Source organism: Rhinolophus sinicus, linkage group LG04 (genome assembly GCF_036562045.2).
Source record: "Rhinolophus sinicus isolate RSC01 linkage group LG04, ASM3656204v1, whole genome shotgun sequence".
Classification (NCBI taxonomy): domain Eukaryota; kingdom Metazoa; phylum Chordata; class Mammalia; order Chiroptera; family Rhinolophidae; genus Rhinolophus; species Rhinolophus sinicus.
In genome coordinates, this window is record NC_133754.1 from 136441143 (window position 1) to 136513231 (window position 72089).

At 37.7% G+C, this 72089-nt stretch overlaps 1 protein-coding gene across 4 annotated transcripts; it reads right to left on the reverse strand.

Annotated features, from left to right (window-relative positions):
- Positions 1 to 14699: 14699 nt before the first annotated feature.
- Positions 14700 to 48871, reverse strand: IL33 (interleukin 33). 4 transcript variants are annotated; one of them, XM_074330452.1, is made up of 8 exons: positions 48748 to 48871; positions 26430 to 26573; positions 21854 to 21979; positions 21121 to 21255; positions 19631 to 19741; positions 19034 to 19084; positions 18074 to 18171; positions 14700 to 16714 (listed from the first exon to the last, which is right to left on the reverse strand). In XM_074330452.1, exons 2-8 carry the CDS (start codon positions 26524 to 26526, stop codon positions 16511 to 16513), a joined length of 822 nt encoding a protein of 273 aa, XP_074186553.1. In that variant the 5' UTR covers positions 26527 to 26573; positions 48748 to 48871; the 3' UTR covers positions 14700 to 16510. The 4 variants fall into 4 exon arrangements, with proteins under 4 accessions (XP_074186553.1, XP_019582701.1, XP_074186554.1 ...); XM_019727142.2 differs by lacking the exon at positions 48748 to 48871 and adding an exon at positions 48594 to 48740; XM_074330453.1 differs by lacking the exon at positions 48748 to 48871 and adding an exon at positions 29242 to 29375.
- Between the last annotated feature and the right edge of the window lie 23218 nt (positions 48872 to 72089).

Genomic DNA, 72089 nt, shown 5'->3' on the forward strand with positions numbered 1-72089 from the left:
AGTCAGTCAAAAGTACCGGTAGCAACCTGGGATTCATGAATAGCATCTGAAGTGGGAAGAGTCTTGTAGGACTGAGCCCTTAAACCTGTGCGTCTGAAGCTAACTCTGGGGCATTAGTGTCAGAATGGCAATGAATTACAGGACACCTAGTTGGTATCCAGAGAGTTGGAGAATTAGTATTTGAAAAAAACGCACACCTTTATTGTCATAAGTGTTGTTAGTAAAAACAGTTCAGGTGCAGTTTGTGCCCCCAGGGTAGAGAGAAGTTGTGTAGCACACCTGAGCCTTTCGCCAGGCCCCTCAGCCTCATTAGCGCCCATTCATCAGAGCTGTCTGATGGTCTCCTTACAAGATAACGGCCCTCAATAATTGTAGGAAATCATGAAGTAAGTAATCTAGGATGTTAAAGTATGCTGAAAAAAGAGGATCTTAAAGATGGGCTAGGCATTTATCTTATTTCAGTTGAGTTTATTACGGAGCACTGCTTTCCTTTAATGAAAATATTGAAAAATAATTATATTCAAATACTTTATTTATAAGCCTAACATTCTAAAAATATGTGAGCCGTGGGTCCTGGGTGCTTCTGAGGAATGATTAGGACAATTGCTTATAGGGACACTCCTCAAAGAAAGAAGGGACAGAAGAAAATGCACAGGGAGTCTTAAGAAGACAAGATGGGCTGGAGATCAGAGACTAATCCAGGATCATCCATGAGTGTCAGTCATCTACCCTGGACACATAGGCATATATCTCTGCTTTAGACCTGAGCGGGAGGGAGGCTGCTTTTGATGGAGGAATATTTTCCCTGTGAGTCCCCAAATGATGTAGATGATGTAGGATCTGCCGGCAGTTTCTCAGTGTGGGCCGGGATCCTGTCTCGTGAAGCCAAAGATTGGAAACACGGAGCCAGGAGAGGCAAACAGTTTTAAAAAGGGGGTAGTTTATTGAAAGCAAAGAGTCAGAGCTCCCAAGTGGGAGAGGGTCTGTGGGGGCAGAGCCCCAGAAAGAAGTTTCCAGGCTCTCGGCCTCACATAGATAGGTGCCTGGCTCAGGTAGTAAAGGGCCATCAACTGTGATTGTATGGCCATCAGCTGTGGCTAGTTGGCCGTCAGCTGTAACCAGTGAGCCATTGGCCACTAATATAACTGCTGTGGCTACGCTAGCAGAAAGAAGGAGAGAAAGAATGGGGCTAGCAAGAAGATGGCGGCTGGGCTGGCAAGCGTGGATGGCGGTTTGCGGACAGTGTGGATCCAGCCTCCATTGAGAGTATAGTGCCGCCAGAGAGAATATAGTGGTATGACTCCCCTACCTATGGCTCCGTGGGTATTCCTTTTTGGCCTCACCATATCCTGCGTTCTTGTATGGGGAGCGGGAGCAGAGACCCCGTAGGCCGCCCCGCACGATAAATGGCGCAGCGAGCAGGGTCTCCCGCATGACAAATGGCGCAGCGAGCAGGGTCCCCCGCACGACAGGGTCCCAAAAGGGGTTGGCCCGTGACTGAGGCAAAAGCTCTTACCTTTATACCTTTCCTTGCCTGTTTGGGGAAGGAGAGTTGTTTGAAGAAGGGAACTGTTTGAAAAAGGGAACTGGCGCCTTCTAATGAAATCTGCCTACCAGGTGTGTTCTGCTTGCCCGTCCTAAAGGAATTAGCAAAGTAACCCACTCTTATCAGATCTGCTCCACCATTTGTCAGGCCAAAGGGAGTTTTATGATTAACCTCAAGTCCTTGTTACATTTTGTCCTGGAGCGGAAGGAGTGATTTCAAAACCTGGAGTTTTAGGACATGGCTGTCTCTGTTTATTTATTCCACCAGGGACCTCCCTGTCTACCTAGGGATCTGCTAGCTATCCTGCATCACTTTGAAGCTGTCTCAAGTGGATCCCTCTCCAGGAGAGATGCCTGCTGAGAAACTTAAAAGAATGTTACAACTATAATTATAGTGCATAGGTCCCTGGTCAGGGTGGCTAGGATTGAGAAACCCTTAGAGGTAAAGAAAGAAAACAGCAGTGGTGGTCTGAATGCAGCTGAGGCTCTGGCATGCTTTATTGCTGCGGCCAGAGCTGGACCATTCTCACACATGAAACTCAATCCAACTGGTAATGCTTTCCTCATAGCTTTGAAAAGTAATAGAAAGTATGGTTTACCCCTCAGGCTATCAGAAAATTGGCTGTGTATTCTGGAGACAGTCTGACTTTCAGGGGAACTTTTCTAATTGGAATTTGGTTATATTTTTCTAACGCAGACTTAAATCCAACCCTTATTACAGAAAAGAATGATTCTAGGAAGTTGCTATATCATCATCAGCTATAGTGATGATAGATATATTTTCTTCACTTATTATTCTATTATTCAATAAAAATTTCCCCAGGTTATTGAGATATAATTAACATATAACAGTGTGTAAATTTAAGGCATACAATGTGATGATTTGATACACATATACTGTGAAATGATTACTACAATAAGGTTAGTCAACACTGCCATCACCTAAGTAATTACTTTTTTTTCTTTTTGTGGTGAGAACATTTAAGATATCTCTGAGCAACTTTCAAGCATATATTATTAACTACAGTTACCATACTGTGTGTTAGATCCCCAGAACTCATCTTATAAGGAAGTTTGTACCCTTTGACCAATATTTCCTTTATTTACTCATCTGTCAGTGGCCACTTATGTTGTTCCAAGTCTTACTATAGTGAATAATACTACAGTGAACATGGGAGTGCATATATCTTTTCAAGATAGTGATTTCATTTTGTTTGGATATATACCCAGAAGTAGTGTTGCTTGATCATATTGTAGTTCTATTTTTAACATTTTGAGGAACCTCCATACTGTTTCCTATAAGGGCAAGAACCAATTTGCATTTCCACCAACAGTGCCCAAGGGTTCCCTTTTCTTCATATTTTCGCCAACACTTATTTCTTGCCTTTTTGATGATCGCCATTCTAACAGGTGTGAGGTGATATTTCATTATGGTTTTGATTTGCATTATGATTAGTGATGTTGAGCATCTTTTCATGTACCTGTGGGCCAGTTGTATATTTTCATGAGAATAATGTTTATTCAGTTTCTCTGCCCATGTTTTAATTGGATTATGTATTTAATTGCTATTGAGTTGTATGAGTTCCTTATATTTTTTTAATATTAACCCCTTATCTGATGTATGGTTTGCAAAGATTTTCTTCCGTTCCATAGTGTCAATGAAAAAACATCCAGCCTAAGAGAAAGCTTATAAGAGTTTATTTAAGCCAAACTGACGACAATTGCCAGGAAGCAATAATCTCAGCGGATTGAGAAAATACTCTGTGGTTTACAGTTTATTTTATATGTAGAATCAAAGGAGAAGGGTTACATGAAATCCATTGGTGGTAGATTAAAGGGGTGGGAGAAAACAAAGTGGGGAGGGGGGAATCTCTTGGCTTGGGTAAGAGCAAATTGGAGAGACAGGTACTTTTTCACATAGGTGGATACAAGATAGTTAATAGTTCACTTTTTATAGCACGTAGAGATGGTAATAAGGGGAAAAGAATAATAATGAGGGTTTCTGTAGTTTCCTGCTCTGGTCTGGCAAAAGGGATTACTGACATTCTCCAAGGGCATGTTATCCTAGATGCAAAAAGACAATAGACAGGCTCATTTAAGGTAAAGACTGACCTTTGTCAAGGAAGCCACAGGTTAAAGAAATGACTTCCCACCATGGCCCACCTTAGTTAGGAATTTTTATGTTCACACCACCTTATGTGGTTATTCTCAGTCTCCTGAGCTTGTCAGGTTTAACCTGTGGCCCCTTTTTCCATCCACAATAGGTTACCTCTTTATTTGTTGATAGTTTATTTTGCTGTGCAGAAATGTTTTAGTTTGATGTAGTTAGTCCCATTTGTTTATTTTTCTTTTGTTGCTTGTGTCTTTGGTGTCATATCCAAAAAAAATCATTGCCAAGACCGATGTCATGAAGCTTTTTCCTTATGTTTTCTTCTAAGAGTTATATAGTTTCAGGTCTTACATTTAAGTCCTTAATTTATTTAGAGTTAATTTTTGTGAGTGGTGCAAGGTAGGCATCTAATTTCATTCTTCTGCGTATGAATGTCCAGTTTTTCCAGCAACATTTATTGAAAAGACTGTCTTTTCCCCATTGAGTACTATTGGCTCCCTTGTCAAATATTAATTGACACATGAGTTTATTTCTGGGCTTTCAGTTTTATTCCATTGGCCTACGTGTCTATTTTTATGTCAATACCACACTGTTTTGATTACTATAGCTTTGTAATGTAGTTTGAAACCAAGAAGTGTGATGTCCTCAACTTTATCCTTCTCAAGATTGCTTTGGATATTCCAAATCTTTTGTAGTTCCACACAAATTTTAGGATTGCTTTTTCTATTTCTGTGAAAAATGCCATTGGATTTTTGATAGGGATTGCATTGCCTCTACAGATGGCTTTGGGTAGTATGGACATTTCAACATTATTAATTTTTCTTATCCATGAACTCAGAATATTTTTCCATTTGTGTTTTCATCAACTTTTTTTTTAAAATTAATATCGTATAGTTTTCAACATATATATATCTTTCACTTCCTTGGATACATTTATTCCTAAGTATTTTATTGTTTTTGAAGCACATATCTTTACAGATAAATGTTTTCAGTTTTGGGTGGAGATATCCAAGAGAGGGATTGCTAGGTCATATGGTAGTTCTAGTGACTTTTCTTTAACCAGACATTCATTTTGCGTGGGGGTTGTACCTAATATAACAATGTTTATCTTAGTCATTCTCTTTTCTTGAAAGTTCTCGTAACCAAAAATGAAAATTTTGAATTGGTTTAATAGAGACTTTTCCACAAAACTTTGGAATCTGCTCGTTATTTGTCAAAAAAGTTGTTTTTAAAACTTCTAAATATTAGAGTCTATTATCTTACAGACATTGGAATGAATTGTTTTCACTAGCCATTACTAGTTCCTCTTCTTTTCTCCCCTTTCTCACATTGTCTAATGAAGACACCAAAAACTAATTAAAACAATAGGAGGGAAAAAAAATACGTAGTATTGGATTTCTTCCTTTGAATTGGAGAAAATGAAGAGGAATTTTTCTCTGGGAAACGTAACATCCTCCTCATAGGCATGAGGCCTTTGGAAAATGTTAGGCATGGCCAGAGGAATGAGTCGCGGGAGACCAAGATTGGTTTATTACAAATTATTTGGCATGTTTGAGCTGCGAGAGTTCAGGCTAGAGCAGAGGGAAAAGACCATAACCTCTTCCAGCAAAGAGGGGTATGGAGTTTTATAGGATGGGGTAAACGAGGCTGTTCCCCCTTCAATAACAAAGAGTTTCAGGGATGAGCAAGCCTGCCAGCTCCACACCCTGGCCCCAGGTCACTGTCCAGACCACCCAGGTCCATCCAGACCCCAGCTTTGCTGATCACACGCCCCTAGGAGATAAAACAAGACAGGAGGATAGAGACAAGATGGCTTTTTTTTCTCCCCTCTTCCACTTTCCTCCCACTCCAGTTCAAGACATTGTTTCTCAGTTTAGTTGTATAGATTCGTCAGTGGCTCGGCCGCTCACAGCAGCTCATGGCAGTTCTCACTGGCTTGCCACTGGCCGCTCCTGACAGCACACGGTAGCCCACGGCAGCTGACGCCAGCTCACAGCATCCCAGCTCTAGGGCGAGCCATTGTTCACAATCTTAGCTATAGAAGGTGCAGCTCACTGGCCCATGTGGGAATTGAACCGGTGACCTTGACGTTAGGAGCACGGTGCTCCAACCACCTGAGCCACTGGGCCAGCTGGACTAGATGGCTTTTAAGATAAGGTTTCTGCTCCTGGCCTAAATATGGCTTAACAGAAAATACCTGTAAGATCCTTTTTGAAAAATTAGGCCTTATTCTACGTATGAGAGGTTGGACAAAGGATTTAAAAAATTGCCTTTTGGATTTATTGGAAAGGAATCTGGAGGATTCCTCTAAAGTTGTGGTTTCTATGTAGAGCAAGGAGAAAGGACTTAAAGTTACCCTCATCAAGAACTGATTGTCTTGGGGCCGGCCCAGTGGCTCAGGTGGTTGGAGCACAGGCTCTCAACCACAAGGTTGCCAGTTCGATTCCTCGAGTCCCACAAGGGATGGTGGGCTCTGCCCCCTGCAACTAGCAATGGCAACTGGACCTGGAGCTGAGCTGCACCCTCCACAACTAAGACTGAAAGGACAACAACTTGAAGCTGAACGGCACCCTCCACAACTAAGATTGAAAGGACAACAACTTGACTTGGAAAAAGTCCTGGAAGTACACACTGTTCCCCAATAAAGTCCTGTTCCCTTTCCCCAATAGAAATCTTAAAAAAAAAAAAATACATCCTTTCTGGTATGTATGACGTGGTATCTCATTGTGGTTTTGTTAATATTCTTTTCAAGTAATTAATTTTATTTTTAAAATGGAAATAACTATTATGTTTCTATCTTTGCTCATTGTAATGCATTCAGATAATGCAAACATCTATTAAGATGAAAATGAAAATTGAAAGTTTCCCATATCTCCATCCACCCAGTGATAGCTACGGTTAACGTTTGGAGATGCCTACTGTTCTCACTTTCTAACTCTTATTTACACAATCTTCAGATAATTCCTTAGAAACAGTTTTATTTAGGTGAATGCTTCTGCGATCCAGACTATGCCTTAGGAGAAAAGGAATAACCATTGACTGAGTGCCTATGAAATGCCAGGCACGGTATTACCTTATTTAATTCAAACAGCTTTTTGAGGATGCTCTTATTATCATTCTACTGCATAGACTGAAATGGAAGCTGAAACATGTTAAAAGTAACTTACTAATAAAACTAAAGTCATGATTTGCCAACCCAAGTCTGGCAACTGAAAAACTGTTTCATTTTTTTAAATTTCAACATGCAACATCACTTGGTGAATTATGTCTCTATTCTATTACAGTTTTTATTAATTCTGTTAATCACTTACTTTAAGTAATTTGTGGTGAAAAACTATAAGGACAATTCAATAAGGACGTGAATAAGAGAAAACACATTTCAAAAATGCGGTTATTAACTATTGATACTGTGGATCTGTTAAATACCTTTATAAATTCTAACAGTTTTATTGAAATATAATGGACAGCCAATAAACTGCATATATTTAAGATGGACTATTTGATAAGTTTTGAAATATGAATACATCTCAGAAACCATAATGGTAGTCAAGACAGTGAACAAATGAATCATGCTCAGAAGTTTCCTCATGCCTCTTTGTAATTACTTCTTTCTTCCCCACCCCTATACATTCCCATCCCCAAACAACCACTGATATTCTTTTTATCGCTATAAATAGTTTGCATGTTCTAAAGTTTTTATAAATAGAATCATGTAGTATGCACTCCTTTCTTTTTAATCTGTTTTCTTTCACTAAGTTTAATTATTTTGAGAGTTGTCCATGTTGTAGTGGATCTTAATAGTTTGTTCTTTTTTATTGGCGAGGAGTAATTTCATTGTATAGGTATACTATAATTTGTTCATCTATTCACCAGTGGATCGACGTTTGGGTTGTTTCCAGTTTTGGGCTATTCCAAGCAAAACAGGTATAAACATTCATGCACAAGTCTTTACACAGAGACACAAAGGTAATATGGTAAATACCTAAGAGTGAAAAGGCTAGATTATATCTTAGATATATGTTTAGTTAATTTTAAAATATTTTTTAAACAGTGTTATTGAGATATAATTCACATACCTTATGATCCATACAATTCAATGAATTTCAGTTAATTTGCAGAGTTGTATAACCATAAACCAGTTTTTGAAATTTTGTTTGTTTGAAGATTTTATTGGGGAAGGGGAACAGGACTTTATTGGGGAACAGTATATAGTTCCAGGATTTTTTCTTCCAAGTCAAGTTGTTGTCTTTTCAATCGTAGTTGTGGAGGGCGCAGCTCAGCTCCAGGTCCAGTCGCCGTTGTTAGTTGCAGGGGGCACAGCCCACCATCCCTTGTGGGAGTCGAACCGGCAACCTTGTGGTTGAGAGGAGGCGCTCCAACCAACTGAACCATCCGGGACCTCAGCTGCAGCTCAGCTCAAGGTGCCGTGTTTAATCTTAGTTGTATGAGGCGGAGCCACCGTCCCTTGTGGGACTCAAGGAATTGAACTGGCAACCTTGTGCTTGAGAGCCCACTGGCCCATGTGCGAATCAAACCGGCAGACTTCGGAGTTAGGAGCATGGAGCTCCAACTGCCTGAGCCACCGAGCAGGCCCCAATTTTAGAAAATTTTCGTCACCTCAAAAAGACCTTTGTCTCTATTTGCAGTCACTCACTGCTCCTACTTTTAGCTCCAGAAACTTTCTGTTTCTACAGATTTGCTGTTTCTGGGTATTTCATGTAAATGGAATCGTACAATATGCAATGTTTTGCATCTGGCTTGTTTTATTTCATATAATGCTTTTGAGATTCATGCATGTTTTAGTATGTATAAGTACCTTGTTCCTTTTTATTGCTGAATGGTATTTCATTGTATGCATAATACCATATTTTGTTTATCCATTCGTCAGTTGATGAACATTTGGGTTATTTCCCAGTAATTGGATATTATGAATAATGCCCCTATGAACATCTGTGTACAAGTCTTTAAGTGGCTATGTGTTTAATTTCTCTTGGATAGATTCTTAAAGGAATTGTTGGATTGTAAGGTGAATTTATTTGTAACTTTTAAAGGAATTTTTAAAAAGAACTGCCAAACTATTTCCAAAGCAATTGTACAAGTTTAAATTCCCACAGCAATGTATGAGAGTTTCAGTTCCTCTGTATCCTTACCAACACTTGTTATCGTTTGTCTTTTGATTACAAGCATTCTAGTGGGTGTAAAGCTGTTTCTCATTGTGGTTTTAACTTACATTTCCTTAACTTATGATGATGAGTATCTTTTCATGTGGTTTTCATGCACATATCTTCTTTCATGAGGTGTCTATTTGAATATTTTGTCCAATTTAAAAAGTTGGGTTGTTTGTTTTCTTATTAAGTTTTGAGAGTCTTTATGTATTCTAGATACAAATTTTTCATCAGCTGTATGTTTTGCAAATATTTTCTCACAATCTGTGCCTTGTCTTTTTACTCTTTTAACAGTGGCCTTCTAAAAGCAAACCTTTTTAATTTTGATGAATTCCAATTTATTGTTTCTTTTTCTTTTATGGATCATGTTTTTCATATCATATGTAAGAAATCTTTGCCCAATCCAATATCACAAAGATTTTCTCCTATGTTTTTATATAAAAGTTTTATAGTTTTTAGGTTTTACTTTTTATATCTGTGATCCATCTTGAGTTAATTTTAGTATATGGAGCAAGGTATGGATTGGAGTTCAGTGTTTTGTTTTTTTGTTTTTGTTTTTTGCATGCAGATATCTAATTGTTCCATCACCATCTGTTGAAAAGATTATCCTTTTTCCAAATTGCCTTTACACCTTTGTAAATAATTAGTTATTATATATGATTGAATCTATTTCTGATATCTCTATGCTATTCCACTGATGCATTTGTCTATCTTTATGGAAACACCACAGACTGCATAAATGTAACTTTAGAGTAAGTCTTGAAAGCAAGTAGTAGAGACCTCTAATGTTCTTTTTCAAAATTGTTTTGGCTATTCTGTCTTCCTCATTTCCATGTAAATTTAAAAATCAACTTGGGATTTTGATTGGGATTGCACCAAATCTATATATAAACTTGGGGAATATGGACATCTTAATCATATTGGGTCTTCTGACCCATGAACAAAGTATGTCTCTCCATTTATTTAGTTCTTTAATTTCTCTAAGTTGAGTTAGTTTTTAGTGTATAGGTCTTGCACATGTTCATCAGATTTATCCCTAAATCATTAAAAAAATTTAATTGTACTATAATGGTATTTTAAAAATTTCAATTTTCAATTGTCTTTTGTTATTATATAGACATACAATTGATTTTTGTGTATTGATCTCGTAGCATCCTGCATTCATGCTAAATTCATTTATTAGTTCTACCCTGTTTCCCTGAAAATAAGACCTAGCCGGACAATCACCTCTAATGCGTCTTTTGGAGCAAAAATTAATATAAGACTCGGTCTTGTGTTATATTATACAAGACCAGGTCTTACATTATAGTAAAATTGTCCGGCTGGGTCTTATTTTCAGGGAAACACGGTATTAGCTTCTTTGTAGATTTTATCACACTTTCTACATGGATGATCATGTTGTTTTGAAATAAAGACTGTTGTACTTTTTCTTTTCCAATCTGGATTATTATTATTTTTTTTGTCTTGGCTTATTGCAATGACTAGAACTGCCAGTAAAATACTGGATAGAAGTGGTGAGAGTAGACATTCTTTTATTGTTCTTGATCTTATTTAGTCTTTTCCTAGTTAGTCTTTTACTCTTCATTGTGATGTTAGCTGTAAGTTTGTTTCAGTCTATGCCCTTTATCAGGCTCAGGAAGTTTCATGCTATTCCTAGTTTATGGAGTATTTTTATCAGGAATGGATGTAAGATTTTGTCAACTGCTTTTCTGCATCTATTGAGATGATAAATTGTTTTTCTATTTTAGGTTGTTAAAATGGTAAAGTACGTTCATTGATTTTTGAATATTAGACTAATCTTATATTCCTGGGATAAACCCACTTGGTCATGATGTATTTTATATTCTTTTAATATGCATATCCTTTATACATATTATATATCTTTTTCAATATTATTGGGTTTCATTTGCTAAAATTTTATTTAGATTTCCTGTGTCTGTGTTCATGAAAAATATTTGTCTGTAGTTTTCTTTTCTTGTAATATCTTTGGTTTTGATATCAATGTAATTCTTGCCTTATAGAATGAGTCCAATAGAATTCAATCCTCTGCAATGTTTTGACAGTTTGTTTAAAACTGATATTATTTGTTCCTTACATGTTTAGAAAAATTTACCAATAAAGACTGATTTTTCTTTTATGAAAACATTTTAAACTTCAAATTCACTTTTTAAAAATTGGATATAGGGCTATTCGTGTTATCTGTTTCTTCTTGAGTGACTTCTTGATAGTTTGTGCCTCTAAGGAATTTGTCTATTTTCATGAAAATTGTCAAAATATTGTTCATAATAGTCCCATTTGTTATCCTTTTAATATCTTTAGAATTTATATCGATGCCAAATCTCTTATTAACATTGGTAATTTGTATCATCTCCTTATTTCCTGATCAGTCTGGCTAAAAGTTTATAAATTTTATTGATTTTTCTCCAACACCCAGTTTTGGTTTCATTGATTGCTCTATTGTTTTTCTGACTATTGAATAATAATAAATTATTACATAATTTTTTTGGTTTTCCATTCCTATATCTTAGAACACCTATACTTTTATCCAATTTTTTAAAAAAAATTTGTATTGGGGTATATTGGGGAACAGTGTGTTTTTCCAGGACTCATCAGCTCCAAGTCAAGTCATTCTTTTCAATCTAGTTGTGGAGGGTGCAGCTCACTGGCCCATGTGGAAATCAAACTGGTGACCTTGGTATTATAAACACTGTGCTCTAAACATCTGAGCCAACCAGCCGCCCCTCCAATGATTTTTTTAAAGTTTATTTTTCAATTACAGTTGACATAAAATGTTATAATTTTTTCAGGTGTACAACATAGTGATTAGACATATATATGCTTTATAAAGTGATCACCCTAATGAGTCTAGTACCCATCTGACACTATACACAGTTGTTACAATATTATTGACTATATTCCATGTGCTGTACATTACAGCCCCATGACCTCTTTTATATTATCCAATGATCTTTTGAAGGAATATGGGTCATTTTTTCATTTTTACTGTTAAATATTTTTATATTTATAATGTAATATTGATATGTATGAAAGACTAAATATATCTTATTTATAGGTTCAGTATAATCAAATAAACACCTGTGAATTTGGTGGATTACTTCTATGCCAGTCAGATCTCATCTATTCTGATTTTACCCTCACTTTATCACTTACAGGGTAACTTCTCTTAAAGTCATGGAGGAATTTGATTGTGTTTTTTTAGGTTTTAATGGTACCTGAGAAAAATTGTTCTCAGTTATTATCAATCAAGTTTGCCTGTCTTTCTAAGCTAACATTCACTGAGTCCTTGCAATATAAAAGCCAATTCTTATTACTGTCCTAATAATCAGATGTGACCACTGTCTCTTCTACAGATAACGTTTGCTTTAAACCACATTCAGCAGAAAACCCAACACTAAAGCACACATGGGTTTATTTTTCTCTCTCAACAAGAATATCTAAAGTTCATACTCTAAGACTAGGAAGGCAGAAAATAGTGTCACATATAACATGGTGTCTTCTATTAGATTCCCTAGAAGCAGACTCTGAATTAGGGATTTATGAGCATGTGATTTACTAAGGAAATATTCCCAAGAAAGACTGCTAAGGAAGTTGGGCAGGACAGGAATGGACAGGAATCTAAGTAAGAATGTGATCTTCTGATGAAGTCTAGCAGAGGTAACTTCAGCATGAACCCTATAGGGGAATTTCTGAGTGAAATTTAAGACAGTTATTTCACCCAAGACAAGGAAGCTGGGCTTTCAAAAGCTTTGAGAGGCTGATGGGAAGAATGCAAACTCACAGAAACTTGAGTCTCTCCATGCAAGAGGGCAAATCAGCATCAGTACCATAGAGCAGTTCTTATAAGAAGAGCTGCAATTGCTGGATATTGAAAGCACCCAGAAGATGGTGGTGGTGGTGGTGGTGGTGGTGTGGGTGTGTGGTACACACAGATATATTATTAAAGAACCCAGTCTAAAGGAATCTAAGGGGATTTGGGCAGAACACCTATATTGTTCACTACACCAGAGTTCTTCCAACTTTTCCTCCTGCCGTTTTCAACGTGTAGGCCTTTATCCCCATGCTCATCACCTCATGGTCAGAAGTTGGCTGTTGTACATTCAACCCGTATCTGTAGTCTGGGGTAGGAGGAAGGGGAGCGAGTGAAAGACTGAAAAAGGACATGCCAGTTGAATATGTCCCCTTCAAAAAAATTTTTCTCAAACTGTTATCTTGCCTACATTTATTGTCCAAAACAATATCAAATGGTTACTACATCAATTACATGGGAGTCTGGGAAAGAGTGTGTTTTTAGTTTAGCATATTGCTTCCCAGTACAAAACGAGGTTCTGTTAGTAAGGAAGTTGGGGTGGTGGTGATGGGTATTAGGCAAGCAACTACAATATGTGGTACCTCCTCATTTTACAGAGGATAAACAGAGATTAAGAGAGGTTACATAATTTGTGAAGTTGCATTGACTATAAAGAGTAAACTAAGGTTATGTTTTTAATATGCTGGGCAGTGATTCATGCATTCTCTTTATGGGAGTGTCCTCTGGGCTAGGGATTATTATTGGACTTGAACAAGTGTTTCATCACCTTGGCACCTCAACAGGAAATAGCTCATTCATTCTATTTCTACCAATTGGCTTTCACTTTCATCTTTTGCATTCATTCCTCAGCTTCTTAAATCCCTTAGCTCCAACCCTGACTACTAGGGATTTGGAACAATCAAATTTACCTCCTTTTGCCTGAGATCTACAGAAGGAATGTGTTTAGCATGACCTTGGGAATGGATATATGAATAGCTCAAGGGTGGGTACTAGGGCATGAAGACAGAGAATTCAGTCCTACTTCTTTCCTTAATGAGAAACTCGCATTGATCTCTCTCATCTTTGGGCAATTATATACTGCAGAGTTGGAGTTTTAATACATATTGTACATATTTTAAGTCCCATGTAGACAAGGAACATAGCTAAGGTTTCTTTTGTGCTTTTATGGTACCTAGCAGAGTCCAGCATACATGGCATGAATTTAAGGACTAACTGCTAGAAGATAAGATTTCTGAGTTATAAAGGTAATAGTATGAGGAAAGAATGAATTTTGAGACAAGCCTGTCCCAACTCCCAGGGGAGTACCCCACTTGAAGATTTTTCTATCCATCACACAATTTCTCAGCATGAGGCACAAAGGTTGAAATTGTTATATTTTTTGGCTTGTTTTGTTCTGTATATGTGGGGGTTATTAATCAATCTTTTTAGACTTTAACCAGCTGTTGCATTCTAATTAAGTTACCAATTTTCTTTCCAAATCCCCCAAATCTCAACTCTCAGTTTTCTTTTCCAATTCTAAGTCACTTGTTCAAATAAAATTTTCTTGACACTATTTCAAGGTATTTAATCAACACATAAAAATCTGAAGACTATAAATAACATGAGGGAAAATAAGTTTTTAGATAATTTTCTTTTGATACATGCACAATTCCTTCCAGTAATGTGTTTATGGACCGTCGAAAGACATGTCCTACTCTAGACACAGGTAAACAACAAAAGGTCACCATACATTTGAATATTGTAATCAAATAACATCGACAATAATGGTGGTGGAAAGTATTTTTTAGGAAGAGGACTATTAAACATGGAAAGTAGCCAGGTTGAAAGGTATCTAAATAAGGAGTGAGAAATCTTGGGTTAAAGTTCTAATGCAGGTGCATGTTGGCTATTTGATCTTGGGTTAAAGTCACTGAATATCTCGGGTATGTTGATCACCGAGATGGGCACTGGGGGTACAAAGGTGAAAAAGACACAATCCCTACTCTGGAAAATCGCATTAGTTTTGAATCACCAAAACTATCAGACAAATAAACAACTCCAGATACCAAGATTGGTGGATTAGGATATGCTTACTTTTACTTAAGAATTTCAGAATGTTAAGTCATTTTTTGATAAAATCATTATGGCTTTACATACTTTTGAAAAATAGTTTATTGAACAATATAAACAATGTAATGGATATATTTGGTTATTTAATAATAGTCATTTTAAGTATATCATACAGATGCACATGGTCAACATTTAGTGTTTTTCGAAAGGGCTGATATAAATTCTGCTTTTACTTTTGTCTCTATAGTAAAATTATTGACAAAGTAATGAAATAAAGATATGTTCTACAATTATTTGCCCCCACACAGTAATTCTCAGCCTCTTTTATCTTTTTTCCACCAGCAATTATAACCCGTAGATCTCAATAAATGAGAAATAAAAAAGCCTACATTTTTCAGAAAAAGTCATTTCGTAAGTGTTCTTTTGTTATGTTTACCATTTATTGTTAGTGTTAAGCCTATGGAACATTGTACTAGAAATTGCTAAGGTCTTAAAATCAGCAAAGTCTATTCCATTAGTAGTTGAAAATGTTATTATATGATTGAGTATGAATTTTACTCACAGTAAAACATGAAGATATTTAATAAAAATATTGCCATCAATAGGTTTATGTAAAATTTTACAACATCAGGTAGACAAAGCAGAATAAAGGTGTCGGCATGCAGATGTCGGGTGACATGAAGTGAGGCTCAGGGTGTGCCAAAGATATATTAAGGACACGGTTGGTCAGAAGAAATGAAGAAAGAACAGAAATCAAATGAATGTTTCATAGTAAGCAGTGTCATTGGGAAGCCGGCCAACAAAAAGACTTGTGCACATGGGAGGAAAGGATTAGAAGAAATTTTGTCCAAGGTGACAAGTATGTTAAGTCATTGGTTCCTGGAAGCCTGAATCAGAAGGACATGGTATGCCACAAACATAAGGGCTAGCCAGTTACTGACGTTATAATGTTGATCCTGTGTCCCAACTAGGATCTACTAGGATTAGAGGACTTCCGGCCCCACCATCGTACTTTCTTATGTTGTGGCTTAGTACTCTCTTAAAAAATGTTTTAGTTTGTTAGATTCCAATTCTATGTCTGAACTAAAATTTATTTCACTTCCTAATGTAAGAGTGCCTTGTTTATAGTTAACTCAGTCTATACAAATCAAAATGTTAAAAATGCAACAATTAGAGGTGAAATTATTCACTTTACAAATATGGATTTATTTTTCTTAATTTTAAAATTATCCTTGCCTTTTTCACATATTTATATTGCATGCCTAGTCATGTAGGCATCTGAAGTTTCAGATTATCTACAAACATGGTGTTTTATTCCAGTTGTGAAATGGTCAATCTATGAAGCATCTGATTGTGTTTTTACTAGCAGCTCTAGTGTTTGCAACCAGGGAAAATTATGTCCCTATGTAACTCTTTAAAATGGATCCTTGTCTAAAATGAGACTTGGGCTAAGACCCTTGTTTCTCTCCAGAGGTCTCAACTATAAATATGAATTTCCTTCTGGACTGAAAGTAGCAAAAAGTAAAGGTCTATATCTCTTCAGAATGTTGGTGAGTCTCTTTACCAACACCATATTTAACACACTAAGACTTGTATTGGGTATGCAGTGATACAAAGAGAAATAAAAAACAGAACTGAAGGATTATAAAAAGTATTTTTATACATGAAAAGGAAAATATTCCATAGTATGCTAAGCATTCTCTATTTCCCTTAAATGTTATCTATTTCTGTATTTAAAATTTCTCATCCCTTCTTCAGTGGTAGCTATTTAGGCTACCAACCCAGTGTCCACAGCTTTCCATCGCATTAAGTTTAAGAGAGCTTAAATATGATATTCTCCCTACTTGAACCCCCAGTTTGGTCCCCTAATTTAACTAGAGCAAGATGGTTATCCTTTACTCCTATAAACACTCCAGGATTGCTCTTACATTCAAATGAAACGTATTTGGAGGACGAGGGCTCCCTGTGAAGCAGAAAGAAGGTCTGGTCTGGCAACGGGTCTTCACATTTTTGTAGCTTAGGAAACAAGAGAGAAAGCAACCAATATATGAGTGGGAAGTCCAGAGTCAACTTCACATCCCTGTGTTAGAACCTAAAGGGGAATAATTATTTGTAACTTGGTATTTCTAGCAAGCCTGCTTTATTACTAAGTAGGGGATGGGAAGGGGTGGAAGTAAGAAGTAAGTAGAGGGTCAAAGAGGGAGGATTTGACTTAATTCACTGATAGTATACTTTCAGAGACATTAGAACTTAGAATGACTGGATCTGGGTGCAACAGTTCTGCATTAGTACTCCTGTTTTGCCCTGTATTATCTCTGAGACCTGGGCCTTAATATTTTAGTTGAACCAGTTTTCGAGATCAGTCAAACCCCAACTTACCCACAGACATGTGAGTGATATAAATGATTATTTTTTAAGTCAGTAAACATTGGGATTGGTTTGTTACACAGTAATACCTGACCAATACAATAACTCCATCATAGAGTTACTTTGATAATTAAATGAGATAGTACTTATAAAACATTTAGCACAATGCTTGGTATATAATAGAGCTCAGTATGGGTTGGCTCTTATTATTGAGTACTTATGTATGCCAAGCACTGTTATATTCACTTAGAAATGTGAAAGGAGATTGTGGTTACCATTCAGTGTTCATGTCGATAACTTACATGGCTGTATGAGTTAGCTTCATCATTTTGTGTATTTATATAATTTATCTTCTATATTATACTCTCATGTTTTCTTCCTTGTCACCACTTTTGGCTTCTTTGTTCTTCAAGATGTTTCTAATTCTTCATCATGACCAATATAATACTGCCACTTACTAGCTGAAGAAGACTATGCAGTGAATCCTATGATTAGAGTGTAAGTTACTATGCTCTCTATAAATCTTGGCACATGGAAATGTTTATGACCTTCTCTTTAGCAGACTCAGAGTGTAAAATTATTTTTGCATTTACCTAAGAAAACTGTATTTTACAAAGAAACTCATCCTGGAAGAACAGAGTAGTTCCTAAAGCCAAATAGGAAGGATCTGAGATCATTCTATACAGCAGTGCTTCTCAAACTTGAGTGTTCATGTGGCTCTCCTGGAGATTTGTTAAAATGCTGATTCTGATTTAGTTGTAAGGGAGCCTGAAATCCTGCAAGCTCCCGGGTGATGCCGTACGGCTGGCAGAGAGCAGACCTTCAGGAGGAAGGCTGGACCAGCCATTTCCCTCCCTTCCCTACTCCAGAAGCAAGTTCCTAGTAATGACTGGCTGTGTTGTACATACAATAGCACAAACAAAACTGCTTCTTCAAAATACCCCACACACCCAAATCTGCACAAATGAGTGGCACTAATCATGACAATTACGTGCGTATTTCTGTTACCTCCACAGAGTGTTCCTCGTTATTGGCAAGCAGCAGGAAGTCTTTGTCTTTTGTAGGACTCAGGTTTACCATTAACTTCTGACCATCAACACCATCACCTTGCAATTAAAAAATATAAGTCACGAAGTTAAGAATTGTAACTAATTTTAATTTAACTCAATGTGACACCCAGGAAAAGAATTAGTTATATAAACTAACTGCTTCTTTCAGAAATATTTGCACCTGAATGAAACTCAAGAGTCATTGGACAAATAGGGGATAATTCTAAGTCCCTTGAAGAAGAGAGGTTCGTTTTTTTTAAATATGCTTTCTAACTGAGAATTGTGACGCTAATGAGTGTTTCTCAGGGTGTCAGGTTCTCTGTCTGCATGTCAAGCCACTGATAATTGTCCCTTAATAGCCAGCTTCTCTTCTTATATAATCATAGAACATTTCCCAGCCTGCCTCTTTATTTTTTTGTAGCTAAGTGTAGCAATATGACTAAATTCTGACCAATGTGAGGCAAGTGGAAGTGTCAGATGCAACTTCCAGGTCATGTCCTTAAAGGGAAAGAGAATTCATGTACCCATCTTCTTCTGAACTGCCAATTAGACCTTGACATGGTAGCAAGTAATCTTGAACCATGTAGATGTTGGCAGAGCCACAAAGAGAGAAGGAGGTGGGTCCGTGGACAACCTGTTGAACAGAGGTGCCATTCCAGCCCTGACTAAGAAATAAAGTTTATTGTAGATTAAACCACTGTTATTCTGGATCTCTATTAAATGTAGCCAAATCTTTATCCTATTAAGCTGTAAAGTGGATGGGATGCAGTAAATCCTCTAAGAATCTGAGATTTTACTATGAACTTGTGCTCAAGAGAACCTTCCAAGACTGCCTTCCTTTTTCAGGGAGGATTTTTGGATTTGTCTTCACCCAAATTTGAGAATGCAAGCATTACAGCTACCCAGACCTCCATGTTACCTGTTTCACTTGTGGAGATTTGCGAATCATAGAAACGGAATAACACCTTGTCTGAAAGAGAATGCATAAAATCCCTTGGGTGATTTATCAAAAGATTCCAGTTCTAACATACACATAATATCAGAAAATGCCATCTTATTATATATATCAACAAAAACAAAACTTTCATGGTTTTGAGGAAGGTCTCCAACATGTATGAAAATGCTCTGATGAATTCTCCAATACAATTATTAAAATATTTAAAATATTCATATCTCTGGTATATCCTTTCACTAGAGTTTTTACTTTGGTGACATTGATAAGGCTGGAAAGATCAGGTAGTAATTTAGCGGTATCAAACATGTGCGGTCCTCTTCCATCTTTCACAACAGATACCACTTCTCAGTATCAGTGTTCTTGCCTGACAAACCCTGACTAAGCATCTGAATCCTCCTCAACGCAGTGATATTCAGGCATCCATTGCAATGCATCAGAGTTAGCACACGTCATGAAATCTATTTACCATACCTGAGTTAATCCATTGTTTATGGTTTAGTAGATTCATTTTTTACTTATTAGTCATCATTATATGATTATAGACAAAAATAAATATTCTACCTTTCTTTTGGTTTTTTCCCGAATCTTCAACAGAGATCTCATAACTTCCATCTGCCGCAAAAGGAAAAGTAATGCATTGGTCGTTGAATGTCCTCAGGGAAACAGAACGTTCTGCAACAAGTGAAAATCTTGTCATTAAAAGTTCAAAACTTGTTCTCATGAACAATCTTTTAGCAATTTTTAAAAAGTACTTCCTCAAAGTTTTTTTTTTGTTTGTTTTTTGTTTTGTTTTCCAATTTGAGCTACACTTTGTCCATCACTGTTGGAGAGATGAAAGTCTTTGGTGCAAGTTTAAAAGTCTCAAAGTCTGATGTGTGCCACCTGAATGGGATTAAAAATGCTAATTTCTTGCAGAAGGCCAGGGGAGGCTATGTTAGTGTGTTTATGGGAAGATTTGGTAGGGAGAATGAACCTGGAAAGGTGAGACATTGCCTGAGGAAACTTCCACTTCTGGACTACCCCTTAATGGGACTGTGGGCAAGAAGGGACTGTATTGAAATAGACGTGGATAAATGAATTCCTACCTGTAAGGTGTGGAGTTACTGAGAGACTTTCAACAGTCCTAGAGAATTCTAGGACTAAATAGAATTCCCCCACTCTGTCCTCTGGCTAAATAACAGAGACAGAGTAGTACTCCCAACTTTTTCAAATGTGTCAGCACACATAGAAAATGAGCATGCTGGGGTAAACTGGAGTAGATTTAGGGACTACCTTTCTGGGTCCTGAGGAAAAAAAAGTATTCTATTGTCTTTGCATTATAGAGTTATGCTAAGAAAAGTATACAAAATGTTCAGGAGAATATTAAATATTGAATTTGTATAAAATAAAATGATTTAAAAATACATAGTGAGAAATTTCAATATGCTTCTGGGAACTTAAGACATTTATATCAGGAATAATGCTTGAAATGGCAACATGCAATTCCCAGTCAAGTTTTCTTAATGACCTCTTCCCTTTTTGACAGTCGCCATCAACTTGGACTTTATTCACACAAGTAGGTGACACAATTTAAAACCATTTTAACTATTTTAAATGTTTAAGAGTCAAAATTATACTTCACAAATGTAATAGCGCTTCCTTTTCTTTTGTTGTCAAAATGTTGAAATTTGAGGGGGATAATGTATTTTTTTCCCCCAGGATAATATATTTTCCCCAGGAAAATGTATATGGGATGCCAATCCATAGCAAGCATTTCAAACTAACGATGGCGTGCTAACTATAGCATGCACGTGCATTGTTAGAGCAGCTACCCTGCGCCTATTTTGTACGCCACCAAATGGGCACATCAGCAGCAAATGGACAGAAGTTTGTTTTGTTTTTGTTTTTGTTTTGGTGGAGACAGCCTCACCTAGGAGACAGAGAGAGTAGAAGCTTCTGATATACATGAAGACATAAGCTTGTGGCTGCTTCCTAGACTGGCGCTTGCCAGGACAGGATCCTGTGTCTTAGGTCCCTGCTCATCCCCACACCACCCCTGTGACCAGTCACACCTTGGATACTTGAATAACCAGTTGCTCTCATATATTTCTGGACCATAGATATATCAAAGCTGAGGCCCTCGACAGACCGTTCCAGGTGCTGCGGACAGTCAGCCAATACCAAATGTGACTCCTTGTATTTTCCAGCTGCAGGGGTAGGGGTAGAAGTGCACTGTCAGTCCCCACTCTGCCCAGACCCCCTCCCTGCTCCCCTTATTCCTGCTTTGAGGATTCCCAGGCAAGGCTGCTTGCTGACAGTGCTGATGGGCCCCAAGTCTTCGGCCACCCCGGTCTGAAGGGATCAATACCTCCTGGCACATTACACCCAGAAGGACACACCCATGGAAGGCCAGGTGGAATAAAACTAGTCACCCATGGTCTCAGCACCCAAAAGGCAACCACTAGTAACATTTTAGTTTACTTCCTTTAAATCACTGAGATACTCACTTTATTGCAATGGTCTAGAACCAAACTCGCAATATCGCCAAGGTATGTCTGTATATATAATTTTATATCCTCTGTTTTCTCTTAACATGATAACATAACCATTTCTCCCATGCTATTAAACACTCTTTATATGCTTTTTAAAAATGGGCTAAAATTAGTTTATCATCTCTAGTCTTTTCCAGAGGGAAAATTTGGGTGAGGGAAAACAAATTATATACTTAGATGTGGCAGCAGAAGACAAGTAGATGCTCTGAATCACTATATTGAAGAATTACCAGGAAATATAGTTTCCCCTTACCTGTTTTTGGTGAATACCCGTTGGTGGTTTCTTTCCTAAAAAAACAGGCCTTCTTTTCTATGATAAAGCCAGAGCGTAGCTGCATAAAGTACATCTGGCAAACTTCTCCAGCCCTCTGTTGGGATTCTAAACCAATGAAAATATTGTGATACTGTTTCATTTCATCTATCTTTATCCTTTTACAAATCCTTTTACAAACCCTGAGTGTAGCAAACCAAGAAAGCAACTACAGATCTATTACAACATGTATCAGAAAACTTGGGGCCAGTTGTGTCTCAAAATTCAGTCTTTTAGATTTTAGAATTGTCATGTAAAGCATATATTGTATATATGTAGCACTCCCAGCATGGACTCGGGCAGTACCCCAGAATAAAAAATTAATAATTTTGTAGTGAAACATAGGAAAATTTACATAAAGTGAAATAAAGACCTCATGTTTGTTCAAGTTAGGCTTTAACTGTCTAGTAAGTTCAGGTCACATTTTACTGCCAAATGAGTTATGAAAAACTTTAAATCTTTAGAAAAAATTGGAGTTTTCAGAATTCCATCTTGGGGAGTGTGGCTTTACATCTAACGTATATGAATCTTTGCATAACTGAGGGGGAACTCTTATGGCCATATGATGTCTATAATCTTTTCTACTTATCTAGAATACGCTTTCAATAATTTTGAAGAGATATCTGTAGCCTATAAAAGTTGATTTTAAAAATACCTGTCATTTACTAAGTGTCTACAGTGGGCCAACTACTGTGTTAATAATTTTACATACTATTTCATTTAATCCTTCACAGTAATTTAAGATATTATCCTCCTCACTTTACAGATGATGATCTGAAGCTCTTAGCAGACAACACAAAGTCAAGGTTACAGGTCTGGTGAGAAGCTGTGATTCAGTTGTGCCTAATATTAAGAGTAAAGCTACTCTTTCCACCTACCTTCATCTAAGAAAATACAACAGTGCAATTTTAGGGACTAACAAAATGCAAACTCAAATTAAATCAGTTAAAGTAAAAAATGTAATCAGTGATTCAGTAGCTCTAATTTCATTTAGCCAAAGAAAAATTAAAGTCTCAAGTAAAAAAATTAAATTTGCTACTTGGAATTCATCAGAAGCTTTTCAGAGTCAAATAGAAAAGAATGTTGTAATACTTGAGTCATAGAATGTTGACTTTCAACATGATAGTAAATAACTTATCAAGCAATTTGTATCTCAAACTAGCCAAATTTCAAGCTAGCCAAATTTCAATTTTTCACAGTAATAAAAAAAGGAAAATAATAAGTGTGACTTTTGGATCCATTCTATGATCATTTTTTATTCTCTAGTATGCTTTTCAAAGTCAAGTGGAATAAACATTTGTAAGCTACTATTTGGAATTTAGTAGCTAATTATAGATGCCAATTTAGATGGGCATCTACATTTAAGTATCTTCAACTGCCTACTACCCTTCACCTGTCTGTGGCATTTGACTTTGGGGATCACATTCTTATGTGAACCCTTCTCCCCTCATTGTCATGTCATCTGTCTCCTTGCTTCCCTCTGGTCAATCATCTGTCTCTGTTAGTGCTTCCTCCTTTGCCTGCTAAAATGTGGCTGTTCCTCAGGATTTTGTCCTTTGTCTTTTCCTCTTACTCTAGACTTTCTTTCTGAGTACTCTTACTTCAGTCATCTTTTATATGCTGATGATTCCCCGCCCTGTAATTCTCCCCTTAGTTTCTCTCCTGAGCTTTGTATCCATTGCTCTTTCTGCACAAGGCATTTTGACTTAGCTCCTTTCAAGGATCTCTGCCTCTATCTCTATAGAGCATTCTGAATTCTGGACATCTCTACCTGAATGACTCATGCTTCCTCCAAGTTCAAATATACTTATAAAAACAAAACAAAACAAAAAAACCTGTTATCTTTTCCTACCCTCAGTATATTTCTCCTGAATTCCCTATGTTGAAAAAACAGTACCACCACCTACCATTGTCTGCTCAATTCTTAAATCAGAAAGCTGAGAATCATCCATGTTTTCCTTCTTTTGCTGTCCCTCAACTTGTTCAATGTGTCATTAAATCTTATTGATTTCACCTTCTGAATGTATCTGAAATTCAGTCCTTCCTTTCCTTTCTGTTGTCTTAGGTCAGGTCCTCATTATCAGTCCCCTGGATGAATGTAGTAGACTTCTGACCCATTTCTGTTTTTGCTCTTGCCACCTCACTCTCTCTTCACACCACCACCAATGTGATCTCTCTAAAATAAAAACATCTTGTCATTCCCCTCAGTTAAACACTTTCAATGGTTCCTTATTCTCCACAGGATAAAGTCAAACTCCTTCACTGTGACAGAAGATCTTCCATGGACAGAACCAAACTAAAGGGGGGTGATTTCTGCTCAGTTCTATCCCCCACTATTGCCATGCAGGAAAATAAGGCCAGTGTTGCTAGATCTTCAGATTTTTTGAGAAAAACCTCACATTCAGATTTTTATGCAAAATCTCCTAGTTTTTCATTGTTGTCTCAATTTAAAAAACAGCATCAGTCACACTATTCAGGCCAAATAAAATACTCCTGCTGGGTGGATCTGTCTCAAGACTCCCACATTGTGACCTCTGGCTGTGCACATAAGGAAGCTGGATTGTCAGGGAAAGGAAAGGGTTGATGGATGTGGGGGAGAGAAAGTAGCAGAGGAGAATGGCCTGACCTTGGGGAGTAGCTTCCTAGAAACGGGTAAGAGGATGAGTTTGGGAAGGGACTTTCCTACAGCTCGTGAATTCCTGTACCGTGTTGTCAATACAAGTGAAATGCCCTGCTGGTGACCAGAACTCACAAGGGTCCTGTATGGATCCCTGTCGTGGTCAGATAATGAGTTTTGTGGCTTTGTGAGTTGTGGATTGTGGCAGACCCTGCTAGCCCAAGGGCGGAAAAGAAATTAAAATGAGCTGGCATGTTTTCTTGCTAGGGGGCTGAGAGCAGTTTAGAAAAATACGTGACATTTCTTGCACCTTGAGTTTTGAGAAGGGGTTCATACCTGCCACACACAAGAAATAGTTCATACCTGCCACACACCTCACAGCTACCCATTGAGTTTTTGGCAACGAGTGTTTAAATCATGAAAATTTTAGTGTTAAACGGAGCCAGTATTATTGGAAAGGAAAATCTGCTATGGGACAATAAAAATAGGATGCATTCCAAAGTCATGTAAGTGATTTGGGGGTTATCTTTATGACTATTTTTCTAAATGGTGTAAATAAGCCACTGCACTCCTGAAAAAAGGAGTTTCATTTTAATTTTTGCATCACTCTGACATAAACTCCAGCCTGTTTCCTTATTCCAACATCTTCAAGAGCCTGTCTTCTGAAGTACAAAGAAAATACATTCTTCCAATATATGGTGATAGAAGGAGAACTGACTCTGGGTGGTGAACACACAATGTGATATACAGACGTTGTATTACAGAATTGTACACCTGAAATCTACATAACTTTACTAACCATTGTCACCCCAATAAACTTTAATTAAAAAAAAAAAAGAAAGAAAAGAAAATACATTATTTATTAAGAGGGAATTTGAGGATGCAGACTCACTTCCACTGAGTCACTGTTTCTACAACAGAGCATTTTGACTCAGACTCAGATAAAAAGACAAGCTTCACTGTGATTTCCTGGCCGTTTAGAAACCACAAGCATTAGTATTTTCCCAGGTTACCAAAGAACAATGTGGGTGTGCTGGAGATTTAGGGAGGAGAGAAATGATAAACGTTAGCACTGCTTTCTCTTCTAGCTTTAAAGATGCTCAAGGAAATGGAGAGGAACCGAAGGACAAGGGTATGCAGTCCCCACCGTCATTCCTCATCCTCCCTTTTTGCTCTAGTCCACTTTTGTGTAATTCCTCTGTATGAAAAACACTAATATAAATTTGCATAATTCTTTCTGAGGATAGACAATTTAAGGATCAAAGAGTTATATAGCCCTTTCATTTTAAAAGTATGGCTACTACCTGATTTCAGTTACTCTTCAATTTATTCCACACCCTTTGAGTTTGCAACTGGATAGACTTGAGCATCGTTTGGTCAATTCTGCTTTATTTTGGGCCTTGACTATACAAATATCTTCACTTGTTGTTCTCCCCTTTATCAAAAATGACAAGTTAAGACCATAAGCTTGATACACCAAAGGTCTTAATAAATGTTCCTTGAATGAAAGTGGATCAGTTTAAATTTGGTTAGCTAATTTGGGAAAAGGTTTTTGGGATTTGGTGGCAGGAGGTGTGGCTAGAAAGAAGGGATTGATATGAAGGGCTATAATTATGCTTTATCACTATTAGCAGGTTTAAATTATCTGAGCCATTCCTGTCCTGTGATTTATCAAATAAGCCAGAGTTGGCTCTACGTAATCTGTTTAACACCAAAGGCTGCTGTATTACACACTTATGAGCCATCACTTTCAATTTTTTTTTTTTTCCCTTTCAATTTTTAGCTCTTATATTCTTAGTAACTTTTGGCAAGGAAGGCAGCATGTATGAAAATTGGAATAATAAATATTTGATAACAGATAAAAACCAGTGTGTAAACAATCAGAAATTCTTAAGGCCTTACTTCTCAACCTGGAAGCTTTTACCAGGGCTCTGCCTGATGAGATGTTCATCCTTGCTGAGGAAATTTTGGTGGTTGAATACTTCATTGTACGCTTCATTTTTCAGGCTTCCGTTGAGTTAAAATATATTAGTTCAATTGTTTCAACTTGAAAACAAACAGAAACAACTGTAATTAACTCAATGTAAAATTGATAACATAGCCACCTAGAGAAAATAATTATTTCAGTAAAATTTGAACATAGTATTCTGAATATATATCAATGCTGGAATATAGTCACAGGACAAAAAGAACTGCACAGAAATATTAAATGTTGTTTAGTGGGTTTTTTGTTAGTGATAATATTGGTATTGGAATTCTGGGACTGTTTTGTTATACTATATGATAAAGCAAATAAGTAGATGTACTGATGTTACAGGATTTTCATTGTAGGAGAATGGAGATGTAAATATAAAATAAAAGAAGCCGTGGGGGAAATATCCCTGTAATATTACATTTGAATCAGCAGTATCAGTGTGCACTCATCTAAGTTTCTAAATACTTTCTCCACTAATGGGAACCAGGACTCTAGATATGGTCTGGAAAAATAGAAGTGAACAATGAATATCCTGTTGTTCCACAAAGCAGTGAGTCATTCAAAATCTAGTGAGGTGGTGTCGAAAGGATCTCCTGCTGGCTAAATTTGGTACAATTTCAGCAACAAAAAGAATAATGATGGGAATTGACTATAAATCATTGAATGAAAAAGGAAAACCACAAGTCCATAGCAGTTCTCAAGAAAGAATGAATGAGGGATGTATTCATTACAGAAGAAATGATAATATTAGAAACATTACCATCTTACAGTCCCCAATTTAACACTGATTCAGGCAAGGATCATCAGTGGATGCTGTATCTTGATTATCAAGCTGGGTGTCAGTCCCCTATTAAAAGAACATGGCGCTTTCTGCAAATTCATGACGGAGAACACCATATTCTTTCAGTAAGGTACTGCAACCTGGCTTCGTCATCAAGGTGAGGCAGTAGTGCTATGGCTTGTGAAGGTAGCAGGACTTCTTCTCCAGTCTTAAATTCTCTGTGACATTGCCTGAAATTCTGCTAATAGTTATTACTTTTTTATTAAGCATTGCCCTCTTTTTGGATACAATTTGGATAAAATCCAAATTATCCCAGGACTGGTTACCATTTCAAACTTTTATAAACTTCATATTTATAAATTTCTATTAGGTTGGTGCAAAAGTAATTGCAGTTTAAAAGGTTAAAAATAATTGCAAAAACCGCAATTACCTTTGTTCCAACCTAATAGCAAAGTAAGGAAGAAACATTGAGTTCCTGGGTTAGAGAAATCATTGGAAGATAAATTCCATGCACATTTATTTTTATCCCTGGACAACCCCCAATAGGCTGAAACTCCAAATTTTCTTGTCTAGATGGAACTAGAATCTTCCATGCAGCCATCCTATGTACAGCCAGTCCCGTGAGCAAAATCTTTCAGTGGTAGAGCAGTTGAGTACTCCCTTTTCTGTCCCTGGGAGTGAATATTATCTTCACAGAGCTTGAGGACCTCACATCAATCCTTATCTTCCTTTGATTCTCCCACCTTTACTGATCAAGAACACTTAGAAGCAGTGAACCTTAGACATCACTTTCCTAAGTCCTGACTTTATAGGTGAGCAGGTTAAGACTGAAAGGTTAAGTGCCTTGCTCAGGATCACAAAAACAGAACTGGGCCAGAATCTAGTCTTCTGACTTCCATTTCTATGCCAGAGCTTCCCTATCCTGTCTCCTCTTCTCCCTCATCAAGTGTAGGAAGAAAATAATCAGAATTGGAAATTTCAAACACTCAACCAGTTGTTCAACTTTTTTTGAAATAATAAATTTCTGAATGTGGTAGTTAATTGGTAATCATAACATGTGGAATAGTGTAGTTAGGTAACCTTATTGTAGCTAAATTTTAAATTTCACAGAAAACAGTTCAAATAGTACCCTGAACACAGTAGGTGTTCGGGTGACACTTTACAGATAACAAGAAAATTTCATTGCTAAATTTTTTATTTGTTTCTTTGTTTTCTCTTTTATCCAAGGATCCTTATATCCTAGAAACAAATTATCCTGGATGGACATAAAAAAAAAAAATGTTTCATTTTCAAATAAATCTGGGAAATAGTTCAATCTATAGTCCACCTCTTGGGAAGTCAGAACTCACATTAAGGTAGTAAAGGTGCTGACAGTCCTTCATTGAAGAATCATGGGTGTCTTTGTTTAACTATTTTCAGTAATTATTTTATCTTGTAACCGCCCCAGCCCCTGTACTAACACCCCCATAGACTAGTTTAAAAGAACACAATTGGAGGAACTCTGCTCTAAACCAATGTTAGCTTGCAGAGTTAAGCAAGGTAGATAAGAAATGACACATTTACAATGGAGTCATGACACAGAGAAAGTCAGCTGAAATCACAACGGAGTCATTGAGACAGAGAAAGTCAGCTGTTTTTTACAACGGAGTCATTGACACAGAGAAAGTCAGCTGTTTTTTAAGAATCACGTAATAAGTCAAAAGTATAGTCAGGAAACGTTTTCAAATCCTATTCTACAAAACAAAGCATTCTCTTTAAACAACCCACAAATCTTTTACCTTTAAATATGTGATCACTCCTTTCACCATTTTTTCAGACTTAAAATTTACTGTTTACTCTCCTCCTTTTAAATCAGAAATATCTCAGAATACATGGCAACATCAACATCACTGGTTCTTTTGTGCTGCTTTTCTAATAACTTATAGCAAACACTTTTGCACACTCGTTATGATACTCACCTAAGTTATAAATGTGAAGGGATGGTCTCAAATGATGAGGTTTCCTGTCGTTAACACTGGTAGTAGTTGATGCAGTTATATTCCAACTTTACTTATATATACACACACACTTGGATTAAGCAACATTGGGTGACAGCATTTGATAAATGAGGCAATGCAAATAGAACTAGTCGAATGGGTTAGAATGAGTGGGAGTATATCTTATTCCCACAGCCAAATCCTAAACAGAGCTTTTACATTACTTTAGCTATAGTACTTTCAATGAATGATAGCGAGTTAATCATTAATTTTTATCATATCTTTATAGCAGGACTCTAGTTAGTGTTTACTGCTCGTATAGAGTATACAAGGGCACAGATTGTTTAATTGCCTTTCTCTTTCGTGCAGAAAGTTGAAAAGTTTTTAAATAATTTTTTTCTGTTTATAAAATGATGTATATGCACTTAGAAAATGTGTAAATGACAGGAAAGCATATATGCTATAGATCCTGACTTTTTTTTCAATGTAGAAATACTATGCATATCTATTTTTTTAATAAAAAATAGAATCATACTGCAAAATGTTATTTTGTAAGCTGCTTTTTTCATTTTCCAATTAACACTACATCATGAACATTTGATGTCTGAAATATTTTATAGGAAGCATTATAAATAGCATTGAATCATAGAAATATACCATGACTAATCTTTTATTGATTAACACTTCATCTTTTCCCAGTTTTTCCCTTTCTTTTCTTCTAATATCACCAATGCTGCAATTGACAGGTGTGTGTGTGTGTGTGTGTGTGTGTGTGTGTGTGTGTGTGTGTATTATGATTCTTGGTAAATGTTTGTAATTTTATTGGTAGCATAAATTCCTAGCAGTGGAATTGGCGGATCAAAGGGTACATGCATCTTCTATTTTAATAGATATTACCTATTGACTTCCAATGGTTTGTACTGATTTATTATTTTTTCAACAATCCAGGTTCATGCCTTTTTCTCCATTGCCTGAGCAGCAGTGGATGTCATCACCTTTAAAATGTTTGTCTTTCTAAAGAGTGGACAATATCTCATAGTTTCAAATTTTATTTCTTTAATTATTTAATGAGATTGAGCATCTTTTTAAAAACCATGTTTATTGTCGATTTCTGTACATTGTTGTTTTATATGAACTCTTCATAAATTAAGAAATGAAACCCTTGTCTGTGATACATATTGAAAAACTTTCCCCAATACCATTGATTTTTAGACTTTGTTAATGGCATTTTTTTTCTATACATAATTTTTCAAATATTATGTGCTAAAATTTAATCAGTTTTCTTTTAGAACTTCTAGGTTTTGTGTCTTGCTTCAAAAGAATTGCCCTTCTCCAAGATTATAAATTTATTATGCCATTTTCTAAAATATTTATTGTTTACTATTTAATGCCTAAATGTTTGATTTACTATTACCTTTAGTACAAAGAATAAGTTAGAGATTTTTTTCCCTCAAGTGCTTATCCTAACCACATATGTAATCCAATTTAGACAAAGTGAAGTTTCATGTGTTGAGACTTGCGTGTGGGGCGCTGTAAGTGCAACAGTAAGAAGTTTGAATTTTATCCTATAGCCAGCAGGAATCTTTTGAAAGTTTTTTAAGCAACTGACACATAATTTTTTTTAAATGTGTGTTATGAATGTAATTTTATGGCTGTGTGAAAGACCATCTGAAGGAAGGAAAGACAAAAGAGACAGGAAAGAAGACCAGTTTGGAGGCCAATTAAAATAGCCCAGGCAAGAAAGAACCAGGGCAACATTAGGCTGCTAAGGAGGGGGATGAAGGTATGAATGCTGCAGGCATTTCAGACGTCCTTGAATATTAGCATGAGAAAAGGCCCAGAGATCTCTGTTCCTGCTCCACTAAGTCACAAGCCCCTAGCAGCCCAGGCAGGATTAGAACCCAAGTCTCACTTCAGTTCAGGTTGTGTCTGCCACGGCGCCTCCACAGCTCTTTCTGAATGTGGGTATATCTGCTCTGGACTGGAGGAGAGGGGAGGTGAAGGGAAATAAAAGTGGTGCCAGAAGTTCCAGGTAGGAAAATCAGGTGGGGAGTTCATTGACAGGGACAGGTTGTGAGTGTGGTATGGAGCAGGTGGAGTTTGAGTTACTTGAAGAACAATTATATGGGAATTTCAGAAGGGAGCTGGAACTGAATTGGGTGTGTGTGGGGGGGGGACGGGCAGACTTAGCCATGTGGATTTGCTCTTCATTTGTGCAGGCATAAGTGTGATGGTGTGGGATTGAACGGGATTGTCTCAGCTGAGTGTGGAGCAGGAAGAGAAAGCTGTATCTAGATAGAATTGTACATTTAAGGGGTAAAAGAAGAAAATGAGTTAGCAAAGAAGACCAGAAAGAGAAGCAGGAGAAAAGAAGAGGTCATATTATGAAGGCTAAAGGAGACAATCATCTCAAAAAGGAACATTTGGAAAACCCGATTCAAAAGTGAGCAGAGGACATAAAGAGACATTTCTCCAAAGAGGACATACAGATGGCCAATAGACATATGGAAAGATGTTCAACGTCACTAATCATCAGAAAAATGCAAATAAAAACCACTATGAGATATTATGTCATCATGCCTGTCAGAATGGCTACCATCAATAAATCAACAAACAAATGTTGGCGAGGATGTGGAGAAAAGGGAACCCTTGTGTACCGTTGGTGGGATTGTAAAATGGTGCAGCCACTATGGAAAACAGTATGGAGTTTCCTTTAAAAATTAAAAATAAAACTACCTTATGATCCAGCAATTCCACTCCTGGGTATTCATCCAAAGAAATCCAAAACACTAATTCGAAAAACTGTATGCACCCCTATGTTTACTGCAGTGCTATTCACAATAGTTAAGACATGGAAACAACTGAAATGCCCATCAAGAGATGATTGGATAAAGAAATTGTGGTACACTTATACAGTGGAGTATTACTCTGCCATAAAAAAGAACGAAATCTTACCACTTGCAACAACATGAATGGACCTAGAGGTTATTATGCTAAGTGAAATAAGTCAGATTGAGAAAGACAAATACCGTATGATCTCACTTATATGTGGAATCTAAATAACAGAATAAACAAGCAAACAAAACAAATAGACACAGAGATACAGAGAAAAAAAAACTGACGGTTGCTAGATGGGAGGGGCTTTGGGGCATGGGAGCGAACGTGAAGGGATTGGAAACTACAAATTGTTACTCACAAAATAGTCACAGGGACGTGAAATACAGTATGGGGAATACAATCAATTATGTTGTATAGATTATGTAGGGTGCCAGATAGGTACTGGACTTATCTGGGGGATCACTTCATAGATTGTGTAAATGCCTGACCACTGGGCTGTACTCCTGAAGCTGGTGTAAAATAATCCCTAATGTCAACTATAATTAAATATATATACACACATATATATTATATATAATATATAATCATACATATATGTGTGTATATATATATATATATGTGTATATATATATGTGTGTAGTCACGGGATGTAAAGTACAGCGTAGGGAATATAGCCAATGGTAGTGTAACAGCTATGTATGGTGTCAGATGGGTAGTAGACTTGGGGAGTTATCACTTTGTGAGGGGTGTAAATGTCTAATCATTATGTTGTTGTGTACACCTGAAACTAGTAAAACAAATTTTTTAAAGGAACATTTGGTGATGTTCCTACAGAGACCCACCTGGAGATTAGACACCGTGGAGAGAGTGCTTTAAGCATGGTGGGAATCTCCAAGAAACTGTTTGGACTACACAGTGTGAAGGAGGAAGTGAGACTTTTTTAAAAAAACTATAGTAATGAAAGGGAAACAAAGAAAGAGAGAATGGTATCTTGACAGAGTAGCATGAAGAAGGGAAGATGATGCTTCCTAGCCAGCTGGTCTTGGACAAGTTATTTGATGTCTGAAGCCCCAGTTTCCTCATAATAATAATTTTCCTCATAATATTTTTAACTCATTGGGTTTGTGAAAATTATATGAGAAGGTATATTTTAAACATTTATCACAGTAGTTGGCACATAGTAAGAACTTAATACATGTTTTTACTGATGTTTTTATTGTGATATAGGACTCTTGGAGATGTTTTAATGCAGAGAGAAAGGAACCAATGAAAAGGAGAAAACTAATATAATAAAGTCCCAGAGGAGACAGAGAAGAGAGAAGGGAAAATACTCTAGTGAAAGGGTCAACTTTGCAAAGGGGGAGGCATACTTCTTTCTGTAAGGGAGGAGGAAAAATGAGAGAATGAGAGAGATGTGAAATTTTAAGTTCTAGGAACATGAACTTGAGGGTCTTGTAAATGGCTCAAATCTACATAAAGCAGATTAAGAGAAGAGTTATAGAGATTAAGAGAAATAAGCATGAGTTTGAATTTTTGAGGACAAGTAGGAAAAGTCTGAAACAGCTCCCTGGAGAAGGTATAAAAGAATTAATGAAGGAATGGGGAGCAATTGTTCATGGACATTGAGTTTCAGTTTTGTTAGATGAAAAAAGGTTTGGAGATGGTTGTGGTGATTGTTGCTTAGCAATGTGAATATACTTCATGCCACTGCACTGTACACTTAAAAATGGTTAAAATGGTGCATTTCGTTATGTATATTTTACCACAATTTTGAAAACTATTAAACATTTCTTTTTAAAAAATGAGTGGGAGAAGTAGAAAGACAGGGATGGGTGGGGTGGGGAGAAGTAGAAAGACAGGGGTGGATGGGGTGGGTGGGGTGGAAAACTCCCGTTTTCTCTATCCTAGAGGAAGAGATGTTCTAAAGATAATGGTAGTTAGGATGAGGTGTCATGGATGAGCTGTGGAAGAGTATTAAAGAATCATCGAAACAGGTATTCAAGTCTTCAAGGGTGATGACAGCAGAAGCAACATGAAATAGAAAAGAACATCCAGGTTCCTGGTGACCAGAATAGAATGAAATGAGCATAAGTAGTTGGGCCCAGGGCTGGGCTAGCAAGGGCAGTGGGAAAATGAGAAATGTGTCAGCTTCTCCATTGGCTCTGGGAGATGGGCACACAGTCAGGGTGTCACCAGAGGAAAACCACGTTTTAGATAATAAAAGGAAATGGAAAAAGCTTTTTAAGAAAAAAGGAGGGTGAGCATAAGGAGTGTGCATGTGTGTGGGCAGGGAACATGCCAGAGGAAATGACGTACATTTAAATTATTTATTTAAAAACCCTGAAAGAAGATTTTAATCTATTAAGAAATAGTATCTTAAATAGAAATTCACCTCTGAGCAACAACGAAAATGTATGGCATATAGTCCTTTCCAATGTTGCAATATGTGGGGTTGCCTCCTTGGCCTGAGGCTTCCAGAAACTTACATTCAACAAATACTGAATGCTCATTATATGCCAGGGACTATCTATTCCATCAGCACTGCCCTGTGGGGCACTGCATGAAAATTTTCATTTCACTTTGTCATATTATCTACATTTAACCAACTGGAAAATCACTTATTGAACCATTAATCTTCTCTTATATTTCAGACAATGCCCTTTGATTAGCATTTTTCCTCTTAAAATACTGATACCCATAAGAATGTTAAGTTGTCTGTTGGTCTTTCTTTCCTTATTGTAAATTTTACTTTTAAAACAAATTCATTCAATCAGATTGATTTCCTATAAAGAGTATTGTTAAAATATAGAGTTTATAAGAAATTTTTATTAAAAATACATGTTTATTATGGGAAATATGGATGATACAGAAAATTGAAAGTTCAACCTTTGATGCCCTAGTAAACAGTTAAACGCTTTGAAAAGAAACACGACTAGTAGTCATTATAAGGAAATCCTACCTCCCTGAGATCTTGAGGTCACAAATGATGCTGGATTTGTATCTGTTTGTACTACACCACAGAGTGTAGCCTCATAATGACAACAATAATAAATCAGACACATGTCTCATTCTCGACTAGGTGCTGGGGATACAGCAGTGAACAAAGCAAACTGTTTCCAGCCCTCCTAGAATTTATTCTTTTTTGGGGAGCTAGACATGGAGCAAACAGTCATACAAATAAATCGTTTATGAACAGCGGTAAATAGGAATTCGGCTGATAAAGAAGATACAGGAGTAGAGTGGTACTAAGGTGGTATGGTCACAGAAGGTGGCCTTTAAGCTGTACCCAAAGGATGAGAAGACATATACAAGGGATGGGACAGAAGGTGCCTTTTGGGCAGAGAAAACCTCAGGGGCAAAGGCGTTGATAAAACCTGTCATGTCTTGGGAAATGAAAGGGCCACTGTGGCTGGAGTGGAGTGGGCAATGGGAGAATATAATGTAATGAGGGTGGAGATGGAAGGGAGCAGAAGTTTGAAGAAGGTAAAAGGAGGTGTGGGGGGAGTCTGCATCCTGGAGTCCTGGAGAAAGAGCTTGGATTTTATTCAAAGTGCAAATGGAAGCCAAAGAAGGGTTTTAAGTAATATGGGATGCTTTCAAAAGAGTACTCTAGCTGCCATGTGAGGAATAGATGGAGGGTAGTAAGAGGAAAGAAATAAAACCAGCAAGGAGTCTGAGTCTGCGTTAGTTCAAGCTCTTAATATTGGCGGTGATGGTGATGATGATAGTGGTGATAGCAGTTCCAGTGTCTTGGTCCTCTTTTGTGGGCCAGATACTTTATCTACATTATCTCTAATTGTCACCAGGACCCTGGTATTTGAGTATGATTGTCTTCGAGGTGAAAAAATAGAGGGTCAGAGAGATTAAGTGTCTTGTAAAAGGCCACATAGCTGATAAGGAGCAAAGCCAGAATCTGAAATCCAGCCCATCTGGTTCTTTCTCTTACTCCATGGGAGCCACTGGTAGAATGAAGTAGAATTGAATTCCTGGTTCTTAAATTCTATTCACTGTCTTGTCAAGCTTGCATGTTCTTGTATGGGCAGAGGATCGATGATGGCCTGGGAGGGTCATGTGAACCCATTGTGTGGGTACTAGAATATTACTGGAAGAAGAGAGTGACCCCATGCTGGCCTGGGCTGGTAGGAGGGAGAGGAAATAGGGTGCATGACTAAACTTAGCAACACTCTATGGCTTCATTCTGGGAGATTTTGCAGAAGAGCAGAAAGGAGAGGGTGAGAGGGGAGAGCACTAACACTAACCCTCTGCCCCTTTGGGTGTAGTGGTTTCACTTCTTTCTTGGGGCAGAGCAGAATAAATATGTGACGTGGAAGAAAGGGAGAATGACGATCAGGGAGCAATGAGACAGCATTCTCCTTACCCCAAATGAATTACTTCCTGTTCCCCACTCACGCTCCCTATCCCCCTCCCACCCCCCACCCCCCACATACACTCTTCTCCATTCTGCAAGTTCCTACGTGTCACTTACCTGGACCCAGGAGAGAACATTTCTCCTAGGTAGAGAAACATTCTATAAAGAAATCAGGCAAATCATTCTATGACTCAAGCCAAGTTCCTTGTGAGAGGAAGGGAGGGATGGTGAGTTTTTCAGGAAAATTCCTTTTATATCTTCATGTAACATTTGTAAAGCACTTCTATGTTCTTCTGTAGTTTTCCTGGATGCAGTCTTCTTATCCAGTCATGTTTATACACTGGTACTACCTGCCCCTTGAACCTTTCTAGCCTCATGCAGCCCTTCTCTCTACACCTGTACATTTTAGACCCACTGGACGGCTTTACTATTCCTCAATTCACCACACACTTTCACACCTCCGTGCCTTTGCTCAAGCTGTTCCTGTTGCTACAGATGCCTCTTCCTCTTTGCCTGGGAAGCTTCTATTTAACCCTTAGAGTCAATTCATATGCCTTTGTCTCCCTAATCACCCACAATCAAGCAGAATGTATTGCTTCCTCTCTTATTTGCTTATCAGATCCAACTCTGTTTCTCAGTATCCTCTGCTGGGCTGCTAGTTCCATGGGAGCAAAGGTTGTACTTTAGTCATCTTTGTTTCCCAAGCAAATATCCATAGCAGGTACTCATAAATATTATGTCGTTTGGATCAGTTCTTCCAAAAACCCTACAAACTAGGTAAGGCAGGCATCGCCTACTGGACAGATGTGGAAACCCTGTCCAAATCCCAAAGCTCTACAGAGTGATGGAGCTGAACAATGTAAATGCCACTACTTCGTTTTGATCTACCAAAATGACAGTTTTATGTGCCTCAGCCTAACAGAACCCAAGTCTTCTTGTTCTTAGGCCAGTGCCCTTATAAAAGCATTTAAAGAAGCTGACTTTCTGTTTGGCTTATGGCCAGGTGGATTTAATGTGACCAAACATTTCTAATTATTTCTGTTCAACAGATCATTTCATTCCCCTCCAGCACCTTTCCTTATGCCTCATCTACTTTGGAGATCCAGTTGTGTTGGACCAAGTCTTTAGTGATTTTTGAAGAAGCAGAGGTAGAATGACCTCCCATTCTGAAGCTTAGACGCAGGATTTCTCCAGGTCTCAGTCTCTTTATCTCAAAAACAAAGAGGGTGCATGAAAGCCAGTCTCTTCTATCCCTTTGGCTCTTTTTCCTGTGCTCCTGTACAGGCTCCCGGTTCAGCCCCTTCCTTCCCCTCTCTCTGGGCCCGCTTCTATACAAGCAGCTGCACCAGCCTCTTGCCCACCCAAAGATGCCACCTGCAGGAAAATGCACAAGCCTTGCCTCAGCCCTGTGTTCTCCTCTCCTTTCACTAACCTTACAGCAGGCAGGATGAGGCAGGCAGACAATGGGGAAATAACCTGGAGTCATGTCTTAGCCCGAGGCAGATCTGAAATCCAGGTAAGCCACAGACTTGACTACATTTTGTCTTAGGAAAAATTACATTGAAAAGAAAAGTTTATAAATATAAATATATATATATGTGTGTGTGTGTGTGTATATATGTGTATATATATATATATATATATATATATATATATATATATATTATACACACACATATACAGAGTGCCAAAAAATGTATATATATTTTAAGAAAGGAAAAAACCATTAAAATTATAATACTCAATATGTACCAATAACAAAAGATGAATACAAGTCATGTTTGACTTCTGCAATTACAAGAGGTGTTCAAAGTGGTTACTGTCAGTGTCCAGACACTTCTGATTATGGCAAACTACTGCTTGAGCAATGTTGACCGAAGTGTCCACTTGCATACATTTTTTTGGCACCCCTGATATATATATATATATATATATATATATATATATATATATATATCCGGTATATATATCCACCAATATATATATATATTGGATTCAGAAAGCTCTAAATGCTAGAAAAAAGCACTGTGTGGGAAAGAAACACCATAGAACAGGAATAGGTCTTTGGTTTTAGTTTAACTCAAATTTAAAGTTGAGATCTTTCTTTCTTTTACTTTTAAAATTCTTGTTATAAGTAAAATTGGACACATAATGTACAAATTATGAATTTTGTAAAAAAAAATCAGAGGAGTATAAAATATTCAATAGGAGTATGCAGATTTAAAAGTTCTGTGTTTTTAAAAATTAACCCTTATATGGTGTTGACTATATGCCAAGAACTATATATACTAAGTGACTTATTCAATCATCACAGCAACCTTGTCAGGAAGTACTCTCATTTCCCCTATTTTACAGATGAGGAAACAGGCATAGAGAGATCAAATAGCTTTCCCAAGGTCCCACAGCTAAAACCTCAAGCAAACATTTTCAAAATTCATGAGGTGCTCCAGGAAAGGGGTGAAGGAATCCAAACCTTTTGGGTTTCAGATGTTCTTTCCTACCCTGCACACTCAGAGCAGAAACCCCCTTATTCATACTGAACTTCTGCTTAAAAGTTTTCTAGGTCAGAAATATTTTGCTACTAAGAAAACAAAACTGAAAGTTAGAAGACATGGTATGGGTTCATGCCACCTGGATTATATGACCCTATAAAAGAGAGTGAGACAGAAGCCCAATTCATATACCATCAGTGGTGGTCTAGCTAGTGAGTAGATTTACTAGCATTATAAGGAGAAATCACTACACTTTATGGTTGGAAGAGGGAATTTTCAGAACTTTTAAAGGAATAAAATCCTTTTCTGAAAAAGAAATATTGCATAAATCCCCAAGAGATAAAAAACAGAAATTTATTAATTAAGATAAATATGGTTTATATGTTTAAATTTATAACATTTGCTCATTATAGTCAATTAATCAGAGACTTCTGTTTCCAGCATAATAATGGTTTAGTTACTATAACCAACTCTTCTGACAAAAACAACTAAAATGCTAAAAAAATATGTTTTAAAAATTGTTCCAAACTCACTGTTGAGCTGACATGAAAGTAAAGAATGTACGGTGTCTAAAACACTGGAAGGCAAGCAAGTTTGTCTTTTTCCTAAAGTTGTCTGCTAAATGCTAGGGACAAGACAAACAACTACATGAAGTGTAGGGGCCAGGAGATGTAACCCAAAATATGCCTAAGGTGGGGATTCTAATAGGAAACTGCTGCATAAACGTGGATGCCCAAAGGGATATACTCACAGTGTAAAGGTGATTGAGATAAATAAACTCAACCTGCAGAAGGGGATAGCTAGGAAGCTTGTTTGTCTCAATTCTAGAAGAAAACTATTCCTCTGAGATTTTATCTCCTTACGAAAAGTCAGCTCCCATGTGGGTTTACAGTCTGAAATCACACTGCTTATATGCTTCCAAAAGTCTGAAATAGAGGATTTAATATAAAATGGTTTTAAGTTGATAGTGTTCCAAGACAAATAGGAAAGGCAAACACAAATCTTATCTTGATGAACTGAGCTGCAGCCCAAGCCACAAAGTATTCACACAGCAAAATTTTCAAGGTGAATGAGTAGATTTAAGTTATGACTTATAAAGCAAGTATAAGAATACTAAGATAAGAGCCTCTAAATGGTGAGAGCCCACAGTAAGAACAGACAGCAGAAACCAACCTGCAAAGGCTTCTTGTATTAGAATAATCAGAAATGACATGTAAATCAACTGATTTTGATATGTTTGGGTAGAGTTCTAAAAAGATTGAAAACATGAACAAAGAACAAATGGATTTGAAAAAGATCAAAATAAAGTATCTAGAAATGAAAACTATATTATTGAAATTAAAGCTCCATGGATTGATTAAACAGCAGATTAGACACAGATGAAGAGAGTTAGTAAACTAGAAAATATTTCTGAAGATATTGTTTGGAATACAATCCAGAGACACATACAGATGGAAAATATGTAAAAAAGGGTAAGAGACTTGGAGGACAAAATAAGACAGTCTAATGTGTAACTATTTGGAATTTTAGAAGGAGATGATAGAATAGAGAAGGAACAATATTTGAAGATATAAAGGCTGAGAACTTTCCAGAATTATTGAAAGACTCCATTCCTCAGATCCAAGAATCCTAATGAATCCCAAGCAGGTTAGAAAAGAAGGAAAGAAAGAAATCCATATCTTGATATATTAATTATAAAATTGCAGAACATTTTTAAAAATAAGATTGTAATGTCAGTCAGTGAGGACAATGAAACTATTTGGATAAGCAAAAAGGGAATTTTGATTGGGTGTATAGATGGATGTTTAGTCTTACAGTAGCCCCAGAACCTGTGAAGTTAACATCAGATATTTGCAGAACAAATAAACTACCTCTGTAGTCCACTGAGTACCATTGACAACTGCAGAGCTGGACTAAAACTCATTATACAGATGAGGGAAGTGACATTCAGGACAGGTCTTACTCAAAGTCACACAACTAGTGAGTGGGTATAGGGTGGAGCCAGGACCAGAACTCAGTTCTTCCAACTCATGGAGCAATATCGGTGACTGCGTTTTCCTCTGTATCTTGCTGCTATTTCTTTAAAATATTAAACAACAGCAAGACAAACAAAGTATAAAGAAAGTACAGGGAACAGTTCCAGTTTGTTAGGGAACTTTTTGGTGCTGTCTCTGTGTCTCATGTACGGGGTTTAATAACTGATTACATTCTTACATGGTGCAATATCCCATCTCTAGGAACCAAGGAAACTGCTCACTTTTTTGAATGGGCGTAAGGGGATGCAGCCTTTTTTTCATTTACTTCTAGCTCGTAAGGAAGTCAGCATGAGGGTAGAGAAAGGTTTTAGAAGATGTGATTAAAGCTGAGTCACAACAAATAGTTCTGGAACAGCATTCTATACAAGATGGTAGGAACAAGGTTGTGGGAACAAAATGTCCGCCTGGATAAATGCTTTGCTGAGAAATAATCAAGGAAAAAGCAGGTGGCCAGTCACAGCATGGGCATATACCTGAGTCATGGATCATAAATCAACTAAAAACTGGAGGTAAAATCCAATCTGTTTTAATTCAGTTCACTGCTTTAGACCTGGCTTGTTTTGCTTTCTAAAAAGTTTAAACCTAGATCCACAAAAGAAGACAACTTGCAAGGGTAGTCAATACTGATATATCAAAATGTATCATCTCTGTTTATTCATGAAAAGATAGTAATTGCATCTCTGTGTGTATGTGTATGAATGTTTGGATGAATTATTTGTAGATTTTGCCTAATTGTCTGCAAATATATGCCAACAAGTGTGAAAACATCTGGAATTGGCAACAATACAATCAAAACAAATAGCTCAACTGAGGATAAAAACTTATGCATTAATGTCAGCTTGAGTCTAGGAATAGTGCCCAGATTCCGAAGCCTAAAATGCTTTAATATTTGCACAATTCCAAATCCTAACAAAGATATGGTTCTTTGGGCATTATTCTAAATTCTATCAGGTGACTTGCTGTTTGTTTTTTAAGAGAAACATGAGATTTTTAGACAGGCAAAGCTTTAGATTTTGAAGCTCATCTTCAACGTAGAGTGCAATATATATCTTTAAATTGGCCATTGTAAAGAAGCAGGCTGATTTGGGTATGGTATATTTTTCAACCACCTACAACATTGATAAGATGAAATTTATTCCAGATTCCACATATATATGTTTAAGGCCAGTGAAAGTGTACCTAACTTCCATTCCCAGTGGATACTACTAGATACTTCTGGAATTGATCCTGGGAACTAGTAGGCTTCATTTGCAAACCACTTTGGAATACTAAGGAATAACAGGAGGAGTTTCTAAAAGAATGAGCCAGACATTTATGGAAAAGGGGAAAGAAAGACTCTAGTCTCTATAATCTTGGAGCAAGAGAAGGAAGCCCCAAGCACCAGATGAGGTAGCAAAACTTTGCAATGGTGGAAGATAAATGGACCAGCCCTGCTTTAAAAATAAAAACATTCTTTTAAAAAAGTTTTCTCCTTAAGAATGGAAGTCAACTACTGGTTTAGTAAAGTGCTTGCTAATTATACTAAGAAGACTATGGATAAGTTTCAAAAATGCACTTTGTTTTGCCTGAACTTTGTATTTTAAAGATCCTGACATCCAAGAAGATAAGAATTGTCCTTGTGCTAAAAAAAAACAAAAAACAAACGTGTCAACCAATCGGCGTTTAGTACTTCGATGTCACAAGTAGAACCTCTATATGATCAGGTTTATCAAATACTTGTGATAAATTGTACAAAGCAGATACTTTGTTAAATGATATGCTATTTGAACAATGTATTAATTAAGAATGTTACTGAAGGTCGAGTTTTATTAGCTCATAATGATCAACAATAACTTGATTAAATTTTCTTAACATGTGTTATATTCAAGGTCTATCAAAATTCAATTTGTGACCATGGGGTTAAGAGAACAACCCTTTTTTTTTCTATTATCGTATAACATTTTTTAAAAAAGTGATTCCTGACTTTTTTTTTTTTTTTCTGAAACCTCAATACAATATGATGGTTTATTTTCTTCCCTAATTAATGTTGCCTTGCGAGTGGGACACCACAGAGAAGTACCTCAGCTCCAAAATTACAATCAATCCTAGGGAAGATTTTTATCCTATGAAATTTATTTTTAAGTTGAAGGAAATGATTTGTCAGCAGGTTTTAAAATATATGGATCCCACATTCTCAAGTGTGGTGGTCGAGACTAACTGACAGAATTAAATAAGCACTCTATTTCATGGTTGAAAAAAATTAAAGGATTGTCAATATCTGTATTTAAGAATGAAATGAGCTGACTGGAAAATAGTCAGATGGGAAACGGACACATGCTCCATGTGGCTGGTTCCTTTTTCATTTACCTATGCTAATGCCATACCAGCTATTAAACGTTTTTGAACATCACCCCTGGATAGACCCCGAGATTCTTTTTCACAGCCAAAAAATGTGATCACCACCAAGTAATACACTGAACCGTGTATCAGATGATATTAAATTTGATTATTCAAAGACATTTAAAAATTAAGGGTACGGAAGCTTTCCACTCACAGAGGTGAGTTTCTGGTCATTGACCTGAACAAACTGAGCCACAAGCCACACCCTGGATACATAATTCCCATAAAAGTTTAAACAGAGCTGCCTTGTGAATGATCAGAAAACACAGCCCAGAGGTCTGGAAATGTGCCCACCATGGTATGACAAGCCTCTGTCTCCCACCTCGGACTGCTCCAGCTGTTCCCCAAATTGCTGACTTCATCCTTTACATGAGACTCTAAATAGACTCTTTGTTACCTGGTAGTTGGGTTTGAGGTGAAAACTACTAAAGTGGGAAAACTGTACTACACACAGTCCTCTGTGTCTTATTCTTCAAGCTAAGCCTTAATCATTTTCCTCCTCTGGACAGATATGACCTCTTTCTGAGTATACCCAACGATATAGAGCAAAGAAATGTAACTGATGTCCCTTCCTTTGCCAAGAAGAGGCCTTGCGTATAATAGGTACAAAAGATATCCGGACCTAATTATGAACCACAGCCCTAGAAGTTACACTAGTTACTGCGTGGTTCTGCCTAGATAGTAGGGAGAGCCAATGAGTCTAAACCCCGTCTAAACTCTTGTAGGAGCATCTGCCACAAATAACCAGGGGCAAAAAAAAATTGGATGCTGCTAAAACATGGACTTCTATCTAATTTTTATACTTTTATGAATTAAGAGATAGAAGGATTTATAAACAATATTTTTCCCCACTGGGACATCACAATGCAAATGACTTTACTGCTTCTAAATGCTGAATCTGCTCTCATGGCCTCATAATACTGAGGAGAAATCCTTCCAGCTGATGTAATAGATGGTAATAATGGGACAGCCAGATGTAAGCACTACATGTCATGTCTTGGCATGGGACCCTCCAGAATTTCTGAGAAAAACAGTTTATACTCCTTTTGAGTTACTAACATCCAATTTATTCTATTAAATGACCAGCACACGGTGACAATTACAATTATGGTTTAATAAACCATATAGCTCTTGAGTAAGTCAGTGAAGAAAAAATATGAACCTTCTTTGATAAAGTAGTGCTACACACATATTCAGGTAATATGGATCTTATACAAGTAATAGTAAATTTTTTTAAAAAGGAAGCTGAAGATAGCCATTATGTTATATTGGAATGAATTTTGGCACCTATGTCTGTGGCTGAAACTTTTTTTAAAAGATTACAAAGAAATAGTACTCAAGGAAATTTAATACTACTACTAGTAATTTACTGACATGAAGCAATCATGCATGCTGTACTGATCAAGTATTGTTTAAACAGGATTGCTAAAGAATGTGGACAAGTAATACATACTATACGGATAAACAATAATGGAAAAATAAAACCTCAGGAGGAAAAATTTTACCTCAGGAGGAAAAATTTTACCTCAGGAGGAAAAATTTTACAATAAATTCAGGTTAGAGGAAAATTCATGTTTGGCCCCAAATGAAAGAGGCCTTGTTATTGTTTGTTTTACATTTTGCACCAGACGAATAAAAATTCAGGCTCAAGAAAGTTAAGTAAGATCCCAAATCACCCAGCTAGTCAAGACAGATGATGGATGTGAGGCCTGTCTGACTCTAAAAATCTGTGTTTTATTATTGGGGTGTGGACGAAAAAGGGGAGCTGTAATATGTCTAACCGAAAGTAATCTCACAGAGTGATCTGACTACAAATTCCTAACTGGGCAGGTCATAGAGGGTAGTCTTTTAACACTTTTTTTAATGAAAGGTTTTTAAGCCAGCCCTGTTCATTGTTCTTGTGCATCTAGATTAACACACCTTTGAAACAGCAGAAGTAATAGCACTTTAAGGCAAAACTACTTTCAAGAGAGCATGTAATCTTGTTAACTATTTTGTAATCCAATCCCCACCTGCTTTCTCTTGTAATCTTGTAGTCTGCTTTCATGTAATCTTCTTTATGTTCCCTCCTAAATTCCAAAGGAATAAAGGAAACTGCAAAACTGTCTCTCCCCAGAACATTTGAGATAGTTTCCGGGCATTGTCATCAGTTTGGCTCAAATAAATTCTTATAAAAAATTATCTATAGATTTGGGTGTTTGTGAACATGAGAAAAAACACATGATCTCTTCTTTGTAAAGGAAGTAGAAACTGCTTAAATAGCATTTCTTAAACAACTGACACTGATAAACAAGCAGGCTAAGAAGTTAGAATGGTTGAGGCTGGAACGCAGCAGACATGGAAAACTATGAAGTTCTGTTAAAGTCTTTAAGAAAACATTGAATCTTGGTTAGGAAATCCAAGAGAAGTAATGAGCAAAACATTCTTACAATTGCAAAATGTCTCCGGTGCACTAGTATTGCTAGGGAAAATTGTGATAATCATGTAATTTATGAGGTGTACAAAGTGAAGGGTAATTGAATGTAGATTAGTGTGCTGATTAAAAATGAAGCACCTAGCCAAGTTTGTGGGTTGACTCCTCTTAGTTCTGGCAATACCAATGGAAATGGCAAATGAAAGTTACATAAGAGAATGGTGGCTGACATGGTATCCTTTTCTCCAGCTGACAATGAATGTAGCCCTAAAGAAAATACGTGTTAGGTTTTAATGTCATCCCATTAATATTTTTATGTTTGAAAATGATGGAAACTGAACAGAAAGTGGTTTCACAAAGATTAGAGATGCATTAAATGAAGAAGATAAGAGATGTGTTATTTGGAATCTGTCTTCTTTCATGGTTCTTTTTCCTTCATAGGACTTGAGTTTGCGTTTTAATGTCTGGTCTGAAATTCACTGATTATGTCATCTTGGGTTAGTACAATCTTTCCAAATCTCACTTGTTTAATTTTATAAATGGAGAAGGACAAATATGTCTCACAGAGGTGCTGTAACGATAAAATGGGATAATGTGGGAAGCATAGCTCACATTTAGAACACGTTCAGTGGTTAGTAAGTTACCTTTACCAAAATGCTTCTGATTTGCTTTACCTTCATAAGCATCACAGTGCCTCTGTAGGGTAAGGAGGTTTGTGGTCATTTGTTTGTTTTACATTTTGCATCAGAGAAAAAATTCAGGCTCAGGAAAGTTAAGTAAGATCCCAAATCACCCAGCTAGTCAATGATAGATGATGGATTTAAGACCTGTCTCACTCTAAAAAAAAATCTGTGTTTTTTATTCTTATGCTTTACTTTACTTTTTACTTAAAACAAAAATAAAAACCTTCACAGATATAGCATGATCTACCAACAATAATAAGGCCAGTATATGAGCCTGTGATAGGAGTCTGCTACAGGGAGGAGGTACCCCACACTCCTCACTCCCCATTACTACTCCCTACGCCACAATGAACTTTGCCTGTCCTCTATAGCTGTGTCCCTTTAAAAGGTTGCTTTTGCATGCAGGTATCAGTACCAGAGAGCCAGAGGGAAACCAAAAAGAGGTTATAGGTTCTACCATAATTTCGTGAAGTCCTTGAACCAAATATCCTTTTAGTTTTTAACAGAATTAAGGTTTCTTTCTGCTGTCCAAGGAGATGATTTTTGGTGTTAATGTTTTTAAATGTCCCTGCTGCAAACTGATATAAAGGAGAATTCTGACTGACATGCTTAATTCCCACTGTGTTTGCCAAAATTTCAGCTTGTTGAATGAAAGATACATTGATTTTGACACAATCCTATTCATATCTCCAAAAACGACCTCATGCTATCAGATTTACCAGCATAAAATTTCCCAGATGTACACGAGTATTTTTTCTTCCCCACTCACCCAACCCCTGTATTTTCCTGCAATGACTTAATCATGTCAAGGGAGCAGAACGTTTTTTACCACTGAAGTTCAAGCACATCCCCTGAAGTTAGTTGCAAGCTGTTTCTTTAACCCTCTGCAGTGGCAGCTCCCATTTCTCAGTCTTTTCCTTACTCTCAGCCCTATCATATCCACCCCTAAGTGAAAGTTCCCCTCAGAATTCTTCCCTCTGTATAAATGGGAAGGGAAAGGAAGTACATTCTGGCTGTGGATATTGTGAGTTAAACAATGATGAGAAAGAGCGAAATATCTACATCAATGCATTGCCGAGAAAATGGATTATTCAGCTACCAGTCAAGTAGGAAATCCAGGGGCCTTTTTAAAGAGGAATGCAGAAAATGTGAAATCTGAGTTGTAGACAGCGACGCCTGCGCAGAGTTCTTAACTATTTAAAGGATACTACCCAGCTATGTGATTCGGTTCAAGCACCCCAAACTTTGGGAAATAGAGAATTCTGAATTTTTCTGAACCTGTGTTCAGTTTTGCCTTTTCTGGGATGAAATTAAAAGAAGAACATCAAGTATCTGAAAGACAAATGTGAGAAGCAATAGGGAGGGATGCTGGAAATAGCATAGGACCACAGTGGCATACAGGGTTACTTTAAGCTGAAGCAGCACAGTGCTGAGGAAGGAGTGAGAGTCAGGAAGATCCAGTCCTATCCTACACACTCCACTCTCAAGTCTCCAAAGAACTTCTGGAATTTGTGTACAGCCACACAACTTTTGGATTTTGTGCCATTGTATTTATTAAAAGAGTCTGACGACGTATATTCATGCATGGAAAGGTAAGGCAGATAAAAGAGCAAGGAGAAAAAAATTGCCACAAGGTAGACAGCAAGAAATAGAGAACAAAATGAACTTTAAAGGAAAATCTAAATGAAGAAGAGCAGCAAAACTAATGAGATTTTGAACTTACCTGTTTAGGATGTCAATTCCTTATTTCTTTCACAAATGGTTTATTTTTGAACAGACGATTTTGAGGGGATGACACCCAAACAATTCTAAGTTTGTCTTGGATAAGCATTAGGAGTATGAAGTAGAACTATCAACATTTGTGGTGGGGAGAGGAACATTTACTATAAAGATGATTACAATTTATTTTAGCAATCAATAATTTTCCAAATCCCCAAAGGAAATTACAATGGACTTAAAAGTTAGTAGCAATTATCACCATCAATTTATACTGCTATTGACAATAATAAGAAATCAGCCTAACTCATTTTATACAAATAAAAAAAACACAGTTCTTCATGGTTCCCAAGATCTTACTTTGCAAAACCTGACAAAAATATATCTGAATAGTGGTTTCATTCTTACCTTGTGGTCTTGTTTTGATATCTGCCCTGCAATGTTGCAACCTTGTGTTAAGAGAGCTTGCAGATTTTATTTGTTGCCCAAGGTTTGGCAAAGAACCAAACTACCATAAAAAGGGAAATCTGATTGGGTGAGATTTTAGAAGGGTTTTACTTGCCTGTAAAAAGCCAGTAGCTTTACAGTCCTGTCAACCTCTGTGATTTACTGCTTTCTGCCTTCTCCCCATCTCCATCTTAAATTAATCCAACAATTATGGATTTTATGGTCTTTGTTTTTTTCCTTTCAACTCACATCAGAATCACCTCAAATGCAACCCCCACCCCATCTCCAACTCAATATCTTATCTCTTCCCGCACACATGTCGACTTGGCTTCCTTCAGTGTTGAACTTAATAACTTCCCTTCAGTGCTGTTTATTTGGAAACTCTTTTGTCACTTTATTTATACTTTTGACCATTGGCTTTTTTTATTTACATTCTTCACTAAGAGGTCAGTTTATTCTTTGACCTCTATACCTCTATTCTTTGACCTTTATTCTATGCATAGGGTCACTTCCTATTGCATATCAGTAATATGCAGCTTATCTGCAAATAAGATCCCTCAGATAGTCCATGCATCTCAACATATCTGACCTGCCTCTCTGCTCCTCATTGTCTATTTATCCTTTCATCCACCTCAAAAAAATCTCACAGAAGATAATTGCTTTTAGTTGCAAAAGCAAGTCCTGAACTGTATAGATCCTAGCTCTTTTTACCTCATGAAAAATGTTGCTCCTACATGCCTTCTCTCCCTTTCTTTTGGCATCTGTAATATAACCATAGTAGGAAATAAAGAGATGAAGAGATGCTTTTTAAAAACTCGGGCTGTTTCTATATCCTAAGATCATACATCCAAAGAAAGACTGCTGTTGTACTTAGAAGGATATTGTGATGGGCTGTTTGTTACATACACGCAGGCCTAGCAAACCCCCACAACTATCCAACCCACAAGTTTAGAAGGATGAACTTGAAACAAAGGGGCAGAAAAAATGTTCTGTAAAATTAAATAACAGGAATCTTTTCATTTTACTCTTGGCATAGTGAGGAATAGAATTTTAGGGTTCTAAAATCCAGGGGAAAGTGAAGCTAAGATGGCAACAGGTAGCTGGCCAGGGCTTGGGAAACTTATGACTGTGATAAGAGTCCCCTTGAGAAAAAACAACCAAGGAACATGGAAATCTCTTATCTAGTTTAAAACTGTTTCCTGCTCTGTGTAGAAATGTGCTTTTGTCATCCCCAAACCTGAGCAATTAACTGCTACAAGCCATAGTGTTATGTTTGTGAGGAATGAGGAAAGAGGGCTGTGTCCACTCTTGGGGTAAAGCAGTGGAGACAGAAGGCAGACAGGCAGGAGGCCGAGATGACACGTGCTGACAGGGAATTGCACTGTGTGCAGTAAATGGGAAGGAAAAGTGACAAATAATGTCAGGGTGACAAATAATGTTAAGTGACAAGGGAATGTCAGCATTCTTTACCCTGGGAATTCTTACAGATACTGAGATTATAAGGGATAAACAGTGTGGCTTTATCATGTATGCTAAACTCTTCATTATAAAATGTCCCTCTTTATCTATTTATTTAAGAAGTGTCTTGGGCCGGTGGGATGGCTCAATTGGTTAGAGCATGAGCTCTTAACAAGGTTGCCGGTTCAATTCCCATATGGGATGGTGGGCTGTGCCCCCTGCAACTAAGATTGAAAATGGCGACTGGACTTGGAGCTGAGCTGCACCCTCCACAACTAGATTGAAGGACAATCACTTGGAGCTAATGGGCCCTGGAGAAACACACTGTTCCCCAATATTCCTCAATAAAAAAAATAATTTGTCTCTTATAAGCAGTATATGGTGTGTTTTTTTCACCAGTTTGACTATCATTGTCTTTGAACTGAAATAGTCTATTTACATTGATTGTAATTACTGATACTTTTGGATTTATTTTTACGAACTTGCTTTTGTTTCTCTGTTTTGTCCCCCTGGTTTATTCCTCATTTTCTTCCTTTTCTTCCTTCTTATGGATTAATCAATTTAAAAAATTATGAAATTTTCCCATACATTATAACTCCTGTCTCCTCAGTAGAGTAACACTGGAAAACAAAAAATAAAACCAATAAACAAACAAACAAAAAAAACTACCCAAACTTCAGCCCTGCTTTCAAGAGGATTTCCAATTTTATTTTAATTTAATTTATTTATTTTGTCTCTGCCTCATGCAACTAAATAATTTGGCAAATGTTTTAAGGAGCTAACTCTTTTTATGTCAGGCTCAGTTCTCTAGTCTTCTCTTTTCACTGACTTCTTCGCCCTAGAAGCCTCCAATTTTGTCTATCCAGCCCCAGAAGACAATCAAAGGCTTTGCTCATTTCTCTGTCTCCTAGCAGTGGCCTTCTTCCTAGACAAAATTCAGAATCCCGGCCTTCTGCTGCACACACAGAATTGGCAAAAGCCTCTGGAGGAAAAGCAGCAGTAACTGTCAGCTCATCTCTCCTTTGAATCTTGGCTCCTCATCCTCAAAGTTTTAGCAACTTTCTCCTACCTTGAAATCTCTCTCTTTTTTTTTTAAGTTTATTGGGGTGACAATTGTTAGTAAAATTACATAGATATCAGGTGTACAATTTTGTATTACATCATCTATAAATCCCATTGTGTTTTCACCACCCAGAGTCAGTTCTCCTTCCATCACCATATATTTGTTCCCCCTTACCCTCGTCTCCCACCCCCCTCCCCCCTTACCCTCTGGTAACCACTGAACTATTCTGAACTAGTCTGTGTCTATGAGTTTTTGTTTCTCATTTGTTTGCCTTGTTCTTTTGTTGTTTTTGGTTTATATACCACATATCAGTGAAATCATATGGTTCTCTGCTTTTTCTGTCTTATTTCACTTAGCATTATACTCTCAAGATCCATCCATGTTGCCACAAATGGTCCTATTTCATCTTTTCTTACCACCAAATAGTATTCCATTGTGCATATATACCACGACTTCTTTATCCATTTATCTATCGAAGGACATTTTGGTTGTTTCCATGTCTTGGCCACCGTAAACAAAGCTGCAATGAACATTGGAGCACATGTGCTTTATGGATAAATGTTTTCAGAATTTTTGGGTAGATACCCAGGAGAGGGATTGCTGGGTCATATGGCAATTCTATTCATAATGTTCTGAGGAACCTCCACACTGCCTTCCATAGTGGCTGCACCAGTCTGCATTCCCACCAACGGTGTATGAGGGTTCCTTTTTCTCCACAGCCTCTCCAACACTTGTTACTATTTGTCTTGTTGATGATAGCCATTCTGACTGGGGTGAGGTGATATCTCATGGTGGTTTTTATTTGCATTTCTCTGATGATGTTGAGCATTTTTTCACATGTCTATTTGCCATTTGTATGTCCTCTTTGGAGCAATGTCTCTTCAGGTCGTCTGCCCATTTTTCAATTGGGTTGTTTGTTTTTTTGTTGTTGAGTTTCAGGAGTTCCTTGTATATTTTGGATATTAGCCCCTTATCCGAGGCACTGTTTGCAAAATTCTTCTCCCATTCAGTTGGTTGCCTCTTTATTTTGTTGATGGTTTCTTTTGCTGTGCAGAAGCTTTTAAGTTTCATATAGTCCCATTCATTTATTTTAGCTTTTACTTCCATTGCCTTTGGAGTCAAATTCATAAAATGCTCTTTGAACCCAAGGTCCATAAGTTTAGTACCTATGTTTTCTTCTATGCAGTTTATTGTGTCAGGTCTTATGCTTAAGTCTTTGATCCATTTTGAATTAATTTTGGTACATGGTGACAGATAGCAGTCCAGTTTCATTCTTTTGCACGTGGCTATCCAATTCTCCCAGCACCATTTATTGAAGAGGCTGTCTTTTCTCCATTGTATGTTTTTAGCTTCTTTGTCAAAAATTATCTGTCCATATTTATGTGGTTTTATTTCTGGGTTCTCAATTCTATTCCATTGGTCTATGTGTCTGTTTTTCTGCCAATACCATGCTGTTTTGATTATTGTAGCCCTGTAGTACAAGCTAAAGTCAGGGAGTGTGATACCTCCAGTATTGTTCTTTTTTCTTAAGATTGCTTTGGCTATTTGGGGTCTTTTGTGGTTCCAAACAAATCTGATGATTTTTTGTTCTATTTCTTTAAAAAATGCCATTGGGATTTTGATGGGGATTGCATTAAATCTGTATATTGCTTTAGGTAACATGGCCATTTTAACTATGTTGATTCTTCCAATCCATGAGCACTGAATGTCTTTCCATTTCTTTGTGTCTTCTTCAATTTCTTTTAAAAATGTCTTACAGTTTTTTAGTATATAAGTCTCTCACATCCTTGGTTAAGTTTATTCCTAGGTATTTTATTCTTTTTGCTGCAATTGCAAAAGGAATTGTTTTTTTGTTTTTTTTTTCTTTTTCTCAGATTTCATTGTTAGCATATAGGAATGCAATGGACTTTTGTACGTTGATTTTGTAGCCAGCAACTTTACTGTATTCATTGATTGTTTCTAATAGCTTTTTGGTGGAGTCTTTAGGGTTTTCTATATATAGCATCATGTCATCTGCAAAGAGTGACAATTTAACTTCTTCATTACCAATTTGGATGCCTTTTATTTCTTGTTCTTGCCTGATTGCTCTGGTGAGGACTTCCAACACTATGTTGAAAAGCACAGATGATAGGGGACAGCCCTGTCGTGCTCCTGAACGTAGAGCAAAGGCCTTCATTTTTTCATCGTTAATTATGAGATTAGCTGAGGTTTGTCACATATGGCCTTCATTATGTTAAGGCATTTTCCTTCTATACCCATTTGATTAAGTGTTTTAATCATAAATGGACATTGTATCTCGTCAAACACTATTTCTGCATCAATTCATATAATCATACGATTTTTGTCCTTTATTTTGATTATGTGATGTATCACATTGACAGATTTGCGTATGTTGAACCATTCTTATGCCCCTGGGATAAACTCCACTTGGTCGTATGAATAATCTTTTTAATGCATTGTTGTATTCGATTTGCTAGAATTTTGTTTAGGATTTTTGCATCTGTATTCATCAGAGATATTGGTCTGTAGTTTTCTTTTTTGTGTTGTCCTTACCAGGTTTTGGTATCAGGGTAATGTTGGCCTCATAAAATGAGTTAGGGAGTACTGTCTCTTCTTCAATTTTTTGGAAGAGTTTGAGCAGGATTGGTATTAGATCCTCTTTGAAGGTTTGGTAGAATTCACTAGTGAAGCCATCTGGTCCCGGACTTTTGCTTTTGGGAAGGTTTTGGATGACTGATTCAATTTCTTTACTGGTGATCGGTCTGTTTAGATTTTCCAGTTCTTCATGGTTCAGCCTTGGAAGGCTATATGTTTCTAAGAACTTGTCCATTTCTTCTAGGTTATTGAATTTGGTGGCATATAGTCCTTCATATTATTCTTGGATGATCCTTTGTATTTCTGTGGTGTCTATGATAACTTCCCCTTTTTCATTTATGATTTTGTTAATTAGTGTTTTCTCTTTTTATCTTAGTAAGTCTAGCGAAGGGTTTGTGAATTTGTTAATCTTTTCAAAGAACCAGCTCTTTGTCACATTTTTTCTATTGTCTTTTTGTTCTCGATTTCATTTAGTTCTGCTTTGATTTTTGTTACTTCCTTTCTTGTGCTGAACTTGGATTTCACTAGTTCTTCTTTTCTAGTTCTTTAAGGTGTAACATGAGGTTATTTATTTGGGATTTTTCTTGTTTCTTGAGATAGGCCTGTAATGATATAAATTTCCCTCTTAAAACTGCTTTCGCTGCATCCCAAAAATTTTGGTAGGATGTATTTTCATTGTCATTTGTTTCTATGTATCTTTTGATCTCTCCTCTAATTTCTTCTTTGACCCAGTCATTCTTTAAAAGTATGTTGTTTAATCTCCGTGTATTTGTGTTTTTTCCTGCTTTCTTTTGCAGTTGATATTCAATTTCAAAGCCTTGTGATCAGAGAATATGCTTGGTATGATTTCAATCTTCTTAAATTTGCTGAGGCTGATTTTATGTCCCAATATATGGTCTATCCTTGAGAATGTTCCATGTACACTAGAAAAGAATGTATAGTCTGATGTTTTAGGATGAAGTGCTCTATATATGTCAATTATGTCCATTTCATCTAATGTGTCATTTAGGGCTGCTATTTTGTTATTTATTTTCTGTTTGGATGATCTATCCATAGCTGTCAATGATGTATTTAAGTCCCCTAGTATAATTGTGTTTTGGTCAATTTCTCCCTTTAGTTCTGTTAGTAGTTGCTTGGTATATTTCGGTGCTCCCTGATTGGGGGCATACATATTGATGACTGTTATATCTTCTTGTTGTATAGTCCCCTTTACCATTATGAAATGTCCATCTTTGTCTCTTGTTATCTTTTTCACACTGAAGCCTGTTTCATCTGATATCAGCATGGCTACACCTGATTTTCTCTGGATACCATTTGCTTGGAGTGTCAATTTCCACCCTTTCATTTTGAGTCTATGCTTGTCCTTGTAGCTGAGATGTGTCTCTTGGAGGCAGCACATGGTTGGGTTTAGTTTTTTGATCCAATCTGCTGCTCTGTGCCTTTTTATTGGTGAGTTCAGTCCATTTACATTTAGGGTGATTATTGATATGTGAGGATTTCCTGTCATTCTATCTTTAGTTTTCTGGTAAGGCCGTGTCTCCATTGTTTCTTTGCCTTTTTGTTGTTGTCTATTATTTCTGTGTGGTGGTATTCTATGATGTTTCCCTCTGTTTCTTCTTTTGTTACAGTATATATTTCAGTTCTCAATATTTTTGGGTGGTTACCCTTAAGTTTATGTAAAAGAAAGTTTGATATTTAGAGTATTCCATTTTCTTCAGCGCGCTTACTTTCTCCATTCTCATATTCCGGTTCAGGCCTTTACTCTCCCCCTTTTTATGTTTTGGTTGCCACAAATTGTCCTTGATGATGGTGGTCGAATAGCCTCCTTTAGTATTTTTTGTAGTGCAGGGTATGTATTAGAAAATTCTCTCAGCTTCTGTATGTATGGAAAGGTCTTTATTCCTCCTTCATATCTAAAGGATATCTTTGCTGGATATATTATTCTTGGCTCATAATTTCTCTCTTTCAATAGTTTGAATATTTGGTTCCTCTCCCTCCTGGCTTGTAGAGTTTCTGCTGAAAAATCTGATGATAATCTAATGGGCTTTCCTTTGTAGGTTACCGTCTTCTTTTCCCTGGCTGCCTTGAGGATTCTTTCTTTGTCGTTGATTTTAGACAGCTTCAATACAATGTGCCTTGGAGAAGGCCTGTTGGGATTGAGGTAATTAGGTGTTCTATTTGCTTCTTGGATTCGAGGATCCAGTTCTGTCCACAAGTTTGGGAAGTTCTCATCGACAATTTGTTTGAATATATTCTCTGTTCCCTTCTCTCTTTCTTCTCCTTCTGGTATGTCCATTGTTCTTATAGTGCTCTTTCTGATGTAGTCAGAAACTTCTTGTATATTTCTTTCATTTCTTTTAAATCTCAAGTCTCTTTCTTCTTCCATCCATGTCATTTCCAGGTTTCTATCTTCGATGTTACTGAGTGTTTCCTCCATCTGTTCAACTCTACTACCTGAGCTGTTTCTATCATTCTTAATTTCTTCTATTAAGTTCTTAATCTCCAGAAATTCTATTTGGTTCTTTTTAAAATTTCAATCTCTTTTGTAAAATGCTCATGGCGTTCTTTGATTGTGTTTCTGAGTTCATTAAACTGCCTTTCTGTGTTTTCTTGTATCTCATTGAGTTTTTTAAGAACTGCAGTCTTGAATTCTCTGTCATTTAAGTCACATATTTCCATATCTTTAAGTTCCTTTTTTGGAAACTTTTCACTTTCTTTCTGGCTGTCTTGTTGCCTTGGTTATTCATGGCAATTACTGATTTATTATTTATCTTCCTAGACATCTACGGGAGTGGCTTCTGCAACAGGTTTATAGAAAGACGTCTTTCTTTTGTTTTCTAGTACGTGTTGGTAGAATGTTTTATTTTCTCTCTGACTGCAGCCTTCTCTCTCACATGGTAGTGCTATGTTTTCTCTGCACTATTCCAGCTTCTCACACAATGGGGGGATTCCCTGGGAGACAGGCTTCTCCTCTGTTAATAGTTCACCTGGGTCACAGGGTGCAGTGTCCCTGTGGGGATGCGGAGAGCTTTAGAAGTTCCAAAGCTCTTCCTGCACCAGATTCAGAGCCTGTGTGTTTCAACAGTTCTGTTTACTCCTGCAGGGATCCGCCCAGATAGGGGGGCCAGGGGCAGGGTGAGTTCTGAGAGGTGGCCCAGAGCAATGGTGGTGATCACCGCCACAGCCGGTCCTGCTTCCACAGCTCCCTCCCCTTTTCTGGGACTAGTTGGGCTGCGAATCTGTGTCTGCAGTCCACAGTTCTCAGAACAGCAAATATTCTGTTCTTTTGATCTGACACTGCTACTGTTCCGCTTCTAGCACTGGGCAGGTGGGGGCGGGTCGAGCTCTGGGAGGGGAAGGAGGGGGCGGCTAGTCTCAGTGCCTAAGGCTTCCATTCTCTGCTAGGCAAGAGGGCTTAAAGCACCATTTTCAGCCTTCTTCCCTCAGTCTTTTCTCCAAGGTCTCTGCCGTGAGCGTTGGGCTCAGCCGTGTTATATGCTGTCCCCTCAGCCCTGTGGGCCATAAACGGAGCCCTAGCAGTCCGAGTTCTTCCCTCTCCCATAGCTGCGATAGTTCCAGCATGCAGCGAGCTTGGAGCACTGAGCTAGGTCTGTGTCCTGCGTCCGCGCTGCTCTGTCTCCGCACTTCTCCCTTCCCTCCTCCCCTGCTCGCGTGATTCGCCCACCTTTAGGTGAATTCAGTAGTGGGCCTCTTTGTCTTGCCTGTCTGCTGTGCAGGGAGTCCTTTGTGGAGTTATAGTTGTTCGATTAGTTGTAAATTCCAGGGAAGATTTACAGAGGCTCACCTCACGCCGCCATTTTGATGACGTCTCCTCCAATCTTTTTTTTTTCCCTAATCTGCTTTTTCTGCTTATTCTCAAGTGACAACATTGGACTGCCACAAACTATTCCATTCCATCACAAGTGAAAGTCCCTAGCTGTTTGAGTTAAATACAAATGAAATCATGGCTCCAGAAACTAGGAGAACTATAAGTGATTTGGGCTTTATTCATGTGAGCAGAGAATTTATTATCTAAACCATAAAACTTTTGAGAATGAAGAATCATATTAGTAATTAGGCCAGAGTAATAGATGAACACTGAGATATCGTCATACCAGGTATTATGACTTTTAATATAGTTCTTCCTCCTCCTTTGTTCTTTCTCAAATACCAAATCTGCTCTACCATTGCCTCCTTTCAGGGTAGATGCAAGGTATACAGGAGACTGTTTGCAATTTTGATGACCGACAGACACATAATAGATCTGGTGATATTATTGTGTTCCTAAAATAGAAAGAAAGCTAAAACTGAGAGTTTGCTACTAACAGACTTTAAAACATGAAATTGTAAAGGATATACTGCAAACAGAGGGATTTGAACCTAAATGAGATTCAAGTAGAATTGAAGAATAAAGAGTATGATAAATATGGGGGTAATGCTAAATAAATATTAACTGTAAGTAATGATAATAATATCTTGTAATACTAAGAAAAATAAGGTACAACTAAATGCATGACAAAAATAGCCCTGGAGAGGTGATGATAGGGATGCGAGTTCCCAAAGACCATGTGTTGTTCAGGAATGGGATAAAAATACCTGAATTTTAGGCTCTGATATACATTAAGTTATGCATATTTCATTTTCCAGGAGGATTTTCAAAATAATTAATTTTGGACACTAATTTCCAAACTATTGAAAAAGAAAAATAGAATGAGAAAAAAAAATAGTCTATAGAATAAAAACAAAGAAAGGCGAGAGAATAAAACATAGGAAAGGCAAGACAAAGAGAAAAGACAAAATGTAATCGATTTATCCTAATATATCAATAATTTCATTACATGAATTAAATGCTCCAATGAAAGAACTAATATTATTAGACTTGAAAAGAAAGGATCTATCTATGTGCTGTTTTTAAGAGACATATACAAAATCTATAAGTTAAAATTAAAAGATAGAAAAATATATGCTGTTAAATCCTAATCAATAGAAAGCTGATACTGCTTCATTCATGTTATGCTTTAAGATAAAAAGTACACCTAAAGAAGAAAGGTTTCTGAATAATGACTGAATGTTCAATTCACTGGAAAGAAATATATCTAAACTAACGAACACCTATTAACACAGTCCGAAGTATATAAAACAAAAATAAACAGAGTTACAGGGAAAAATACATATATCTATCATTCTAGTGAGAAACTGAATACATATATCTTAGCAATTATTGTTAAGCAGGAAAAACATTACTAACAATACAAAAATTTTAGATGATACAATCAATAAACTGTCATGTGGATATATGAATTGTACTCCATCTAAGAATGGAGATTGCATACTCTTCAAGCACACATAGAACATTTACAAAATTAAGCATATTCTTGTTCACAAAGTAAGTTGCAGAACAATTTCAGTTGATGTCACTGAATATATCAGAGTAGGCAATCCTAGGGTTCCATCCTTCCACAAAAGCAACTAATAAGCTGGCAAAAACTGTTAAAATCAAATTTCACATAACCCTGCAATCTAGTAAAAATTTACAATCATGTAAAGCTTAATGAAGAAAGAAGCTGATATATTGAAGTAAGAGAATTCTGTGGTATTTTAAATTGCCCACTAGCCATTCCTCTTCTCCCAGATCAGTGGCAGCCATGAAGATAGCAGTCTGCACACCTGATGCAGGTGCTAGTGCCAGAGGGAGCAAGAATGTGAGGCTATGCTGCTGGATCCCTTCTGTGATTGCTGTCACGATTGCTGTTGTCTTTGAGAAAGCCGAGAATCTTCACTCTTCCTGAAGCTGCAAGAACATGGGAGCCCATAGCTGCATAATGCTCCTAGACTCACTGGCAGAACCTCTGAAGCTTATGGTTGCCTGCTGCCACTCCTAGATCCAAAGACAGTAAATAGAAAAGATGTCTTTTTTTTCTTCCTCTTGCCTTCTAGTCTTTCTCTAGGATCTGGCTTTGGTGGAATCTAGTTGAAATCTACCTGGTAAGGAAACCTAGAAAATCTAGCTTGCAGATTTCCAGCACCCTGCAATACAGAGAATGCTGAAGGGCAAGAATGAAGCTAAAAATCAGTTTTCCCAGGGAGTAATATAGTATTGACTTCCATCCTCCCCTTAGTTTTAGAGGCCTCTTTTCTCATCATTCAGAGAACATTGTAAGAGTGATTTAGTGCCATCACTGAACAACTGGATTTCCATCTCATACTTAAGCAAAAACAAGATTCATTGGAAGTACTCATACACTGGGTGACTACAGACTTGAGAGGACATTTGTAGAATGCAGTTTAGTAAGAACCAGATCTGGGAAACAGGAACTGATGGGGGTAAGGTGAGGGTTAAGAGCTCTGCAACACACCCTTGCTTAGAGGAATTCACTTTACTATTTTTCATTTTTTAATTTCTACTGAAGATTTAAAGTCTAAGACGTGATAATTAAATTGGTCAATCTTAGAAAGGATGACAACTTCATTGGGAAGGGTCATTTTCCCAAAGTGAAATAGGGATCTGTCACCCAAAGATATGGAAATGGTTCTTGGGCAGGAAATAAACCAAACAAACCTACAAACAAACAAAATCAGCTACCTTTGCAGTCCCCATTGCTAGGTATTTTCTCTAGTGTCCTCCTTCTACTCTGAATCCATTCAAGATTTCTCTGGGAAAATAGTATCCATTTCTCCTCCCCGAGAATTTCAGCCTCATCTCTAAATAGAATTTTTTTTTTAGGATGCAAATGTAAGTTTTAATGAACTTTTAACTCCCTTCTTTGACCTGATGAACCTTTCTTGTCATCCTCTCTATCCAGGAGAGCTCCCCAAGTGACCCTTCCATCCTCATGGTCCTTTCCAACTTCCATGAGAAGTTAATAAAAAGTCATGACATTCTCTTTATACTCTGTCTACTCCTCCTTCTTTCCCTTCTGTCTTCCTGCCAAGGAATGTTTTCTGGGCCTGCTCCATTCTCCTGACTGGACTAAGCTCCATTATAAATATCATCATGGCTGCCATTTATTGGGCACCTACTGTATAACTGGGGTTTTATACACATTATTTCATTTAATTGACATCAGAACCCCAACCAAGTTCTCACTGCACAGGTAGAAAAATTAAGGCTCAGAGAGGTTAAGTGGCTGATCCAAGGTCACTTATCTGGTTAGTGAGGCTCACATGAACCCCAGTCTGCCTATTCCAAAACTTGTGTTATTTCCATAGAACTGTGGGATCTATGCTGCCTTCCATCTGGGGATGCAGGAGATGGAAGAGATATCAGAGAGTCTACTCAGGCTTCTTGCCAGATCTTTGTTTCGAAAGTGCCTATGAGACAAAAACAAAGGGATGTGATAATATAAATAGAACTAGAAAGTCAGGAAATCCCTGTCTTTATCAGAGTGCTTTAATCTCAACATTTCAAGTTGAAGTTATACACAGTGACCTTCCCCCCATATTTCTGGCTATTTGGGGATTCAGCCTTCTGCCCTGTTCAGCTTGCCAATAGAAAATAGAAAATTAAAATTAAAAAGATTCAAGAAATAACTCTGCAGTTTTACTCAGAGACATGATTCCTCCCCTCGAGTAATGTGCTTAATCGGGTTTGGTTTAGAGGTAGTAATCTTTGCTGTGAACCAAAAGAAATAATCCTCCACACAATTGATATAAATGTATGAAACAAATATACCATCTGTAATTGTGATGACAAATGCTTTCGTTTAAGCACAGCTTTGCCATTAACCAGGTACTTTAATCAGCTCTTAGGATTCTTAAAACAACTCTGAGATACAGATTTCATAAGAAAGGGTGTTCATGTTTACTGAGTATCTACCACACTGTAAGCTCTGTCATGGATGTTGTAATTTATCTACATTACCTCATTTAATACAGAATGTTATGCAGTTTTAAGTGTTATTATCTCTGTTGTCAGATAAAAAATCTGAAAGAGTTGAACTCTAAATTTTGGCCATTCCTTTGCTTGGCCCAAAAGGAAGGAAGGTCAGGATTGTGTGATTCCATGGAAACGTAACAGAAAAAATGGCCTGGTTGGGTCCATCATCCTCCAGCTTGTGGGGGTTTGGGGGAGGAGATATGGAGGTCAGAGAAGAGGGATGATGAGGTTGACTCTAAATGTTTGCTCTCCATCATAACCTGCTATCTCTCTTTTATTCAGTAAGTTTACAAAAGCTTTGATAGAGTCAGAAAAAATGCATCATTAAAGAATTATCTAGAGAACCTCAAGAGGTCACCTGTAAGAAGAGATGATGGTGGGCCTTTTCTCAGACCATCTTTTCTCTCATTCTGTATATTCTCACAGGGCCATTTTATCCATATCCATAGCTAAAATGACCTTTTATCAATCAGTGACTCGCGAATCCATATCAAAATCTAGACCTTTCCCCTAAATACCTTTTCACATATCCAACTGTTTACTGAACATCTGACTTGGATGGCTCACAGATTCCAAATGGAAGTATCTCCCTGCTGCTCTTCTCCTGTTCCTGTTTCACGTTCCAGTGAATGGAAGCATTATCTATTCAGTTACACAAATAAGAAACTTAGGCAGCGTCCTTGGATTCTTATCTTCCCTAACTGTTCTCTACCCATTCCACCCTGAATCTAATCAATAACCAAACCTATCAACTCTATCTTCCAAGTATCTCTGGAATCCACATGCTTCTCTCTGTCAGTAGCTCAACTGAGCCAGAGAAAGCTGAGCTGTCTTGTGTTGATTAGCTGATTAAAAATGAGCCAAAATGAAAGTAAGCAGTCAAGTCTTACAAAATAGTACAAGGAAGAGGCTAAAACCAGAGAAAGTGTCAGCTCCCTCCATTTCATTTTCCACCATGGAATGGTGTGAGGATGGGGTTGACTCACTATTGAGGGAGCTTCGAACAAAACGCTCCTGCAGTTTTATGGACTTTAGGGCCAAAGGACAGAAAGAAGGGGAGGGCTAGTAGTGGAAAAATACTGAATACTATGTCAGCTTGGGGAAAGTATTTTCTAAGTCCCCTGATGAGCCCTCCAAATGGAGATGCAGGTGTATATAAAAGCATGGCTGGCCAGGGGATATTGAGTCCTTGACTACAACTTCCTTTAGAGACTGCAGTGCGTTGGCTGTGCACCACATCTGATGTTCGTCTTTTCTGGAGATGTCTGGAGGGCATTTTTTCCCTGGTAAAGCTTTTGTAATTGCCTGGGGTTGGGCCTGAAAATTACATTTTGGATGCCTTTTTCTTTTTCTGGACTGATTGCTCTTGTTTATATATTACATTTTCTTTTTTAATCCAGTTTTATTGACATATAATTAATATATTACATTGCATAAATTTAAGGTATACAATGTACTAATTTGGTAGGTGTATATATTATGAAATAATTTCCATAATAAGTTTATTGAACGCATCCATCACCTCACATAGTTACATTTTTTATGGTGAGAACTTTTTAAAGATCTATCTTAGCAACTGTCAAGTGTACAATACAGTATTATTAGCTATAGTCAATATGCTGTATATTACATCCCCAGAACTTATTCATCTTATAACTGGAAGTTTGATCCTTTAACCACTTTCATCCATTTCCCTACCTCCAAGTTCCTGCCACTTGAAATCACCAATCAGTACTCTGTTTCTATGAGTTCATATTTTTAAAATTTCACGTGTAAGATCATACAGTACTCTGTGATGACAGTGGAGGAGCTGTGGTGCAAGGGCTGACCCTACAGAGCAGGGTTTGCTTTAGTGGGGTGCCTGCTCAGTTTGCCCTTTGGGTGTGCCATGGCCAGACGATGCTCCAGCTTAGTCCAAAGCTGGCTACCAGGTGTGCCAGCTCTGGGGCCTCCTGGGAGGGGACCCACTACAAGCCAAGTTTAGTCACTGTCTGTGCTCTGCACAGGACCACCTGGTATGAGCCACAAAGCAATCCACAGATGGCCACCACCTGCACTGGGCTTACAGGTGCCTTGAGAGGCCAATCTGTGAACCAAGGCTGGCTATCACTAGTGCCAGTCTTCAGGCTTTTCAGCCAGAGGTATGGGACACGCCAATGCCAGATGTGGCTTGTTTGGATTTTGTGAACCTTTGAGAGATTTTATGAAACTCCGCAGCATGAGCTAAGGTGGGTTGTTTGTATGGAAAAGCCACTGGAAGTGACTTGGGTGTGCCTGAAAGTTGGGTAGGGTGGGTTCTTCAAGAATCATTAGAGTGGGGCAGACAAAAGTGATGGCCATTTTGATGGAGACTCAGATGTGGCATCTGCCTGCATCTGTTCGCAGGGATGGGGAAGGACTCAACAAAGAAACATGGTTCCCACCAGCTCCTCCATCTGGGAAAAAGCTGCCCCTTCAGCCCTTGCCCTGAAGTCAGACAATTCAGTTCCTCTCCATACATCCCTGACACCATTCAAGTCACTGCCCCAGTGCTGGAGCTTGGAGTAAGTGAGTCTATCAGTGAGTAGGTCCATGTGCAGGCCCTTTAAGAGGAGTGCCTAGGACTGCAGCCGCCCTCTGGCTCACTCATCCTTAATCTCCATTGTCTTTCACAGCTTAAAGTTACAGGGACTTTTCTCCCCAGCACTGGAACCCTGGACTGGGGAGCCTGGTGTGCCACTGGGATCCCTCATTCCTGCAGGGAGACCTCTGCAGCTGAGATATCCCTCCCTCATGTAGGTGTGGGACCACCCCGTTCCATGTCTCTGCCCCTACTATCAGTCTCGAGGTGACTTCTTCCATATGTCCATAATCGTAGTCCTTTGGTTCAGCTAGAGTTTAGATGATTCTCAATGATGGTTGTCCTGTAGTTTAGTTGTAATTGATGTGGTCCTGAGAGGTGATCACAGCATTTACCTACTCCACCATCTTGACTGGTAACTGTGTTGTTTTAATAGTAACAGTGGAAGGCAGAGAGAGTGAAATAATATCATTATATGCTATTATTTAAGGATATTATTTCACTCTCTGAGAGAAAAAAAGAGAAGAAAAAGAACTGTAAATCTTGAATTGTTCACCTACCAAAACTATCCTTTAAGAAATAGTAAAATAAAGACTCTTTGTCAGATGACTTAAAAACAGAAAATATAAAGAATTTACTTCTGGAAGGAAAAAATGATCCCAGAATCAAGGTCTAAGATTCAATAGGAAATGAGGTATATCTGAACACAAGGAAAGCTAGTTTGAGGACAAAGCTGACTAATGGAGGGTGGTAGAGCAAAAAGATATTCTGAAAGAACTTTGATTCTTTGTGTTTTTTTATTAAATATTTTTTCCTTCTTTTTATTAGTTTCAGGTGTACAAAACAACATAATAGTTAGACATTTAAAGCCCTCATAAAGTGATAATCCACCCACCAAGCTGCTACTTCCCCTCTGACATCTTATATGGCTGTTACAATACCATCGACTATCTTTCCTATGTTTTACTCCATGTTCTGTGATTATATATACCTATATATTTAGTTATAGTTGACATTCAATATTATCCTACTTCAGCTCTTCAGGCATATAGCACATTCATTGGTCAGGCATCTACACGGTCTATGACGTGATCCCCCTGACAAGTCCAGTGCCCATCTGGCACCTTACATGATCTTTACAACATTATTGATTATATTCCCCATATTGTATTAACTATCAATTTGTATTTCTTAATGCCTTCACCTTTTTCACCCTGCCCCCCACCCCATTCCCATCTATCATCCTGATAGATCTAGTACCTCTGTGGCACATACCTAGTTATTATATTATTAACTATATTCCTTATGCTCTACCCTACATCCCAATGACTACTGTATAACAATGAATTTGTACTTAATCCCTTCCCCTTTCACTCATCCTTAACCTCCCTCCCACCTTAAAGAAGTCCCTCCAAGGTTCCTTGTAATACTGGTTTTGTGGTGATGAACTGCTTCAGCTTTTTCTTGGCTGGGAAATTCCTTATCTGTCCTTCAATTCTAAATGACAGCCTTGCTGGGTAGAGCAATCTTGGTTGTATTTCATTGCTTTTCATCACTTAGAATATTTCCTGGCACTCCCTTCTTGCCTGCAAAGTTTCTGTTGAGAAATCAGCTGACAGTCTTATGGGGACTCCCTTTTATGTAACTAACTGCTTTTCTCTTGCTGCTTTTAAGATTCTATCTTTGTCTTTAAACTTTGGCATTTTAATTATGATGTGTCTTGGTGTGGGCCTCTTTGGGTTTATCTTGTTTGGGACTCTCTGTGTTTCCTGGGCTTGTATGTCCGTTTCCTTCACCAGGTTAGGAAGTTTTCTGTCACTATTTCTTCAAATAGGTTTTTAATACCTTTCTCTCTTGCTTCTGCTGGTATCACTATAATGCAAATGTTGTTCCAGACGCCCCTTAAACTCTCCTAATTTTTTGGATTCTTTTTTTCTTTTTGCTGTTTTGGTTGGGTGTTTTCTGCTACCTTATCTTCTACATCGCTGGTTGGATCCTCTGCTTCATCTAACCTACTGTTGATTCCCTGTAATGTATTTTTTTGTTTCCATTATTGTATCCTTTATTTCTGACTGGTTCTTTTTTATGTTTCCATCTCCATTTTTATGAGATCATTAAGCATTCTTATAACCAGTGTTTGGAGCTTTGCATCTCATAGATTGCTTATTTCTGTTTTGCTGAATTCTTTTTTTGGAGCTTTGTTCTGTCCTTTCATTTGTGACATGTTTCTTTGTCTTCCCATTTTGGCTGCCTCCCTGTGTTTGTTTCTATGTATTAGGTAGGGCTGCTATGTCTTCCAGTCTTAGTAGAGTGGCCTTATGTAGTAGGTGTGCTGTGGGGTTCAGTAGTGCAGTCTTTCTGGTCACCTGAGCCATGCACCTTGTGTGGGTTGTGTGTGCCCTCCTCTTGTAGTTGAGCCTTGGTTGATAATTGCACATCAATATGAGGGACTGACCCTTGGGCTCACTGGTTGTGAGGACTGGGCTTGACTACAGTGGAAGGGTTGTTGTGCAGGGGCTGGTCCTATGGAGCAGGATCTGCCTCAGCAGGACTCTGGTGCCTGCCCAATCTGCTCCTTGGGTGTGTCGTACTTGGAGACAGCTAGGTGATGCTCCAGCTCATTTTGAAGCTGGGCACTGGGGGTGCCAGCCCCAGGACCACCTTGGAGGGTATCTGCTGTAGGTCTATTTTAGCCACAGCCCAGATGCCACCTGGGGCTACCTAGTGGGAGCCAGAAAGAAATCTGCAGATGTCTGCCACCTGTGCTGTGCTTTTCCTTGAAAGGCGAAGCCGCGAAACAAGGCCAGCTGCCACTAGAGCTGGCTTAGGGCTGCTCAGCCAAAGGTACAGGACACACTCAAGTCAGATGCTGTCTTGTCTGGGTTCCGCAAACCTTTGGGAGACCCTAAGGAAATGCAGCTTGAGCCAAGGCAAACAGTCTGCATGAAAAAGCCATGGAAAGCAGCCTGGATGTGCCCGAAAGTTGGGTGGGACCAGGTCTCACATCGCCAGGACAAGGCAAAAAAGTGGTGGAGACTCAGAAATGAGGGCTGCCTGTCTTCATACACCAGGAAGGGGAAGGACTCAACAAAGAAACAATGGCCTCCACCAGCTTCCCCATCCAGGAGAAAGCTGCCTCTCCAGCCCCCATCAGAAGCCAGACAACTGAATTCCCCACCATACATCCCTGCCACCTTTCCAGCTGCTGCCCCAGCACTGGAGCTCAGAGCCAGTGATTCCATTGGTAGGTAAGTCCGTGCGCGATCCCTTTAAGAGGAGAGACTATAGGTGCAGCCACACTGTGTCATTCAGTCTCAATCTCCGCTGTTTTTCACAACCAAAAATTATGAGGACTTCTCATTAGAATCCTGGTCTGGGGTGGGGCTGGGCCTTCTTGCTCCTCTGGGGGTTGGGGGAACCCCCACAGACGAAATAGCCCTCCTGATCTTTAATGGTCACACTCGGGTGTGGAACCAGCCCATTCCGCATGTCTGACCTTCCTAGCAGTGTGGAGGTGGCTTCTTCTGAAAGCCCTTAGTTGAAAGGCTTCAGTTCAGCTTGATTTTAGGCACTTCTCAATAATGGTTGTTTTGTAGATTAGTTGTAATTTTGATGTGGTTGTGAGAGAAGATAAAAACACAGCGTTTACCTACTGCGCCACCTTGGTTGTCTCCAGAACCTTGATTCTTCATGATATTATACCAATGAACTAACTAATCCTGGAGCCACCATATATTGGAACTTCTTGTTATATAAAATAATGTGTCACATACTGAGATAGATAGAGCATATGTGTGTGACTAGGAAAGAATAAATAGTATCAAATTCTGGGGAGTGGTCAAGTAGGATAAAAGTAGAAGAGTCTTTTGGTTTTGATTATTGAAAGATCATTGATGATCGTGGGAAAAGCAGTTCAGGCTTTCATGAACTTGGCTGTTCTCTCTTTCTCTTGAGATCGAGGAAGAGACACATTTCCCAACCTGTGTCCTTTTAATAAATTGTTCTTTCAGATTTAGTTGGTCTGAGTAAATTTCTTTTACTTACAACCAAAAGAGTCTTGAATAACAAGGATAATTTTTGGAATCGTTAAGAAAGCTGAACTGGCAAGACTTAGTGAAGGATTGCTGTGGATTGTAGGAAAAGATAGAGGTTATGACTGGTTTCTTTCACTTAGTATGGTTTCAAGATTCCTTTATGTTGTAGCATGTATCAGTACTCCATTCCTTACTAATGCTGAATAGTATTCAATTGTGTAGCTATAACAAATTTTATTTATGTGTATCTATTCATCAATTGATTGGTAGTTGCGTTGTTTTCATCTTTTGGCTATTATGGACAATGATGCTATGAACATCCATGGATATATGTTTTCATTTCTCTTGGGTATATGACTATAAGTGGAATTGCTGGATCATATGACAATTCTGTTTAATTGTTCAAGAAACTGCCAGACTGTCTTCTAAAGTGACTGTACAATTTTACATTCCTACCAACATTGTATGGAGGTACCAATTTCTCCAAATTGCTCTATTTGATGAGACACTGTTTTCATACTTTCCTTTACTTCTTTAATTATGCTTTCCTTTAGTTCTGTGCATAGCTACAAATGGCTACTTTGAAGTCTATTGCTGTTAAATCTGACATTGGGTTGCTCTCACAGGCGGTTTCTGTTGCTTGCTTTTTTCCAGTGTATTGGCTATACTACCCTGTTTCCTTGCTTGCTTCATAATTTTTCATTGGTAAATGGATATTTTAGGTAATATATTGCAGCAACTTTGGGTACTGGTCCTTCCCCATCCTCATTCCAGGCTTTGTTATTGTTTTCACTTGTTTATTTGCGTGGTGATTGGCTGGATCATTTTAGTAAAGTCTATCTCTGCCCTCCCTGCGCCCCCCCCACACACACACACACTTGTGCACACAGAGTGTTAAGTCTCTAATGTTGCTCCTTAGGGAGGTACAGCTTTGGTTATGTCCACAGTCACCCTAGGATGACAGTGGTATAAGTATGACTCTCTTCTGTTTTCCCTGGTCACACCCAACTGTGAAACCACTACTTACTGGCTGATGAGTCTGTTTTCAGCAATGCCCTGGGACATTAATTATTCTAGTTTCTGAGGTCAATGTTAAACACATATTCTGACCCCAGGAAGGCTCCTCCTAGCTGTCTTGTTCCCTGATTCTCTTCTGAAAACTAACCAACCTACAGTCTAGAAGGTATCTTCTTTAAATCTCCTCCCAATTGCCTTTTACCAAATCCTCCACTCTTCTTGAGAGTTTGCCTAGGCTTGAACGTCACACTGTATCGCAAATGAAGTCAATTCTTTTGGAAAAACATTAGGAAACATTAAACATGTTTAAAGGGCCTGCTTCTCTCAGGCAAAATCTCTGAGCCAGGGCCCTGGATATGAGTGGGGACAGTGGCCCACATCTCTCTGATCGATAGCCCACTCTAGAAGCTGAGCGCTCAGTGGAGGGGGCAGGCAGAAGTCTAAGGTCCTCTCAGCTTCCTCTCCTGGAAAGGAGCTGCCACTTCAAGAGGCAGGCAAGGCTATACTGGGTCCCCAGTATTCTCAGCACACCATGCCCAACATAGAGCCTCTGTTTCAGACATTGGGGCTGGACGGAAAAACGGAGCCTCCACCTCTTGACCACATTTTCCTGGAAGTTAGCCTCAGCAACAGGTAGCTGGGACAGTATGAAGAACATTGAAGTTTCACTCCTCTTGGGAAGAAAGCCTTCTGACTGGCAGCTGGGGGAAGAGAGAGACCTTGTATTCTTGGCTGCAGCAGCTTGGAGAGGAATCTCAGCTTCCCTGAGCGAAAGGGGAAGAGAGTTCCAATAACATAGACTCTCACGTTTCTTACCAAATTTTGAACATTTTCTTGAAGGGCTGTTTTCTTCATTTGCTGTTTGCCTTTAGGACCACGTCTAGAGGCTTTAAATATTTTGGTTTCTTTTTATAATTTTCACCAGTTTTACTCGGGGGGAGGTCAGCACGCTGTTGTGCTGGAAGTTGATCTCATAATAATTTCTTAAAATAGAATAACACTATTCTGAATTTTAACATGATATATTAGTTTATTTTAGTTTAATTTAGTTTTTTGGCTAATAGTGCTTTATTGAGATGTACTTTACATACCATAAAATATGCACACCTTAAGTATATTACAATGAATTTACATCTGTATGCAATGTGTACATCTGTATAGTCATCACCCAGATTGATTTAGAAAGTTCCTCCACACCCACACCAGTAGTAATCTCTGTTGTGAACAATCTCTATTTCAACACCATAGATTTCTTTTCTTTGTCCATGAATTACAAAAAAATAAAATGAAGTCATACAATCTGTATTCATTTGTATTTGGCTTTCTTATTCCACACGTTTTTGAGATTTATCCCCGTTGCTACATGCATCAATAATTTATTTCTTTTTATTGCATCCCAGTATCCCAGAATAGCATCCCAGTATCCATTCACTTGCTGATGGATGCTTAGGTGATTTCCACTTTTGGCCTATTGTAAATAAAGCTGCTATGATCATTCATGTACAAGTCTTTTTGTGGACATATGCATAATTTCTCAATTATTTCTACCATTTTCATAATAGAGGAAAAGTTATATCACAACAGAAATGTGTGTTTAACTTTATTAAAAACTGCGAAATAGATTTCCTAAGTTGTTATACCATTTTACAATCCCACCATCAGTGAGTGAATCAAAGTTCCTTTTGCTCCACATCTTTGCCTGCATTTGGTATTATCAGTCTTTTAGAGTTTAGTCATTCTGGAGGGTATGCAGTGGATCTCATTGTGGTTTTAATTTACATTACCTTGGTGACTACTAATGTTGAGCACCTTTTTGTATGCTTATTGGCCTTCTAGATATCTTCCTTGGTAAACTGCTTTTTCAAGTTTTTGTTTGTTTGTTTGTTTTTACATTTTTATTGGTTTGCTTTTCTTTTCATTATTGACTTGTAGATTTTCTTTATTCTTGATATAAGTCTTAACTAGTATAAGTACTGCCTTATTTTCCCCTTGTCTGCAACATCATTTTTTTTCATTTTGAGAAACAGCTTTATTGAGATACAATTTACATACCATACAAATTACCAATTTAAAGTGTATGAATCAATGGTTTTTAGTATGTTCACAAATTTGTGCAACCATCAACACAATCAATTTTAGAATATTTGTATTACCCTATAAAGAAACACCATACCTCTTAGTCATCTCTAACCCCAAGTTGTGAAGTTTTATGCCTGTTTTCTTCTAAGAGTTTTATCATTTTAGCTCTTACATTTATGTTTATGATACATTTTGAATTAGTATTTGTATATTGTGTGAGGTAGGGGTCCAACTGTATTATTTTGCACTTGAATATCCAGTTGTCCCAGTCCATTTGTTGAAATTACTATTGTTTGTCCCATTGGGTTGTCTTGGCAGCGTTGTTGAAAATCAATTGACTGTAAATGTGAGGGTTTATTTCTGGACACTAAATTTGATTCCATTGATTTACATGTTTGTCCTTATGCCACTACCACACTGTGTTGATTACTGTAGCTTTGTAGTAGGTTTTGAAATTGGGAAGTGTCAATACTTAAACTTTGTTCTTTTTCAAGATTGAAAAAAGAAGAATCTGGAATCTCTTGTAATTCCATATGAATTTTAGAATCAGTTTATCACTTCCTGCAATGAAGTCAGCTGAGGTTTTGATAAGAATTACACTGAAGCTGTAGATCAATTTGTAAGATTTGTAAGTGCATTTTAATACTAAGTCCTATGATATATGAACATGGGATATAGTCCCATTTCTTTAGATCTTTAATTTCTTTCAATAATATTTTATAGTTTCACAAATGTAAATTTTGAGCTTCTTTTGTTTTTAAGTAATTTTTTTAAG

Excerpts from the sequence above, each read along its gene's own strand:
- IL33 (XM_074330452.1), bottom strand. The coding sequence starts at position 26,526 with ATGAAGCGTACAATGAAGTATTCAACCACCAAAATTTCCTCAGCAAGG. Across the intron at positions 21,256-21,853 it reads CGGGTATTCACCAAAAACAG|CTGGAAAATACAAGGAGTCA; the intron begins GTAAGGGGAAAC and ends CTACCCCTGCAG. Across the intron at positions 19,742-21,120 it reads TGGTTATTCAAGTATCCAAG|AACGTTCTGTTTCCCTGAGG; the intron begins GTGTGACTGGTC and ends CACTTGTTGCAG.